Raw genomic sequence first — 72,089 nt, forward strand, 5'->3', positions numbered from 1 at the left:
CATCAGATTCTAGTATAGATGGTTGTGAACCACCAGGCGGTTGCTGGGAATTGATCTCAGGACCTCTATAAGAGTAGACACTGCTCTTGCCCTCTGAGCCATCTCTCCAGCAGCACCCTCTCCAAATTATTCTTATAAATCAAAGTTAAGTAATTGTTCATCTTCAAAATGTTCATAGCATGTTCAAATCATAACTGTAAACTCCATGAGCTTTCACAATTCACAACTCATATTAATAAATACAATAACCAGAACACTGGCCTCCCTTTGCTCTCTCTGTGTAACTCCTCTAAAGCAAGGTTATATATAAAGTACAGGTCTGAGGTAAAGTTGAGTTGTGCCCTGGATAATGTCATACTTTTGCTTCGCTTCAGCTCTTGTGGGTGGCAGATGGTGACACCTATCAGGGATCAGCCTTCCCTGGCTGTGTTCAGGGTGTTTGCCTGATGCTTTTGTTTGTTGAAACTCATTCAGGTTCTTTTTTCACCTGGCTATAAGTTACTTCATGAAGCCTATTCTAGTTCATCCTGGTTTTGCATTTTATTAGAAAGGCATTTGCATGTTAGTAGTAAATTTTAATGACACTGTCACTGTTTACTGTGGCTTATTGACGGTCTGTGGGCTTTGCAGGTTACTGCCCCCCCCAAACCTGAATCTGTTGGGGATCATGTTATATTTTTCACTACTTTGTTACAATAACTCTGGACCTTTTTATTGAGAAGACAACAGTTATCAGTCAGCTTTGAAGTTCTTCATTGTTTGTGTATGTGGACTTGTTTGTTTCCCAGGGCTGTACTCGGAGCTCTTGCTCTGTGGCCATCCCGGAGCCTCTTCTTTGCTGTCAAGTCTATGATCATTCCTTAGGTTATTCGCCCAGGACTTTAACTTTGGGAGCTATGGTAGGATTTTGCCTTTAACCCATAGAACACATTGCAGAAAATTGACTATTTCATCTCAAGGTGTTATTTAATTTTAGTTAACACACTCTGGGGTTTTCCATGAACATTTGATTCATTGTTGTTGGGTGGATTTCTTTTTTTTTTTTTCCATTTTTTATTAGGTATTTAACTCATTTACATTTCCAATGCTATACCAAAAGTCCCCCATATCCACCCACCCCCACTCCCCTGCCCACCCACTCCCCCTTTTTGGCCCTGGTGTTCCCCTGTACTGGGGCATATAAAGTTTGCAAGTCCAATGGGCCTCTCTTTCCAGTGATGGCCGACTAGGCCATCTTTTGATATATATGCAGCTAGAGTCAAGAGCTCCGGGGTACTGGTTAGCTCATAATGTTGTTCCACCTATAGGGTTGCAGATCCCTTTAGCTCCGTGGCTACTTTCTCTAGCTCCTCCATTGGGAGCCCTGTGATCCACCCATTAGCTGACTGTGAGCATCCACTTCTGTGTTTGCTGGGCCCCGGCATAGTCTCACAAGAGACAGCTACATCTGCGTCCTGTCAATAAAATCTTGCTAGTGTATGCAATGGTGTCAGCGTTTGGATGCTGATTATGGGGTGGATCCCTGGATATGGCAGTCTCTACATGGTCCATCCTTTCATCTCAGCTCCAAACTCCGTCTCTGTAACTCCTTCCATGGGTGTTTTGTTCCCAAATCTAAGGAGGGGCATAGTGTCCACACTTCAGTCTTCATTCTTCTTGAGTTTCATGTGTTTAGCAAATTATATCTTATATCTTGGGTATCCTAGGTTTGGGGCTAATATCCACTTATCAGTGAATACATATTGTGTGAGTTTCTTTGAGAATATGTTACCTCACTCAGGATGATGCCCTCCAGGTCCATCCATTTGGCTAGGAATTTCATAAATTCATTCTTTTTAATAGCTGAGTAGTACTCCATTGTGTAGATGTACCACATTTTCTGTATCCATTCCTCTGTTGAGGGGCATCTAGGTTCTTTCCAGCTTCTGGCTATTATAAATAAGGCTGCTATGAACATAGTGGAGCATGTGTCCTTCTTACCTGTTGGGGCATCTTCTGGATATATGCCCAGGAGAGGTATTGCTGGATCCTCCGGTAGTACTATGTCCAGTTTTCTGAGGAACCGCCAGACTGATTTCCAGAGTGGTTGTACAAGCCTGCACTCCCACCAACAATGGAGGAGTGTTCCTCTTTCTCCACATCCACGCCAGCATCTGCTGTCACCTGAATTTTTGATCTTAGCCATTCTGACTGGTGTGAGGTGGAATCTCAGGGTTGTTTTGATTTGCATTTCCCTGATGATTAAGGATGTTGAACATTTTTTCAAGTGCTTCTCTGCCATTCGGTATTCCTCAGGTGAGAATTCTTTGTTCAGTTCTGAGCCCCATTTTTTAATGGGGTTATTTGATTTTCTGAAGTCCACCTTCTTGAGTTCTTTATATATGTTGGATATTAGTCGTTGGGTGGATTTCTAAGACTTGAATTTTTATGCCATTGTGATGGTTATCTTTCATACTTTGCTTTCTTTTGTATGTTGTTGGTATGTATAAAGTTAATAGCTTTGTTGATTACTCAGTGTCTTGCTAAATTCAGTCACTGTTTTTAATTTGCCTGTATACTTTATTGGTACATACATACAGACAGGCAGACAGACAGATATACAGGCACATACGTACGTACACTAATATGATCTCTATGTAAAAGTTCTTTCATCGTTCTTCTTGTTTTACCTTGAGTTAGATCTCTGGATGATATAAACCACTGGCAGTAGTGTGGACCTTTCTGCTCTTATCTCTGTCTGTGGCTAGACTGTTGAACATGCACAAACCACAACTGTGCTGTATGTTTTTGTAGAATTATTCTTTATTCCTCACTGTCCAGATCTGTTTTGTGTTTCACCAATTATGGTTAGAGACTGAATTTTAGCAAATATTGTATGAATGCATATGATTTTCCTTTATTATGTTGCCCTGGTAATTTATACTGTTTTGTTTTTCTTAGAATGTTCAACCTTTTTATGTCTTACCTAAATGGTGTGCCTTTAAAGTGTTAGCTATTGAGAGATGTTTTAAAGCCACACAATACAATTGCAGATTGCATATCTTCCAACTCCCTTTTGCCCAACAGTGCCTACTGTATGGAACATGAGCTGAATGGCTTAGGGCTGTGGTATGTTTGTGATTTTCCCCCTGCTTTAGGTGAGCTTCCCCTTTATCTGTAGCCATGCTCTATGCTCTGCTGTGATCTCAGACTAACTTGCCTGGTATATATGCCCATATCTGTTTATTTCTATTCATTTATGGAGAACATACATCTCCTGTAGACTACATGCAGCTAAAGTGACCCCCCCCCCGTGAGAATAAACATCTCTTTCTGGTCCATTGCATAGATTCTATCATTATCTCTTGCTTTACTGCACCATGATGGTACCAGTCATCTGTTCTATCTCTTCAGAACTTAAGAAACCTGCTATTGTCTCAATGCTCCAGAACTGGCATTGCACAGTCAAGCATCAAGAGTTGGCTCCCCACCAACTCCTTCTTCTTGACAGTGGAAGTGCACGTGGTCTTAACCTTAGGAACTGTCAAGCGTGTCTAGCTAGATTATAAACACATTGGCTACATCTCTTCAAATGCTTCTGGATGGTATGTTGGGCCTGCAAATACTATAAGAAATAGACTTTCTTGGTCACAGACTATACAAAATTTCTCCACTCTTCCTTCTTGGAATTTGCTCAGCTCTCTGGTGTCTTGGTAATTACTGAAAGTATATATTTATTTCTGGCACATACTACATGTCATCTAGGAAAAAAAATGTTCCCTTCATGTAACCATCTACCTGTGTTCATATTTAAGAATAGCATTTGTTATGTTAAATGAAACAAGCCAGGCTCAAAAATATAAATACTACATGTTTTCTCTTAGTTCTACATTCTCTAACTTTAACTCTTATTAAAATTTTAGATTAAAATATACTTTATATTACTTCCCTCCTTCTCTGTGACCTTTTAAATTACTCTCATGTCCTCCTTCAACTCCTTCTCAAATTGATAGTCTCTTATATATTATATAATATATATGCCCATATATATGTAGTACACATACACATGTGTACCATCTGCTAAGTTTCTTTCATGTGGCTTATGCACCTATGATTAGGGGTGAATTTCTATATAAGATATTAAAAAGAAAGATGACTATGTAAAGAGAGGGGATGTACATAAAGATGGAGGGGACAAGAGAAGGCAATAGGACATATGCACTGTGAGTGTAGATGTGGTGATAATGGACCACTCTACATGCTAAGCAATGAACTAAGAAAGGGCATGGGTTGGCCTGGGCCTTTGTTCTCCACAGGATGCCTCAACCCCTGACCTTGCACTTGAGTTCATTTGCTCTGTCTGTAACTTCTAGGAGATGTGTGTCTTGCACCCTCCCAGTGTCTCTCTTGTCCTGAGTTGACTTAGTGTCATGACCTGGTTCTAGTATGTGAAAGCTCATGTGAATTCTTGCACAAGGTACTGGAAAGGACCCAGGATGGAAATAGGAGATCAACATCATGGCCTGCTTTTGTCTCTATTGATATGTGTCACTGTCCCAATGTGGACTCATTTCTGTGGAAGGGTAGTCTATCAGGGGCTATTCTGTGATGGGGAATTGCCCTGGTCTTGCTCTCTACCATTGAGATTGTCATTCCTACAGCAGACACATGAACTGAGTAGGACAATTAAATTCCTCTTCTCAGGGTAAACCATGATTCCTTTCCCAAGTATATCCCAGAATGTTCCCATGGCATCAGACTCCTAGAGTTTGATCCAGAGCAAAATCCATATCATCTTACCTCCTTGCTCAAAGCATCACTAACACGTGTATTCTGGCCAGTGTCTTGTGGACTACATGACAGTGAATTACTGATATAATGCCGAGTAAGAACTTGAGATGTATTGTTTTCTATTCAGAGATAAATGGCACTATTCCTAAAAGTCTTATTGGCAAGGATGGAAAGGATGTATTGTGAGTGATTTAATAGTGACAACAGAACTCTGGAACCAAAAACCGAGCTCTGGAGGCCTGCCCCAGGAGCTTCACACAGCAAGTTGTGGAGGGATGACCAGTGTCCTCTCTTACCCTTGATGAAGGCTTCTTCCACTCTTTGGTTTGTTTCCTGTGACCTCTATTTAGCAACACTTGGAAATGAACTGCTGAGATAGAGCCATCGATCTCTGTTGTTTGGTTGATTTATTGGTGTTTGTTGGTTGGTTGGTTGGTTGGTTGGTTGGTTGGTTGGTTGGTTGGTTGGTTGGTTTTAGCACATAGGCCTTGGGTGGAAATGGAATAGGACATATGTTTTTATTGTGTGTGTATGTGTTTTCCTCCTTGCTGGTCTGATGACAGCTTTGCTCCTAAATGGCTATTTGTCGTTTTCCTGAGTCAGTGACCATGTTTTAGTGGCACATGAGCCCTAGACTCACATTTTTCAAATTAGCAACTTCAAGACATGAGCAGATGTTGCAAGACTGAGCAGTTTAGTGTTTGGTCCTTGAGGAGGATCATGCTAAGGACTCACAGAGAAGTTAGTTTAAATTTGACAAGGAAAAAAAACAATTACCAATTAAATTATTACTGTGGCACATGTCATGCTCCCATTACAATTGTGGTGTACTTACCACCAAGGTTACAGAGGTTTCATCTATAAAAAAATGATTAATCTTGTTTTCATTTTGGTTTACTGGTAATTTTCATGATAGACCTAGAATCTTCTAAAATTTTTAATTGCTCCAGAGCCATATCGATGATTAAACACAGAAGTGCAGGAAGGGATGGACAGAGGGACCTTGGACAGAAGGATCCTGACTGTGGTCTCACGTTAACTAAACCTGCTCTCCAGGTTCTACTTCTATATTCTTATTTCTCCTATTACTTCAGTCCATGAAATATTTAGTACTCAAGCAGCAGGAAGAAACACCAGGCAGGGTCCCAGCACAGGGCAGATTGGCAGTGCTGGAAACAATAATGACTTGGGGTCCTTGTTCCCTAAGAGTCCCCTTGAAGGCTGATGTCAGTTTTTTCTTCACTATAGATTTTTGATAAAATAAGAGCGAGTGACATCTAAGTTGTTTATATAGCCATTGACATTTTTTTACTCTATTTTATTTTTGACAACACTTTTGTATATTTATGATGTACAATATGGTTTTAATATTTGTATATATTGTAAAATATATTTTTGTAAATTTTGACCACTGTTTGAAATTTCAGGAGGAAGACAACAAATCTTTCACTACGTTAGTATTTGACACATGTGTTCGTCTGTGGTGTTCTTTTGAAAGTTTTTAACAGTTTAACAAATTCGCCAATAATAAACCCTGATGCTCTTGTGAGTTTGAGGAGATTAACTCTGTTGTATATGATTACATGAACATTTCCACGGCCATTTGCTCTTCTCTTAGCTTCCTCGGAGCTGCTAAATATTGGAGCAATAGGATTTGAGTATTTTCAGCACTGACAAGTGCTAGAGGCAGTCTCCTGGCATGAGAGCGCCAGTGTCTGAGTCTCATGGCACCGTACCAGTCTCTTATTTATCTGGCTTCAATGTTCCTTAGAAAGAAGGACACTGATTTCCTTTTACATTTTCCTGTGACTGATGGTCACATTTCATTTTCAAAGGTTAAACTGTTACCTTGTCAATTTCTTATTCGTGTTGAAGTTTAATTTTGATGCCATCTTTTATAGAAACTCTTTTCGTAACTTTTGCATTTTTATTTTAAGCAGTGCTGTCTTTGCTTTCGCCTTACAGTTGTAAAGGACATTCTAGGCACATTGCAGGTCTCTCTCTTTACATTCTTCACCTTCCTGTGGCCTTATTTGCAACACACATAGCAGCTTGTTTTAATTTCAACTTATTTCTAAGTTCCTTAATTACTGTTCTCGCCTTTTACACTTTAATTGACAAATCATAATCATCTCGTATGGGTATAAATAGAATGATTAAATCAAAGTGAGACATAGTTTATCTATTTTTGTAGGTTAAAGACATTGACAACTCACTTAGAAAATTTGAAAGGTATACTATATTAACTGTGGCTACCACACTGTCAAATATAAGTCAAAGCTCATCTTTCTCAGCAAAATTTTGTGTTCTCTACCAGTAGCACCAGCCCGTCTCTGCTTATATCACTTCAGCTAAGATTCTATATGTATGTAAGGATAGACTAGTCCTAAAAACAGAGAAATCAACAGTGCAAACGGTGGTGGCAAGTGTCCTTTTTATTTCATTTCTTTTTTCCTTTTTTTGTTTGTGTTTTGTTTTTGTTTTCCAAGACAAGTTTTTTTTTGTGTAGGCTTGGCATTCTGAATCTCTCTCTGTAGATCAGGCTGGTCTCGAACTCAGAAATCTGCCTGCCTCTGCCTCCTGAGTGTTGGATGAAAGCAGTGCGCCGCCACCACCTAGCCCAAAGGGTAGTTTAAAAACTTAATAAAGTTAATAATTTTATAGTAAAACCTATCATCCAATAGAGAGAAAATGCCGAAGATCAATTTCAGAAATGGAAGATGGTACTTTTCCATAGCTCTGGTATTTTAACTAGAAAATGTGGGCCCGCATGTATTCCGTGATGGAAATAGAGAAATTCTTGAGGGACACAGCTAACCAAATTAGACAGGAAATGATTCATATACGTGCAAGGTTCTTTCTATTTCAGCCACTTAACACATAATGGGGGGATCACTCAAATTAAGACATTGAAGGCAGATGCATTGGCCCTCAGGACAGAATGAAAAGATCCCTATCTAGAAAAAAATGAGAGAGAAAGGGGGGAGAGAGAGAGAGAATGAATGAATGAATGAATGAATGAATGAATGAGGCCCATCCTGCACACAGAGTGACAAGGAAGACAGATGTTTCTCAAGTCCTTTTATGAAGCCAGCTCAGTCTTACACTGCAAAGGACAGAGGGACACTTGGAAGCTCCGTTTCTAACCTTCAAATACCAATACGCAGGTAGCTCCTGGTGCCAATACTCATGAAACACAGCACTCCCGTAACATAAATCAACAGCAGAGCGCACACCAGTGACCCTAGCCAGCCCATCCTCCGGGCTTTAGCTTCCTTGGCTTTTCTTCTACATGTCCCCATGGGAGATCCTTGCCTGCAGCCCTTACCCAGTCACCTTCATGCCTGGGTGTTCTTCCCTGAGCAGACAATTGCAGTTGTCCCTCCGGAATTCGGGGCAAATTGCCTTTTGTGGAAGTCTCTCAGGCACTAGTAAGATGGCCTTTCTCCTTGGAGAGAAAGGAGGCCTCTATCTAAAGATGCCACAGTACTGATATGTATGGATTGCTCCTATGACTTCCAACTCCCAAGGCCCTTGAGGACAACTTCACTTTCTTCATCCTGGTATAGCCCACACTTAATGATATAGAGCATGTGGTTAGCTCCCGCTTACTTTAGACTCTTATATGCTTCCGTACCATACTCAGCTTGTTTGCATTTGGAAATGCTGATCGGATCTGGGAAGGCCTGGGACTCATGGCTGGGCATTGCTTTATAGAGTAACACCTACCTCTCTAGGACACTTCCCTCCAGTATCCTGTAGAACCGTTCTTCTGTTCTTGAGAAATGGCACAGGATCAATTAATCTTCGTTAATAATAAGTAATTTGGACTTTGAATTTGAAAAATAAATTAAAGAGAAAATTGTGCCAAGACACATCACTTGGCTGGTCAGGCATGTTAACTGTATACTCTCTGACAAATTTTGGTTGGCTGCTTGGTTCATGTTCAGTAATTAGTAACTTCTAGGAATCCCCACATTTGTAAGCCATATGATTTACCCACTGGTAAGAGATAAGAAAGTAGAAAGTGACTTTATATGACAGGTAGACATTTTGGTCTTGAGAACTTCATTGTATTAGTTGAAATTGCAATATTCCCACTTCGTCTCTACTGTTCTCACGGTGGGATAACAGCTCATTGTCAGCCTTTTCCTGTCAGCTGCTTTTCTTTCCCAAGCTATCAGTTAAACCAGATAAATTAAGGCAGAAATATATGACACTAAGAGCCTGAGCCTAGAGGACCCCAGGCTGAAGTTCTGGAGGGTCATCTACTAAGTCCAAGAGACTTCACTCTTAAACAACCGTGGGAGGTGAAGAGCAGCCTGTTGGCTCAAGAGGAGGATCTGCCTGGTTATAAGATCCTTCTGTAATTGCAAGCAGATTCATCTTGAGGACATGCCTGGGAAAGAGCCTTCATGTGTGCAAATCTGCCAGCAACCTGTCCAGAGTGCAGAGGGGGAGGGCACTGCTGAGATTCCCTGCAATGACCCTGTGCCTTTCTGCCACAGTGAGAGTGCAAAGGGATGACATCACCTGGAACCAGTAGTCATGCTGACTGTGCACCTTTCAACAACACAAAGCAGCTTTCGCACCTCCTCCCTTTTCTCTGGTATTGGCTTTGTAGAAGCACCCACGTCCAGGTTAAGGTAGACCCAGGTTTCATCAAGCTGTGATGCCCCCTAGCCCACTCTCCCACTGTTCCTCCCACTGAGGACCCCCTTCAGTCTTACCCCTTCAATCAAGGACGCCGAGAGGTCGTTAGTCCTTAGAAAACTGTGACTGCCTTTGGTTCTGAAATCCTCACCAACCCAACAAGTCCAGCCGTCTTTCCATGACTATCCTTGAAGAAAAACAGTCTTGATAAAGAGATTAGTACTTGCAAAGTGACTTTTATTTTAACAGGATGATCCTTCGCCAAGAATCAGATGACAAATAGCAGGAAAATATCTGGTGTCACAAGCAACGAGAACCACAGCTCCCCTGGGATGACAGGGATCAGGCTGACTCCATGATTTTGCAGCCTGTAGACTGTGTTCTCAAACAGGTTGTCCAGAGTCTAAAAACAGCAGAGATGTTTACTTCTGGCTCTTGTATGTAGGAAAGAAATAGTTTTGTTTCTCAAAAATAAATTATAAACAGGCTCTAAACCCTTGTTACTTTAAAAGCCCTTGAGTTAAAACACAGGATCAGCTAGATAATTCTTGACCCTACCCTTGGAGGCTAGCATAAGAAGCCTCACTGTCCCAAGGCTAAACTTAAGAATAGGCAGGGCGACACATGCAATTGTTAGCTGAGTGGATGTACTTCTCAGCTTAACCACAAACATAGAGCCTGCCTACGGTGACTTTCGATACCATCTATAGATTTACAATGCCTCTCTATGTATATTATACACATTTTTCCTAGAGAAGAGACATACAGTGAACACTAGTAATGGCAAAGTACATAGGAAATGGATTGTTTGTCAGATGTAAATTCCGAAGGTCAGCTATCTCTTTAACTTTACATATTAACCTGGGACACAGAAAATAGAGCACTGTGCCATTGCTTATGATCCCTGGAGATTCCTTTCACCTTGTGAACAGCCTCTGTTGCCAGTAACAGCTACTCCCTGTGGTTCCAGGGGCTCTGTCATAAAAGCAACTGGAAATGCCCTCACTTGAGGCCAGGTTGATACCGTGGAATTTTTCTTTCCTGAGAATCTCTCATTAATATAGTCCGGCTTAAAAAGATTATAGCACGTGTTGCAAGTGCATGATCGCACTGTATAATTAGGCTATTGTTATTATGAAGGAAAGGAGACCAAGTTCTGGGTCTGTTGCCCATTGTGACCCAGGCAGCGGTAGCAAACTGGCCTTTGGCTTTGGTTACAGTTGAAATAAGGCACACTGCTGATTCTTGCTGTGGAGACATTGTGTGGTGCATGTGTGCATGTGCACCAGATGCCAGATCTGCACAAACTCTGGATTAGGTGAGAGTCAAATTCCCTAGCTGGGACTTCTTTGTGATGAAGTCAGAGAATCCAGAGGTGTTCAGAAGTCCATGAGAAGAATATTCGAGTTTGTCTTGCATAGAGCATGACCACCACAACACAGGGCTCTTGTTTTGGTGACAGAATCAAAGTCTCTGTCCCTTGAAAGGCTCTGTCCATGGACAAGCTGGTTGAGTAGGCAGAAGGTGCTGGTCATACTGGGCTTCTTGCTTAGGAGGATACCATATGGCTCAGTAACGCTCTGCCCTAAAGGTTTGGGGATGTCATGGAGTCTGGAGAGCATCATGGTCATAAGCCATGTCTGCTTCCATTATGCTAATTTCATTCACAGACTTATTCACAGTTTCTATGCCCCAGGATGTGGCTAGTCCTCCTCGGGCTTGGGGAAATGCTTTAGAGGTGGCTTCTGCTCTCCATCAATAAGGAGATAAAAATCCATTTGTCTACATACATTCAGGTCATCCAAATGTGGATCTTGTATGACATAAGAATAAGTTGACATTACAGGGGATAGGGCCTCTCCACCCAGCAAGGTGGGGAAAGAGGGGCCAGGCAATCAGGCCCCTGTTTGATCTTGAGTAGTGTGAGGCTGGAAGCTGCTCTTCTGCAGTGACTGAGGAAGCAGGTTTGCAAGACCTGCTAGTTTTCCTATAAGATCATAGACATGGATTATTTTTCAGATAATTTATTATCCATGGTGTGGTGGTTTGAATTAAAATTGAGCCCATAGGCTCATATATTGGAATGCTTATTCACCAGAGAGTGGAACTCTTTGAGAAAGAGTTGAAAGATTAGGAGGTGTGGCCTTGAAGAAGGAAGTGTACCACTAGGGTGTGTGTGTGTGTGTGTGTGTGTGTGTGTGTGTGTGTGTGTGTGTACTTTTAGGTTTTAAATGCCAGGCCAATCCCTCTCCTTCTCCCTCTCCTGATCTTCCCCTCTCCCTTTCCTCTATCTTCCCCTCCCCCTCCTCCTGTATTCCCCTCCCCCTCCCCCTTTTCTTTGAGTACCTTCACTGGAAGCAAAAGAGTTCTTTCACGATCCTTTAAGGAACCAACGCTGCCTGTGCTCTTGGGACGCATTCTATTTTAGTCTTCTATTTTAAAGCATGCAGTCCAATGTTGAACAACTTGCCATGGATATAATTTACCTCTATTATACCTGTCACGAAAAGTCACAATTCTTCTCTTGTCCTCAGGTTATCAACTTCTGAACTGTGGTCACAGCTTCTCCAAGAACCTTGTCTTGCTTAAAGATTTGCTGGCAAGACTACTAGGAAGCCTCTGAGCTCTGTCTCCTCTAGGCTCCCATTGACCACCCCAGGTCTGATAACTACCAAGTTCACTGGACCTACAAACTCTTCCCTCTTCCCTCTGAGGAATAAAAATAGTATTTATCTATTCCCATGCTTATCTGAAATTCTCCAGACAGAGAAATGGTACATTGTATTCAACTTCCTTGCGGATACTAGAGTTAGCTTTCTCAAACTTGACTGACAGAAGACAAAGGTTCTAAGCTTGTACAACTACCTCTTTAGAAAGAAAGGACAGTGTTGAGAAAAGTCCCATGGGATGGTGCACCATATTAATAGTTGATCCATGAAGGAGCTAGATGCCCAGTATAGAGGGTCATCCAGACCCAGACATCCATCATGATGAACCTAGTCAGACAACATCCAGCTTCATACTGTTTTTATATCCCGTCAGTATCTCCTATGGCTAAAAACAGTCAGAAACCATGGGGAAAAAAACAGCCCTATTATACATTCAGGTCTTTGGAGTTGAAAATATGATTGAAAGACTTGGGTGTCTGGGGGGGCATCTCTCATTAGAACACTGGACAGGAGTTACACACTGCAGAGACACTGCTAAGTAATGTTTAAATTAGTATTAATTTTGCTGATAAATCTTTATTTTAGGTGCTTCTGTTGATGCATATCATTTTATTGTATAAGCTAAGATATCAGAAACTAGCGCAGTTTGACTTTCCTAATGAACAGCTGTACTCTTCCCAGTTGCCTCGGATACCTTGAGCAAAGGAATCTCAGTTAAGCATCTAACCAAACTACCCTATGTTGTCATCCCTGGCAATTTTATAGACTCTATGGATAACCTACATGGGCTACACTATAAGCACAGCTACTTGCTGTCAAGCGTGATTCTAACTCCTCGAAGCACAGCCCCAGCAACATGTGTATAGCATGGATTGTTCTGTACTCTGAACTCTAATTGACCATGAAATTATTTCTACTTTGAGGGGGGCTGGGAGGGCAATGGTTTCCCTGGGAGACTTATAGAACTACTGTTGTAACTGGTACAATGTCATGATTAGAGTGAATTTCCATGAAAGTCTGATATGATTGGTGCAAACAACACTGTCTTTGGCTAGATAAGCAGAATGTTTCCTTCGGTTTTTGAGACTTCCGGAAACACCTTACAGAGCTGCCTCCCCCAGGTTTTATTACATTACAGCCCTAACTGTCCTCTCTCAAGTGGTCTTTTCCCAACCTAATTTTGTTCTCCATTATAATTAAAGTGGCCTGAGCTTATGAAGCCAGAAGAAACAATGGCAACATAAACAGTAATAGAGACAGTGTCAGGTGAGTCAGTGGTGACAGTGGCATCAAGGGTAGATGATATAACGGTGACAAAGTACAATAGTGGCTGCTGGCCAGTGGCAGCAGCAGAGGAGGTGACCTGTAGTGATGAGAGGCATCCAATGCATTTGCTGGGGCAGAAACAACAAGGAACAGAAGTGGCTGGAGCAATGGGGAATGGTGATAGTAATGAAAACCAAGAGAATAGAGAGAGCTAAGGCCAAGAGCCTATAAAACCTTGGTCTGGGGTATACACTAGAGCCACCAAGGGTAGGAATCCTTACTTCCTGGGCCTATGAGTGAGCTATAAGTCTATCATTTGAGAGCTAAGCATCCTAGTACTGCAGAGTTGTATGAAAACTGTAACAGTAGAGGGTGCCACCTGGACTGTTGCCAGAAACTGAGGATTTCAGAAGGTGTGAAGAATCAGCACTGAAAAGCCTTCTCATTCACACGCAAATTCCTAACTAGGTAGCATTAAAGTAAGCCAAAAGACTGGTAACAACAAGAATGTAATTTCAATTAAGCAAGAATTAAGAAGCTAAATTGCTACCAAATCCATACAACAAAAATACTAAAAATTTCAGGGCAAAAGAAAATGCTAAATATAGAAAATTTACCTTTCCAGAAAAAATTGAAGAGGTATGAATGCATAAAAAGTATAGGCAATTTCTACAGGATTGTGGTTCTTTTTTCCAAATGTTTATAAAATCAACTTAACATTTAAGATGAAAATAGATTGCTAGATCCTCTGGGGGCTATCTTATTTTAGAAATAAAATCTATAAGAATAGCACCAAAAAATGAGAGAAGGCAGAGAGTAGGGTGAGATTTTTATATCACAAACAGGGTGTTACAATATTTATTTAATGTTAATATAAGGATTCATTCTAAAGAATCCATTAAGAAGGAAAATGAATATTAGCTTTAAAATATTTTTTAAAACCAAAACGATTACTAAAACAAACACAAGAGACTCATAAAACTAACAAGTACACAAAACTAAAATAATCTCAAAGGAAGACAGGAAATAAGACTGAGGACACAACGGAAAACAAATCAATGGCAGATGGTGGAGTTAAGCCCAGCCGTATCAGCCAATAAATTACATAAATAAACTAAGTGCTTCAGATTAGAGAGACTATCAAAGTGGATGAAAAACTGAGCCTTACATGCACACTTTTAAAAAGAAACATATTTTTAAATTGAAGGCACAAATAGGTTCATAGTGAAAGATGGGCAAGTTTGGTGGGTGTTCCAATAATATACTATGTTACTGGAGTCCTACTCCAGATGCATGACTGCAGAGGATCTCATTGTTATGCTCAGCTACTTGTACCAGCATCAGATGGAGTCTAAAAGTGAAAAGGCAGCGAGGAATTTAATCAATATGGTAGTTCAAGGAAGAGGAGGAAATCAAACATCTCAGTCGCATCGCGTCTGGTTATAAACGACAGCATCTGAGAACAGAAAGGAAGCACTGGGGTACCCCGAAGTCTATATAAGCCAGCAACCAAACTCTGGTTTCACACCATGTCTGTCTTCTGAGAAATGTTTATGTCCTTGGGGACAATCTGGTTCCTAAGAGGTGACTTAGGCTGTTTGGATTAATGTCACGGTGGAGTGATCTGAGAGGCTTTGCTGTACCTGGAACCCATGGCACCTGAATGTAAGAGAATCGCTGTCTGACTGTAGACAGACAGTCCTGGAACAATGGACGTGCCTACCTGTAGTGTTGCAGAGGTGTCTGATTCGAAGTCTCAGAGACACACAAAGGCAGAAGGCCCAGGCTTTTATCCTGCCCTTAATTACCTTGTTGGGCCGAGTGAGGAGCCATGCTTTTCAGCCAAAGCAGAGTCCATTTCATAATTAGGAAGCTGTAGGACTATCAAACATCACTCACACCAGGAAGAAAGAGCCTCAATAATAGGTTGATTTTTCTCAGAGTAAACATCATTTTATATGCAAGACAAAAGTTTTTTTTTCCCTTAATAGTGAGAGTTTACTTAAAAGAGAGAGTAGCAATTAAAACAAGGTTTAGGAATGTCAGTAGGGAAAATAAGACCAGAACGATATTTGTATGTATGTCTAACAAAGAATTCACTCAGATCATGCAAATAATGTCTGAGTTTTAACTATAAAACTATGCACTTTAATTAAAATAGGTAAAATATGTGAATAAATACGTCAAAAGGAGAAAATATTTAAGTGACCAATAAACACACTAAAAATTTTCAACATTGATAGGTATAGAATGCAGTCTGAGATGCGATATTCACATGAACCATGCTCACACAGTACTTGTATCAAAATAAAAATTATGAATGAATCCCAGAAATAACCCAATATAACATTTAGATACTTACAAAAGAGGAGATGCAATGATCTCTAAGTACATAAAAATGTTCACAGTGAATTGATGATTGAGGATAAAGAAATCCTAGTCACAGTAAAGACAGCTTCATTCTGTATTCTTGGTAAGATTTAATTTTAAACGTCTTATAATTAGTTTGAGTTTCATCATGAGTCAGTATGTCAAATGGTGGAGGGGAAGAAGAGGAAGAAAGGAGAGGGAGGAGGGGGGACTATAGACACTAAAGAGCTGAACTGTGAGGAAGAACTGAATTCAACATAAATACAATGCTTTAGACTTAGGCCAAATGTAGATGAAAACACAGAGGGCTATGCTCTGAGGCTCTGGTGGGCTTCCTGAGGGGGAACTTCACTGGACACAGTCACATTCCAGGAACACTGTCATAACAACTGCACTTACGTTAGGGGACTCAAGCTACAGGGCGGTCATGAGTAGAGCTTCTAAAAGAAAGAAGTATGTTCTTTATTTGGCGTTTACTAAGAACACTGAGTCCAGTTAGTGTTGCCTATCTGTTCTTGGGTATGGAGCCACCCACCGAGGCATGGCCAACCTACTAGCAGTTATGTCCCCAAAGAAATGTGACCTTTGTAAGAAAGCTTCCTTTAGGACATGGCCAGGGTCCTCTTCTACCTCTGCAGTGGGCCAAATTGGGAATTTGAGGGCCAGTCCCAGAGCTAACCTCACCTGCAGGTTCCTTTCTGAGTTTGTCTTTATCTCTAAGAGTGTCTGGGCTAAGGGTCGTTTGTTCAGAGAGTCAGAAAGTCTTTCAAGAGAAAAATGCCTGAAATATCACTGTGGAGTACCCTTGACTTCCCCTTTCTCCTCCCAAGCTTTAAGCACCCTCATCAGCAGAACAAGAACCTGACATGGAGGGCCTCTGTATGCTGGGGGCAGGGCTCAACCTTTCCCAAGGAGAGCTCCTCAGCACTCGGGGATAAAGGAAAAATGTACTTAACTAGCAAGCAGGTGTAGCTTCTAGTTAAATTTTAAAGAAGCCCAGCCTCGATCAGAAATATCTCAGGGTTTATTTAGGGTTGGACACTGTTATAACCTCATGATCATCGTGTGGTGGTCTTTTTATCCTTGTCTCAAAGGAGAGGTTCCCCAGAACTAAGACAGTTTTGCAAAAGCTAAGAATTCTAGTTTCTAGTTAAGACAGGTTTATCTTTAGCAAACAGAACTTGCTGTCTGCAAGGATGGTGGTGGTGCCCCTTCTTAATGGAGGGAGGGGCAAGGAGGTTTTCAGATGCAGAAGTCAGTTCAGTGCTAGCTCTGTTGTCTCAGATCAAAAACAGTCCCTTACTTTTTAAATATTCTTATGTAACCCAAGTAAACCGTGTTAATCATACATAGTTAATATCAAAGCTTGCTAAGTTCCTTTCATTCTGCAGTGTAAGTAACCCTTCACTCACATTCCTATAAGTAACATCACTTAATATTCCTTAGTTCTTCAAGGTGGCTTTGGTACAACTGTCACTTTAGTCTTCTGTGGATTCTCTCTCTGGAGTGCAGAGATGTGTGTCTGTGTATGTGTCTCCCCAGATAAAAAATTGTCATACGACATAAGGCTACCATGACATCATGTGGGCACATCAAACAGGATCTCAAAAGGGGTGCAAAATTCAGGACAAACAACAGATGCAAAGTTTCAGTATGACAGAGACATGGTTAAATATCACACAAAGTTCCAGTGTGACAGAAGGTGTGGTCAAATATCACACACAAAGTTCTAGTGTGACAGAGACATAGTTAGATATCACACAAAGTTCCAGTGATAGAGACATGGTCAAATATCACACAAAGTTTTGAACAGGTTACATTAAAAAGAAAAGGTTTGCAAATCTTGAACATAACCAAAGAAAAGACATTATTTATGAAGAAATAATAGTTTGACTGTAAAATTCTTATTATCTGTAGAGGTGACTAAAAGACAAAATAGTGATAGCGGTAAGTTATGAAGGAAAGAAAAGACATTTTATCACTATGTACCTAATGTGTTTATAAAAAGATAAAGAAGCAGTGTATGTTTTGGTGGATGTGTGGTGATGTATGGGGGAAGGAGGTGCTTTTGTGGGCCCATACTGAGGCATCTCTTCCCCATGAAGAACCAGCCACAAAAAGATATAGTATAGGATAGAGTTTATTCAGGGCATGGGGAAGGGAGTTGAGAGGGTAGTAGAGGCAGAGAAAGGGGAGAGAGAGAAAGAGAGAGAGAGAGAGAGAGAGAGGGGAGGGGAGGGGAGGGGAGGGGAGGGGAGGGAAGAGAAGGAGAAGAGAAAAGTAGAGGTCAGCTATTAGCACATGGAGAGTGGGGAGGGGGAGCGAATGGGGAGAGAACAGGAGCAGGAAGGCAAGAGCAGGAGCAAGAGAGAGCAAAAGAGGCAAGCAGCTCCTTTTATACTGAGTCAGGCATACCTGGATGTTGCCAGGTAATTGTGGGGCAGAGCTTAAACAAAATGCTAACAGCACCTAACTATGTTAACATTCAAGAGTTGCTACACAGAACATATTGTCAGGTAGTTAACTCTATAACTCCTAAAAACTTCCCAGATAACTATTAAAAAATCCCCATTAATAAAGGCAGTTAATATTGCATATGCCAGAAAGATTTTGCTGAAGGGACCCTGTTATTGCTGTCTCGTATGAGGCTATGCCAGTGCCTGGCAAATATAGAAGTGGATGCTCACAGTCATCTATAAGATGGAACACAGGGACCCCAATGGAGAAGCTAGAGAAAGCACTCAAGGAGCTGAATGGGGTCTGCAACCCTATAGGTGGAACAACAATATGAACTAACCAATACCCACAGAGCGCATATCTCTAGCTGCATATGTAGTAGAAGATGGTCTAGTCGGACATCATAGGGAAGAGAGGCCTCTTGGAATTGCAAACTTTATATGCCCCAGTACAGCAGAATGCCAGGGCCAAGAAGCAGGAGTGGGTGGGTAGGGGAGCAGGGTGGAGGGAGAATATAGGGAACTTTCGGGAAAGCATTTGAAATGTATATAAAGAAAATATCTAATAAAAAATAAATAATTTTTTAAAAGGCAGTTAATTCTAAAGGTGGGTTCTGACATACAAATTGCAGAATACCATATCAAGTATTCATATCAAGTATTGAATTAAAAACAATGACAATTGCTTTTCAGAATTTAAAGTGCATACATTAGATAACAATAATGTAGACAAGATAGAAGAGATTATAAAAAGCCTTGTAAGAATAATAGAATATCGTTTAAATTGACTTGGGGCGCTGGAGTGATGGTTCATCATGGAAGGGCATGATTGCCTTGAACTCCATTTCTAGGAGATTTAACATTTTCTTCTGGCCTGTGCACACACTGCAGGCACTCACATGCACAAGTCCACATTCTGACACACACAGTTCAGTATTACAACTGAACTATTTTGTTTTAAAATAAAAATAAAATCTTTTAAAATGGATTTTTGCAATGAAAATTATTTTAAAAATATATCACATTATAGAAAGATAAATAAGCTCCAAAAATAAACTTATGACCCAACAAAGAACAGAAGAGGGAAAAAGAAATATCAGTGAACATAGGTCTGAAATAAACATTAGTGTTAAAGTCTTCAGATGCACTATCTAAGCATCATGGAAATAAATTCAAGTAGACCAACTTCTACCAAAGATTAGATAATAATCAAGTATTAAAATGTGAACTTACCAATGACAAAGCAACACTTTTAAATTGAAAAATACAAAAGAAGTAGAACAAAAGTACAAGTGAAGAGCTAAAGAAATAAATTTGCTATAAGAAAATTAACCTTAGCTTAAATAAAGAAAAAAAATCTTAAAATATTACTAAGACTATATACTAATAACAGAAAATACAGGATAAAAGAACACAAATTCCAATGTACCTAATAATTTTACCTCTAACAAAGAATGTAAAAACTAACAAAATTATGCAAATATCTAAAGGGCAGTTGAATCCAAAACACTCTGAATTTAAATGTGAAATAGATTAAAAATGTGATTTTGTTGTTAAAGACAAATCACATATATTTAATGTATTATTTTCTTGTATCTTTGTGTCTTTTCCATTATCATGATAAAGTACTCTGACAAAAGCATCTTAAGGAACAACAGATTTATCGACATAGTACATCATGGTGGAATAGTCAAGGTAAGAAGAGCTTCAAGTAGCTGGGTCACATGACATCCTGAGTCTGAAGCAAAGAGTAATATAATCATGGATGCTACTGCTCAGCTCACTTTCTTCACTCTTACACAATCCAGCATCCTTTGCCTAAGGAATGGTGCTGATCATAGTGGCTAGTCCTCCTACTTTAATTAATGTAATCATGATTATTACCCAGAGGCACAGAAGAGACACATCTGCCAAATGATTCTAAATTTTATCAACACTGACCATCATACCCACTATATTGAAGGTTTTGCAAAATGGGATCTATAACAGGCAGGAAAAAACATTTGTTAAAAACTGTAGGTACAATTAAAAATCAATATATCACAGAATTAAGCACAAATTATTTTTAAAAGTTGACATAAGAAAAAAACAGAAAAAAATATATAATTATTAGGATTTGAGTTTGAAGGTCCAATGACCAATTCAAAAGGATGTAAGATGCAACTAAAGTGGAGATGAAGTACCAGAATTGAAGACCACAGCTATGTCAGTACAGGTTTCTGAAGAACTCCACATGAAAGGAAACCCTTCTCCCAGAAACTATACATGGAAGGAGATGGTGTGGTGAAGTTTTGCTTGCTTCTCCCAAGCCAAATCTACCCTAATTCTGCCCTGTTAATGGAGAAAAAAATAGATTTGTAGGAATAAAAATTAAATTACATTCTACTTTCGATGTGTTTTTTATTATTTTATAAATTATATGGGGAGGAATGAAGTATAACTGAGTAATGCCTCCAATCAATAAATAGTTAATAAATAAATAAAAATATAATAAAATTATTTTTAAAAGATGAAATTATCACATAATATAGAATAGACAATGAATAAAATGGAACTTTTTAGAAATTATCCTGTTCTCTTCGCTCCTACTAGATACTGCTATATAAGAAATCACTGTTGAGTCTTTATTACAAGGCAAAGACAGTAGAGCAACATCATATTTTGTTAGAGATCAAAAATATTCATTGAAACATTAGAACCAAAAGACCATGGACCCATGAGGAGATTATTCTAATGACTTTGCCACTGACTTTAATTCTGCATTCTAAAGGTACTCTGTATTTCATTTCTTCAAAATCTATGAGCAATGTTTTTTGGATCTCCTGTCAATAATTTGTCTCATTTATCTTTTTTCCCGTCGCTTGATGTTTGATAAAACTCTAAAGGAACTGTCATTTGACTTCATTACACCCACCCAGTATGCATTCAAGTCCTCCACAAGACTATATCCGGAAACCCCAAACCACAGAGCCTTCCCTGGCTTAGACTTGGGCTCCTGATAACCATGTCTGAATTGTGAAGTATTTAATTAAAAAATTCCTCATGGAGAAACTAAGGATTCTAATAAGAATCAATTTGCAGCCCACATTAAAAATTTGGAATTAATTATTTTCTCGCAGTTTCTAGGGCATTGCCTCATGAATAACTCTCTATAAAGATACTGTATTTCTCATTCTACCCTGGTTCCTCTGTGTTCTGCAGATGGTGACCTAATCCTTTGCATATGAAACAGGCCGACATAAACCTAGCAGGGCCAAAGGAGCTTCTAAACCAGAGAACAGAGGACACCCTCAAGCAGTAGTTGTTCTTTTGTTATTCTTGCCTTAATATGGACATAGTAACAACCTCAAAGGTCTTAGAACCTCCTTTTGTTATCCCTTAATTTTCTTAAGTGATAAGGGAATGCATTTTGAGGTAACGAGTCCCCAGAACCTGTGCAGGTTCCAGCACTTGGAGTGCTTGCTGTGTAGGTGTGGCTATGATCATGATTCAGAATTTGCTGACCCATCTGTGCCTTTGTCCTTGAGGGATGCCTAGAAGTAAATCTTGGGGGTAAATGTCATCCATCCTGCCCAGGAGGGGACCCTCATGTCTGCTGTGTGTTCAACAAGATCCTTGTTAAAAACTGGCATTGCTTGTGAATCCATTTCTAAAATCATGTTAAAAATGACCAGATTGCTTATTTTTCATTCATTTCTACTTTTAACTCTCATTGAATTAGGTGTGAGGCAGCACAGGAAACCATTTTACCCTCCTTGACACACATGTGACACAGGCAAATGAAACTTCAGGTCTTGTGTAGGGGGACAAGTATGTTTGTATATGTGTTCATGCAGGCCTACACATGGTGTGTATACAGCAGAGAGCTGAAGGCTGTGACTGAATGATTTAGGAAACTGTCAGTGATATATTGCTGAGTATTATCTCTATATCTGTAGTCTAGTTTAAGTTGGGGGTTGGGTGGGCTAGCCTCAGAAATCATTGGCATTCTATAACTTCATTCTTTGTGGGTGATCTGAGGAGCACCATTGGAAATTCCTCCAAGATTCAAGAATGAAGAGGCAGCAATGTGTTAAATGTCCTCCCTCAATCCTTTCTGCCCCATGTCTTGGTTACAGCTCACATGGAGGAAAGTCACATGGGGGAAGCTCAATTTTGGGAAACCCAAAATTTCTTAGTTGAGGAAAAAAAAAACAAAACAAACTATCGTATCTGTAGAACATGAAAAACAAAGCAGCATCCACTCTGTGATGGTTTGTATATCCTTGGACCAGGGAGTGGCACCATCTGGAGGTGTGGCCTTGTTGGAATAGGTGTGACCTGGTTGGAATGGGTGTGTCACTGTGGGTGTGGGCATAAGATAAGATCCTAACCTTAGTTGCCTGGAAGTCAGTCTTCCACTAGCAGCCTTTGGATGAAGATATAGAACTCTCAGCTCTGCCTGTGCCATGCCTGCCTGGATGCTGCCATGCTCTCACCTTGATGATAATGGACTGAACCTCTGAACCTGTAAGCCAGCCCCAATTAAATGTTGTTTTTTTATAAGACTTGCCTTGGTCATGGTATCTGTTCACAGCAGTAAAACCCTAACCAAAACAGAAGTTGGTACTAGGAGTGGGGTATTGCTGTGATAGGCCTGACCATGCTTTTATTTGAAAGAATGTGGATTTGGGGACTTTGGATTTGGAAAGCAGTGGAATGCTTTAAATGGGGCTTAATTGGCCATCCTAGTAGGAATATGGAAGACTTTGTTGCTGGGAGTAATTTGAACTGTGTTGACCTGGCCCAAGAGATTTCAAAGGAGAAGAATTTCAGAATGTGGCATAACGACTGTTTTTGTGGTATTTTGGTGAAGACTATGGCTACTTTTTTGCCCTTGTCTGAAATGTCTGCCTGAGACTAAGGAGAAGAGACTCAGATTAATTGCATTGACAAAGGAAGTTTCAAAAAAGCCCAGCAGAGACTTTGTTCTCTGGTTAAGTCTTATGAAGAGAAGTTTGAACAAGCATAGCAAGCTTAGAAAGGAAAAAAATATAAAATATATGGTTCAAGTATTAAAGGGGTACTAGGAAGTGAAATGGAGCAAAATCTTGTGTTCTAGGAGATAACAGATTAAGGGAGTGGGACCTTGGGGCAAGATCCTACCCAGATAAACTTAGATCCAGGCATGGTGATACACACCTTTAATCCCAGGAAACAGGCATGCTGATCTCTGCATTCAAGGTCAATCTACAGAGCAAGATCCAGGATAGCCAAGCTTAGGCAGTGAAGGATTTGGAAAACAGAAAGCCAGTGACAATGTAATAGCACAAGTGGGTCATGTTGTAGTTCCTGCAAGCAGCAGAACTCTGCAGCTTCAGCCATGTGGCTCTGGCTCTAGAGTTAAGAATGGAAGGAACTACCGGGACAATTGATGCTGGTTAGCTGGAGCTAAGAAATTAGCAGTGATTAAGAAGAGACCAGCATCACTGAGGTAAAATCTTCTGGGAAGTGTTTTCTGGGAGCACAAAGAAGCTGTGTTCCAGAGATAGCCAAGGTTGTACCTCTTGCTGCAGCTGGACTTGATAATATGTAAGAGTCACCCAGGTGGTACTGGTTTTGAAGGCATGAAGATGTAATGAAGAACAGCTGAGGCTTGGCACTGTGAGAGGTCATGGAAGGCCATTGGAGAAGGTGTAGCCTCATCTGTAGTTGATGGCCTAGGACTGAAGGGGTCAGGCAAAGGATTTGATGCTTGGCACCATGAAGAGAGCCTATGAGAGGCTATTGGTGAAGCCTAGTTGGAGTGGAACACCCCAGTGTATTGGAGATGTCAGTACCATGGGATGATCACAAAGAACAGCAGCTGTTGTGGAGTGGATCAACCTGAGCTTAGAGTGCTACATTAGTTGCCTGGAAGTCAGTCTTCCACTAGCAGCCTTTGGATGAAGACATAGAACTCTCAGCTCCTCCTGCACCATGCCTGCCTGGATACTGCCATGCTCTCACCTTGATGATAATGGACTGAACCTCTGAACCTGTAAGTCAGCCCCAAGTAAATGTTGTTTTTTATAAGACTTGCCTTGGTCATGGTATCTGTTCACAGCAGTAAATCCCTAACCAAAACACCCTCCAAACACAATCATTTTTATTTTTTTCTGCACTGAGAAATGTTTTCCGTTTCATAGTATTACAAAAGATAACTTTACCCAAATATAACATGCATTGTTTTTGTCTAAGAGTTTATGTTTAAAATGTTACTTTTCACAAGTATAATAGAAAATACATTAAATGCAAGGATTAGAAAGACTTCATAATATATATCTTGGTCCTAATGTATAACTTGGGCTGTGCTTAGAGGCCCAGCAGTACCACTAAGCCAATGTTTGTGGGATGCACACCACAATGTCTTTTTGTTACTGTGTGTAGAAACTGTGAGCCAGGTTTCAAATAAATGCTTCACTGCTTATGTGAATTAATTAATTTTAAAAGTACTTTATCAACTGAGCACAATAACGTCTCTGGGCATACATAATGCAGGCCCAAGATAGAGAACAAAAGGCCTCACCCTGGTGTGTCCCTGTTTCCCACTCCAGACAGAGGTATGTGTTGCTGCAATACGTTCCTTGTGTGCCAACTGCAGGGAGATAGGCTTTGTACTATATACTTGCAGGTTGTGCCTGCTCTGCCCATTCTCCATGGTGCCGGTGCAGTTAGGAGATTTACTGCTCCAATCAGCAGCATGGTGTGTCAGTGCCTGATTCAGTGCTGTTTGAAGATTAATGTTGGATGTTTCGTAAAGAACAGAAGGAAAGGGAGCAAACTGAGCCCATTGCTCTGCTTTCTGGCCAGTTGATTCAAGCAGACTGCACTTATGTCTATAGAGCCAGCAAAGAGAGCTAATGACCGTTTTCTTCCCCGAATACACAAAGAATCCAGAAGAAAGAAAGGAGCAACTTTGTTCCTATTCAAACTCTTCAGGAATCCTCCATGTATTACCACAGGACAAAACAAAACATTTCCAAGTATAATAAAATCAATGATATAAAGAGCATAATGTAATTAACATATTTAAAACATGTATTATTGATATTCACAATCTCACTTTTTTTTTTCATTTCCCTGTGTAGTCCTGGTTGTTGTGAAACTTACACTACAGGCCAGGCTGGTCTTGAACTCAGAGCTCCACCTAGCTCTGCCTCTAGTACTGAGAACAAAGGTATGTGTTACTGCAGCCTGGCTAGTAAAAGAAAAACACATTTTTTTTTTTTTTGTCAACACTACAGACATAATACACTGAAGAACTTTGCATATTCTACCCTTGTCTCCATGGAAGTTTTATTACCACTTGGAACATCACCTCCACCCCATTGACTTGTGCATTGATGTATACAGGTTCCCAGGTTGGTAGTGATACTGAGAAGTGAACAGGTCATGAAAGCACCGTCTCATGACTAAACTACTAAGGAATTCATAGTTGAGCTGACACTTTGGAAAGCAGGACCTGGTTAGAAGAAGTCGTTCACTGAGGGCACACCTTGTCTCTGATGCCTCCCTGCCTCTCTCTTTGCTTCCTGGCCACCATGAGTTGTTTTTCTCTACCACTTGCTCCCACCATGATGCCTTACCTGTACAAGTCAGAGACTAACAAACCAAGTCTCCTTGGTCCAAACCCTCTAATCCAGTGATCCAAAATAAACATATTCTTCATAAAGTGCTATTTGTCACCTCTATTGAAAGCTTTGAGTCACATGCTCTTCCAAAGGGCCAGATGAACTCCAGGCAGGGACTATTCATGAGGATTTTCCCAAAAGACACCCAAGAAGAAGAGGATTTCTCTGTCTTGGGAGATGGAGTGACTTCACAGAACAGCCAGAAGACAGTCAAGGTACTGATCATGTGGAAAAGTGCAGTTATACTAGTGACTGAGAATCAATGACCACAGAACTTAGTCACAGACATGGTGGATGGAGTCATCTGGATCGATTCGCAGACCACCTGTTCAGAGTATCTGAAGCTAGCTTCTTGTCACTGCAAGAACTGGACATTTACTGTATGAGTCACAAGGAAATACTCCCTACCCTGCAGGCATAGTCTCCTCAGTTCACCATTCCTTTGGAAACACAGGCCTTGATTAAAAGGTTCCTTCCAGAAGTGGTTGTTCCTTCAAGTGCTTGTGAACTCCAAAAACTATATACCAAAACCCCAGGAATTCTTAGACTTTCTTGGTCTCATATTTAAAAACAATATATACTTATGGTAAGTGAAAATTTTATAGTAATAGTTGTCTTCATTCTTCTCCGAAGCATTCACCCCAGTGTAGTCATGACTACAGTGACAGGTCCCCAGTCCTTTCATTGAAATGACTGCCAATCCTTGGACTAGGCAGACTCTATAAATGGACTAACACAGTCTACCTGTTTATAAGGTAGGTTAAATTTCTCTCCATTTTTTCCAAAGTGAGTCTGGATGAAGGAGCATGTATGTCAGGGCAACAAGAAGAGAAATATACACCTTCAGAGTTCACAGTGTTCAAGACCTGGGGCCTTCCCAAAGAGGAGATCACACAGGACACCACACACATCACACAGGGCCTTTGAGAAGACCAACACACACACACACACACACACACACACACACACACACACACACACACACACACACATGACTAGTCTACATTTCCTCATGGAATCCCTGCACCTACAAGAACGTTTGTCAAATTTCATGGAAAAGGTGTTATAAATCTTCAACAACTCAATCAGGAATTCTTTATCACCAGGGTACAGTGAACCTTCCTGGATCTCTAAGGGAGCCTGTCCTTAGAAGACCTGGGAAAGGTACCACAAGGTCTTCTACTGAGAATTAAACCACAAGTCTCAGGAGAACTGGCATCAGTTGGCCAAATATATCCATCATAGAGTAGCCCATATGAGTGAGGATTGCAAGGTCTTCTCTAGGTGTCACAAGCCAACTTTGGACTCTGACAAAAGCAAGGAAGGCACATGAGTACGGTTCAGCACAAGATGGGACAATATCACCTCTTGGTTAAATGAGACTGAATAGAAAATGAGTAAAATTATTCAAAACCAAAGCAAGAGTCTGAGGACCAACCAGGAATTGTATCTCAACAATGTCTCACAGGCTCAGTTATACTCGTATTTTTATGGTTTATTTATTTTTACTGTATGTGCATTTGGTGTTGGATCTATAGTTACACACAGTGGTGATCTGCCATGTGGGTGCTGGGAATTGAACCATGGTCCTCTGGAAGAGGAACTGGAGACAGTGTTGTTGTTGTTGTTGTGGTGTGTGTGTTTTGTACATTTATTTATTTATTTATTTATTTATTTATTTATTTATTTATTTATTTTTATTAGATATTTTCTTTATTGGCATTTCAAATGTTACCCCCTTTCCTGGTTTTTCCATTCAAAGATACCCTATCCCCTCCCACTCCCCCTGCTTACTAACCCACCGACTCCTGCTTCCTGACCTTGGCATTCCCCTACACTGGGACATAAAGCCTTCACAGGATCAAGGGTTTCTCCTTCCATTGATGATCGACAAGGCCATCCTCTGCTACATATGTGGCTGGAGCCATGGGTCCCTCCATGTATATACTTGTTGGTTGGTGGTTTAGTCCCTGGGAGGTCTAGGGAGTACTGGTTGGTTCATATTGTTTCTCCCATGGGGCTGCAAACCCCTTCTGCTCCTTGGGTCCTTTCTCTAACTCCTTCATTGGGGACTGTGATGGTTTGTATATTCTTGGGCCAGGGCGTGGCACCATTTGGAGGTGTGACCTGGTTGGAATAGTGTGCCTCTGTGGGTGTGGGCTTAAGATCCTCACCCTAGTTGCCTAGGAGTCAGTCTTCCACTAGCAGCCTTTGGATGAAGATGTAGAACTCCCAGCTCTGCTTGTGCCATGCCTGCCTGAATACTGCCATGTTCCCACCTTGATGATAATGGACTGAACCTCTGAACCTGTAAGCCAGTCCCAAATAAATGTTGTTTTTTATAAGACTTGCCTTGGTCATGGTGTCTGTTCACAATAGTAAAACCCTAACTAAGACAGGGACCCTGTGCTTAGTCCAATGGTTGGCTGTGAGCATTCACCTCTGTTTTTGTCAGGCATTGGTAGAGCCCCTCAAGCAACAGCTATATCAGGCTCCTGTCAGCAAGCACTTGTTGGCATCCACAATAGTGTCTGGGTTTGGTGATGATATATGGGATGGATCCCCAGTTGGGCAGTCTCTGGATGGCCTTTCTTCCAGTCTCTGCTCCACACTTTGTCTCTGTGACTCCTCTCATGAGTATTTTGCTCCCCTTCTAAGGAGGACCAAAGTATCCACACTTTGGCCTTCCTACTTCTTGAGCTTTCATGTGGTCTGTGACGTATATCTTGGGTATTCCGAGCTTCTGGGCTAATATCCACTTATCAGTGAGCGCATACCATGAGTGTTCCTTTGTGATTGGGTTACCTCACTAAGAATGATATCCTCCAGATACATCCATTTGCCTAAGAATTTCACAAATTCATTGTTTTTAATAGCTTAGTAGTACTCCATTGTGCAAAGGTACCACATTTTCTGTATCCATTCCTTTGTTGAGGGACATCTGGGTTCTTTCCAGCTTCTGGCTATTATAAATAAGGCAGCTATGGACATAGTGGAACATGTGTCCTTATTACATGTTGGAGCATCTTCTGGGTATATGCCCAGGAGTGGTATTGCTGGGTCCTCAGGTGGTACTATGTCCAGTTTTCTGAGGAACTGCCAAACTGATTTCCAGAGTGGTTGTACCAGCTTACAATCCCACCAGCAATGGAGGAGTGTTTCTCTTTTTCCACATCCTTGCTAGCATCTGCTGTCACCTGGATTTTTGACTTAGCCATTCTGACTGGTGTAAGGTGGGATATCAGGGTTGTTTTGATTTGCCTTTCCCTGATGACTAAAGATGTTGAACATTTCTTTAGGTGCTTCTCAGCCATTCGTTATTTCTCAGTTGAGAATTCTTTGCTTAGATCTGTACCACATTTTTAATAGGGTTATTTGTTTCTCTGGAGTCTAACTTTTTGAGCTCTTTGTATATATTGGATATTAGCCCTTTATTGATGTAAGGTTGGTAAAGATTTTTTCCCAATCTGTTGGTTGCCATTTTGTCCTATTGACAGTGTCCTTTGCCGTACTGAAGCTTTGCAATTTTATGAGGTCCCATTTGTTTATTTTTGATCTTAGAGCATAAGCTATTGGTGTTCTGTTCAGGAAATTTTCCCCTTTGCCCATGTGCTTGAGGTTCTTCCCCACCATCTTTTCTATTAGTTTCAGTGTATCTGGTTTTATGTGGAGGTCTTTGATCTACTTGGACTTGAGCTTTGTACAAGGAGATAAGAATGGATTGATTTGCATTCTTCTACATGCTAACTGCCAGTTGAGCCAGCACCATTTGTTGAAAATGCTCTCCTTTTTTTTCACTGGATGATTTTAGCTGATTTGTCAAAGATCAAGTGACCATAGGTGTGTGGGTTCATTTCTGGGTCTTCAATTCTATTCCATTGATCTACCTGCCTGTCACTTTACCAATACCATACAGTTTTTATTCACAATTGTTCTGTAGTACAGATTGCGGTCAGGGATGGTGTTTCCACCAGAACTTCTTTTATTGTTGAGAATAGTTTTTGCTATCCTGGGTTTTGTTGTTATTGTTGTTGTTATTCAAAATGAATTTGCAAATTGTTCTTTATAACTCTATGCAGAATTGAGTTGGAATTTTTATGGGGATTGCATTAAATCTGTAAATTGTTTTCTGCAAGATGGCCATTTTTACTATATTAATCCTACCCATCCATGAGCATGGGAGATCTTTCCATCTTCTGAGATCTTAGATTTCTTTCTTCAGAGACTTGAAGTTCTTGTCATACAGATCTTTCACTTGCTTAGAGTCACACCAAGGTATTTTATATTATTTGTGACTATTGTGAAGGGTGCTGCTTCCCTAATTTCTTTCTCAGCCTGTTCATCCGTTGAGGAAGGCCACTGATTTGTTTGAGTTAATTTTATATCCAGCTCCTGAACTGAAGCTCTTCATCAGGCTTAGGAGTTCTCTGGTGGAATTTTTAGGGTCACGTATATATACTATCATATCATCTGCAAATAGTGACATTTTGATATCTTTCTTTCCAATTTGTATCATTTTGACCTCCTTTTGTTATCTGATTGCTCTGGCTAGGACTTCAAGTACAATCTTGAATAGGTAGGGAGAAAGTGGACAGCTTTTTCTAAACCCTGATTTTAATGGCATTGCTTCAAGTTTCTCTCCATTTAGTTTGATGTTGGCTACTGATTTGCTGTATATTGCATTTACTATGTTTAGGTATGGGCCTTGAATTTCTGACCTTTCCAAAATTTTTATCAGGAAAGCATGTTGGATTTTGTCAGATGTTTTCTCAGCATCTAATGAAATGATCATATGGTATTTTTTCTTTAAGTTTGTTTATATAGTGGATCACATTGATGGATTTCCATATATTGAACCATCCCTGCATCTCTGGGATGAAGCCTACTTGATCATGATGGATGATCATTTCGATGTGTTCTTGGATTCAGTTTGTGAGTATTTTATTGAGTATTTTTGCATCGATATTTATAAGGGAAATTGGTCTGAAGTCCTCTATGTTTGTTGGGTCTTTGTGTGGTTTAGGTATCAGAGTAATTGTGTCTTCATAGAATGAGTTGGGTAGAGTTCTTTCTGTTTCTATTTTGTGGAATAATTTGAAAAGTATTGGTATTAGGTCTTCCTTGAATATCTGATAGAATTCTGCACTAAACCCATCTGTTACTGAGCTTTTTTGGATTGGGAGGCTATTAATACTTGTTTCTATTTCTTTAGGGGATATGGGACAGTTTAGATGGTTTATCTGATCCTAATTTAACTTTGGTACCTGGAATCTGTCTAGAAAATTGTCCTTTTCATCCAGTTTTTCTAGCTTTGTTGAGTATAGGCTTTTGTTGTAGGATCTGATGATTTTTTTTTTTTGGATTTCCTTGGTTTCTGTTGTTATATCTCCCTTTTCATTTCTGATTTTGTTATTTTGTATACTGTATCTGTGCCTTCTGGTTAGTCTGGCTAAGGTTTTTTTCTATTTTATTGATTTTCTCAAAGAACCAGCTCCTGGTTTGGTTGATTCTTTGTATAGTTCTTTTTGTTTCTACATGGTAGACTTCAGCTTTGAGTATGATTATTTCTTGATATCTACTCCTCTTGGATGTATTTGCTTCTTTTTGTTCTAGAGCTTTCAGGTTTGCTGTTAAACTGCTAGTGTATGCTCTCTCCAGTTTCTCTTTGGAGGCACTCAGAGCTATGAGTTTTCCTCCTCTGCTTTCATTGTGCCCCATAAGTTTGGATACGTTATATCTTCATTTTCGTTAAATTGTAAAAAGTCTTTAATTTCTTTCTTTCTTTTTTCCTTGATCAAGTTATCATTGAGTAGAGCACTGTTCAGCTTCCATGTGTATGTGGGCTTTCTGTTGTTTTTGTTGCTATTGAAGACCAGCCTTTGTCCATAGTGATCTAATAGCAGTCATGGGATTATTTCAATCTTCTTATATCTGTTGAGTTCTGATTTGTGACCAATTATATAGTCAATTTTGGAGAAGGTACTATGAAGTGCTGAGAAGAAGGTATATTCTTTTGACTTTGGATGGAATGTTCTATAGATATGTTTTAAATCCATTTGGAGTGGGGGTGGGTGGGTATGGGGGACTTTTGGTATAGCATTGGAAATGTAAATGAGCTAAGTACCTAATAAAAAATGGAAAAAAAAATAAATCCATTTGGACCAAAACTTCTGCTAGTTTCACTGTGTCTCTGTTTAGTTTGTGTTTCCCTGATTTGTCCATTGAAGAGAGTGGCTGTTGAAGTCCCCCACAATTATGGTGTGAGATGTATGTGTGCCTTTATTTTTTTTTAAAGTTTCTTTTATAAATGTGGGTGCCCTTGCATTGTGAGCATAGATGTTCAGAATTGGGAGTTCTTCTTGGTAGATTTTTTCCTTTAAGGAGTATGAAGTGTCCTTCCTTACCTTTTTTTGATGACTTTTGTTTGAAAGTCGATTTTATCCAATATTAGAATGGCTAATCCAGCTTGTTTCTTGGGAACATTTTTATGGAAAATTGTTTTCGAGCCCTTTACTCTGAGGTAGTGTTTGTCTTTGACACTGAGGTGCATTTCCTGTATGCAGCAAAATGCTGGGTCCTGTTTATGTATCCAGTCTGTTAGTCTATGTCTTTTTATTGGGGAATTGAGTCCATTGATGTTAAGAGATATTAAAGAATAGTGATTGTTGCTCCCTGTTATTATTGATGTTATTTTTTATGTTTGTATGGATATCTTCTTTTGAGTTTGTTGAAAGAAGGTTACCTTCTTGCTTTTTCTAGGGTGTAGTTTCCCTCCTTGTGTTGGCATTTTCCATCTATGATCCTTTGTAAGGCTGGATTTTTGGAAAGATATTGTGTAAATTTGTTTTTGTCCTGGAATATCTTGGTTTCTCCATCTATGGCAATTGACAGTCTGTGCTATCATTTGTGTTCTCTTAGGGTCTGTATTAGATCTGACCAGGATCTTCTAGCTTTCATAGTCTCTGATGAGACATCTGCTCTAATTCTGATAGGTCTGCCTTTATATGTTACTTGACTTTCTCTTCCTGCTTTTAATATTCATTCTTTCTTTACTGCATTTGGTGTTTTTATTATTATGTGTCGGGAGGAATTTCTTTTCTTGTCCAATTTTTTGGAGTTCTGTAGGCTTCTTGTGTGTTCATGGGCATCTTTTTCTTTAGGTTAGGGAAGTTTTCTTCTATAATTTTGTTGAAGATATTTACTGGCCCTTTAAGTTATGAATCTTCACCCTCTTTTATACCTATTATCCTTACGTTTGGTCTTCTCATTGTGTCCTCGATTTCTTGGATGTGTTGGGTTAGGAACTTTTTGGATTTTGCATTTTCTTTGACTGTTGTGTCAATGTTCTCTATGGAATCTTCTGAACCTGAGATTCCCTCTTCTATCTCTTGTTTTCTGTTGGTGATGCTTGCATCTATGGCTCCTGATATCTTTCCTAGATATTTTCTTTCTCCAGTGTTGTCTCCCTTTGTGATTTCTTTATTGTTTCTATTTTCATTTTTAGATCCTGGACGGTTTTGTTCAGTTCCTTCACCTGTTTGGTTGTTTTCCTGTAATTCTTTAAGGGATTTTGTGTTTCCTCTTTAAGGTCTTCTACCTGTGTTCTCTTGTATTTCTTTAAGGGAGTTATTTATGTCATTCTTACATTCCTCTATCATAATCATGAGATGTGATTTTAAATCAGAGTCTTGCTTTACTCTTGTGTTGGGGTAACCAGAGTTCACTCTGGTGGGAGAACTAGGTTCTGATGCCAAGTAGTTGTGGTTTCTGTTGCTTATGTTCTTGTGCTTGTCTTTCTCCATCTGGTTAGCTTTGGTGTTAGCTGGTCTTGCGTCTCTGACTTTGGCTTGTCTCTCCAGCAAGTCTGGATGTCAAAACTCCTGGGAGACCAGTTCTCTCTTGGAGGAATTTGTATATGGAAAGCTGTGGTACAGGGTCAGCTCTCGGGTGCAGACAGAGACCAGAAGGGTCCTGTCCCCAGCTGATCCTGTGCCCTGATGGCTCTGTGGGTGTCCCTCTTGGGCCAGGAATTTGAAGAGAAGTGGTGGTCTTACATGTTCTTGCAGGTGTGTAGTCACTCCTGGGAGAGTAGCTCTCTCCTGGTGGTATTTGTGTATGTAGCTATGTGGCACAGGATCAGCTCTGGATGCAGAAGGAGACCAGAAGTCTCCTGTCCCAGGCAGCCCCTCAGTTCCTGTGTCCTGAGGGTTCCAGGCAGGTTCCTTTGAGCAGCAGTGGTTAGTGATCCTCCCTGCACTCACAAGCCTCTCCTCATACCTGGGAGGCTTGCTCCCTTCTAGCACTATTTAGGTATGGAGCCCTGTCACAGAGGATCTGCTACAGGTGGAGACAGAAATCAGAAGACTCCCGTCCCATGCTACCCCTCAGTTTCTGTGTCCTGAGGGTTCTGGGCGGGTTCCTCTGAGCAGCAGTGGTAGTCCTACCTGCATTCCCATACCTGTCTGTACTCCTCCAGCCAGTGCTCTTAACCACTGAGCCATTTCTCCAGACTCCCAATTAAACTCTTCTACTCAGCATTGGTGCAATAGAATGGCACCTACAGGAGCTGCCAAGGAGCCAGATCTCCATGATCTCCAGTTCAGGAGTAAGGATTAACCAGTAGGGTTCTTTCCTATTAAAAGTAAATTACATCTTCCACCTGGGGTGAAATAAGAAATGTTTGCTAGGGTTAAACTTTTGAAATGAGACTTATGCTATGTATAGCGCATTTTTATATGCTGTGGCATGTCATGGGAAATGCTTACTAGTTGAATGTGGAAATCAGACACCCTAATAATCCATATGTATGAGGAGCAGGCATGTTCCAAGCACATTATTGTGTATGGTGGGGGGGGGGAAATCTTGTGCACATTGCTTATTTAGGAGTACATCTCATTTGGCATCCAGATAGACCTCTAATCAGGTTGAATTATACCAGTAATAAATAGGTTTGCCTTTCTGTGGAGCAAAACAGCTAGCTGGTCTAGCTTGGGAAGGGTGTAAGGGGAGGAAACCACCATTTTATTGCACATTATCTTCAGAGAGTTCTTAAGGTACACACACGGTATCTGGGGACTCAGAAGCTACAGCTTTAAAAAATGCATTTTGTCTCCTGCATTCATGCCATGGCTATGCATACATTCATAGCTTTCTCCAGGCAACCAAGGTAGAATAGGACGGGAAACGTTTGTTGGAAATGATAGTCTCATTTGCTTTATTAATATTAAGTTGAGAGATTGATATTACTTGTTTATTGTGGAATTTTTTTGTTCACTCATTAAATATTTATTAAGCACCATTTTCCAGATCTCAAATATTCATCATGGTATAGAAACAGACAACATGTCTCTTGTGAAATTTTTTTCTATTGCCTGAAATGGTAATAAACAACAAACACATATGGTAAAAAGCCAAATGGTATATACTAAATGGACTTGTGCTGGAATTTTTTGTTCTCTCTCTCTCTCTCTCTCTCTCTCTCTCTCCCTCTCTCTCTCTCTCTCTCTCTCTCTCTCTCTCTCTCTCTGTGTGTGTGTGTGTGTGTGTGTGTGTGTGTGTGTGTGTGTGTGTGTGTGTGTGTAAGATAAATGGAAAAAAGGGTATGGAGAGAGGGCATAAGCTAGGCTGCTATCCTAATTGGCTTGATCAGGCAGCTTCTTGGGAAGGTTCTGATGAGATAATGTTGAGAAAGGGGAGTCTGGATAGGAGAGCAGACACCACACAGTTCTGGGGTAGGGACATGCCCAGGAGAGAGACGAGGGAAAAGCAACTGGACAGAGAAAAGAAAGCCTAGGAGAGAGCTTGGAGGAATAAGGTTATGTCTTGACAAAGGAGCCCCCAGGGAGCTGGAAGACAGCAGCAGCTTTATCGTGAGGGGACTCAGAGCTTCTCAACGACTTTAAGCAGAGTTGTAACATATGACATGGTTTTAAGGGCTTCATTAAGCTAAGGAGCTGCAAAAGACAAGGGTGGAGCTAGAAACAACTCATGAAGCCCTATGAGCATTCTGTTCTCCAGGTTAAGGTGGCTAAGATAAACCATGAGAACTGGATCTTGGTCATCTTTTGAAAATAAAACCAGCAGGAATTCCTTAAGGATTTGATTTAAGATATAAAGGATAATACAGATTAATGGTTAATTTAAATGTTTGACCTGAGTAGTGGAGGAATGGTTTTGGAATCATACAGGGTACCAAAGGTCCTGGACTATGTACTTGAAGGGGCCATATGTGTGTATCTCTACATGTTACTTCCCATGATGTGGTTAACAGTTCTCAGGCTTGGTCCTTCTATGATTGTGGCTGTGAGAAGAAACAACTTGTTTACCTTTGTGCCAATACCTCTAGTTTATTTGCTCCCACAGTTATCTCAAAAGCATCCTATATAACAGTGTGGTATGTTATAGCCTGGTCTCTTGTATCCTCTGCTGATGGATAATGTTCTCTACAAGTCACACTGACTACTGATGGTGCCCTATAATGATGGCACCCCCGTGGACAGCACCATCTGCAGAGTGCGTTCTCTACTGACCCATACTAGATTCATCCTATAAAGGATACTCTTCCTTGCTTGGAAGCTGAGACATAGGTTGTCTACTGATGCTGGTGGAGGAGGCTGTAGATGGGTCTTCTTTGTGTGCAGAAATGGTGACCTCAGTTTTAAGCATAGGTTCTCTGGGTATAGATACTCTGCAGCTTCCTGGATGCATGCATGGAAGTTGGGGGATACGAGGACTTCACAATATGGAAAGGTGCAATTTTCCTCCATGAAAAACAACTAAGTAGTAGTAGTTACTCTAATCTCAAAAGCTCATTTTCTGGGAAAAAAAACTATAGTAATTATTGTGGGTGGCTAGTTTAAAATTACTCAAAAAATGCTTCTGTAATTTGTAATTTTATGCATCTCGCCTTTGTATAACAATGGTTCTTCTTCTTTCCTTTTTTTTAGGCGAGAAAACTTTTGAGAATTTTGTGTCTCTTAGGCATTCTGAAGATTCTTCTTATTATGTATAATATAAAAAGTTGTGGGGGAGGGGGAGAATAACCTCATGGTATTTGAACATAGGAATCCATCATACTCTTTAAATTTTCTTTTCTTTCTTCCTTTCTTTTCTCTTGCTTCCTTTCTAAAGGGTGTTTCATTTTCAGCAGCCACCTGTATAAATAATTCATTGTCTTTAACTCTGCTGGAAACATAGCACCTGACAGGGGACAGTTTAGGAAGGAAGATGAGGAGCAAGGTTGTTATGAAAAGGTTTTGCCTCTAAGGCTTTATGTTATGCTGAATGAGACATTCTTAAATCAACAAAGTATTTTCCTTGAAGACCTCAAGGAATCACAAAATAGTATTCCTATTATACAAATTCACAAAGAAGTAAAACATATAAATAGAATGTTTAAAATACATACTACTTGTGTTCCTGTGAGAACACTAACCTGTATCAATCTTTTAAAATCAGACTGGCTTTGTTACTTTGTCTCATGCAATCTAAATGTAGACATGGCTGTCAACTCACAATTTCAAATGACTTCAGGAAGAGACTGGATTCTCACAGCAGTTACCACAAAATCTAGGGAGGCTGTGGGAGCTCATGAGGTATCGGCTGCTGGCTGATGAGACTCAGTGACTTCTCTGGCATTCTGGATCCTTGTTCTGTTTATGAGGCAATAACAGAGAAAGTGCAGAATATCAATTGGGTTGCTTGAAAACGTCTGCACTCACTAGAAATAAAGCCAAACCGAAGAGAATACAGAGTACTGCGACTAACAGGGCTCAAGAGACTGCAGATCATCAGAGAGCAGAGAAAAAGGAGTTCCAAAGCCCCTAGCCAGTACATTCATGCATCGCATGCGTTTTCTATATAACATGCCTTGAGAGCAATAGTTAAGCTTCTCCATGTACACTGAACAAGCTAAATAGGTGAGGCGACCTATCTGAAGACCTGGACCTTTGGTTGTCAAGGCTTCACATTTCTAGACTAGCATTCTAGATTGAAAGCATCTTCCTGTGTGCTTTGCAAGAAAAGTCAAGAAGTGGAAAGCATTAGGATTTGAGGAAAGATTCTAAATCTATTCTCAAATGGTCCATTGCCTGGCCAATGAAGTTTTCTGTCTGTTAGTGATGAGAGCAAGGGAGCAAAGTCACTCATGTCCACAAGAGTGCAGAAAGCATAGCACCCCAGGAAGGCACATAAGCTATGGATCTAGGGGTTACCTGTAAGAAAGCCAGCAGGAGAAGCTACAGTGTTTCTATAATAAACTACTACATCATTTGTCTAAAACCCATTGACTTTGATATGAACGAATGAAGCCTTGTGATGCCTACATGTGGATGCTTTGACTAATTTATTCTATCCTCCTATTTTATACCAAGCATTATGCAATAAATGCCCCCAAGGCATCTCTCTGTAGCCATAATGGTTATGGTGTGATCCTGAGAGGATATTAGGCTTTGACAAGGACAGCGTTGTTCTCAAAACTCCATGTTTGCACACAGTTGGTGGAGATGCGTGCATACATACACACACACACACACACACACACACACACACACACACACACTTTGATCATTCTCTTTGGCTTATTACTAGAAGAAATAATACTGTTGTATTTAAGCATTTAAAGAATTTAATATAATTAAGCCTGGAGTTTGTAACTTCCTTAAAGCAACCAGACCTGCCTTCAGGTATGGAAGTTCCTGCTGTTTCCTGATTTTAGGACAGATAAAATACCTGGAGGGTCTTACCAATGAGCAACTTGTTACTCCCTATGCTCAAACTGCATGCTCGAGAGGACAGCGCCTGACAGAGGAGACAAGGCTTCAGCTGGCCTGAAAGAACAAAGAAAGCACTTGTTTCCTCAGTTCCTCTGTATTCAACCTCATATGGACCGTCCTGTGTTCAATCCCATTTTGACAATTCCAGTCTGGCTCCATGTAGACCCACTGCCCAGTGCATGTTGTGTTTCTGTCTAGCAACCACCTGCAGAAGTGTCTGTGCCCTTTACATATCAAGCCATGCCATCCATCCAGGTTGGAGCTGAGATCAAGGAAAGCACAAGGTGGAGATCTGAGCTTCCTCAAATCAAAAAACATCCCTGTCTCCATTATTGCCTGTCTCCCTTCTCTCTTCATTCTCCTCATCCTCCCACTCCTTCTTGTCATCCTCCTCCTCTTCACCCCACACCTACCTCTCTTGCAAGATAGCATGGATATGCATGCACATAGACAGCCAACCATTCAGTTTTACACCCATAAACACACACAACAGGACATGAAAGGAGGTGGCTGGTTTTCTTGAATAAAAAGAAACTGGAATTCTCAGTTTTTCTCTCAGTGTGCATAGTAGGCCAACATCTTGAAGTAAGTTTTCATGGTTTCCCCTGAAGCATATATGCATTCCATATCTTCAACATCATCCCCAGTAATTAAAAAATGAGTATGTATATATGTACATATATGTGTGAGAGAGAAAATGTGTGTGTTAGACAAAGACAGACAGACATGCAGGCAGGCAGACAGACAGAGACAGAGACAGAGACAGAGACAGAGGAGTGATCTGAACCTGATATTTTTCTTAAAAGCTTTCAGCCCGTGAAAGCGAACGGAAGGTAGTAATGATTGCAGAAAGATGATCTTTTAGAAAAGCACATCCCATAGCTGGATGATAGCTGGAATTTATTGTTTGTCCCCTGATTCTCAGTATCAACTTACAGAACCTTTGCAGCAACTTTTGAAATAAAAAATCAGCATAAATTCTCCTGCTTTATTCTTTTTCAACATCAATTTGGATTCTGAGTCATTTCCATTTCCATATAGATTTTAAAATCAATTTGTCAAATTCTTTAAAAAAAATAAAAGCCCGTTAGAATTTTGAGACTTTATTAAATTTTCCAATTACCCTAGAGAATATCACATCATCAACATTATTAAATTTCCCAAGCCATGAGTGTTAGGGATCCTTTTATATATTTGTATTCCCTGTAATTTTCCTCAACAATGTTCAGTATCTGTTTATTACTTAAATCTTGTAGTTGTAAAATTAAGTGTTTCATTAATTTTGTACTATCTTTATAGAGTTCTTAAAATTTCCACTTTGTTAATTTATTTCTTGTTATTACCATATTTGTATATTGGTATATGAAGATTGTGTCATGAAATCTAATTTTTAATTTATCATAGTTTATTTTTAGAATTTTATTTTTTTAAGATCAGATTATTTGCAAATAAACATATCTCCCTCTGGTTTTTGTTTGTTTGTTTCTTTTTGACCTGTATTACTATTTTATCAGGAAACAGTATTAAATGCTGTCAATTGTTTTTAATCTTTGATGATGTGTCATATGATTTGTTTGTTTGTTTGTTTGTTCCATGTTTTTAATCATATGCTGTGTTTTTCTGAGTTTAGTATGTCAAGGCAACTTTTCAGTCTTGGGATAAAGCGCACTTCCACTTGGTGTGGACTTTCTCTTGTATGCTGCTGCATTTGATCTGTAACCACTGAGGAGGGCTGCTAATTTTCATGAAGGAGATTGTCTATAATTTTTAACTACTTCTAGTGCCATTCCCTGGTTTGGAGAGCAGAGCAATATTGGCTTTAGACAACTTTGGAAATGTTTCTAAACGTGATACTTCTTTGGAAATTTGGGGGAAATTTTGTTTTTAATTATTCTCAAATGCCCAGTAGAATTCATCAGCCAAACCCAAACCAGGAGAAATGTTCAGATACTAACTCAGATCTTTATTTTTACTAATTCTGTTTAATTGTTTAAGTCTGTATCTTTATTCTGTCTTTTTAGAAATATGCCCACTTAATTCCGTTTATCTAATTTGCAGGCAGATAGAAGTTTGTAGTAAACTCCTCAGCCTTCTCCCAGTCCCTCTGATCTTTCATGATCTTCCTTTCTTTCTTAATTTTATATAAGATTCTAGTTTTTTCTTGTTTTATCAAGCAGGTTTGTCAATTTTGATTTCTTAAGAAAAGAATGCCTCTCTTATTACTGAATTAATCCCCAAAGTAAATCTTTATCATTCCTTTTTTAAAAAGTGATTTCTCAATATTGAATTTGCTTGATACCAGCTCCAATTTCAGACAGTGGAACTTGAAGTTATTATCTGAAAATAAGACATTTTAAGGCCAGAGAGAGTCCTCCCTGGACCGCCCAGCCTCCAACTGGCCCATGCCTCAGGCCTTCAGCCACCATCCTGAGAGGTACAAGTTTCTGTTGTTCATCAGCCAGCCAGTGTGTGGAATGTTTTCTGTAGCAGCTGGAGCTGATTAAGGAAGGGTCTGGAGTCTCTGACTATTTATTCTCTTCTTTATTCATTATTCTCCCTTTCTCTTCCTGGTCCTCACCACAGTGATGTGTCCTCAAGTGGATATTCTTTCTTCTACCAACTGAAGCGTGTAGTCAAGTCTCCTTAGTGAAAATTTTAGCTTAGCTCTTCAACTTTTCAATTGCAGAATCACATTTCTTATCACTGATTTTCATAGTATTACATTTGGGGAACCATTGATCTCCCCCGCACATTTACTGCAGAATTCTCTAGACAGGATGGTCTTGAGGTCCCTTCCAGCCTACTTTACTTAGGTCATCATCTTGTGAGTACACAGCTGGCCGTTCTCAGGCTAGTCTCTTCTTGGCAGTTTGTCTTCCTATGTTAGGACGATGCATACTTCAAAATATGTGTCAACTTGGGAATCATGCACTCTAGTCCTAAGGTTGCTCTTATAATCAGCTTTTTGAGTTACAGCTCGTTTGCCAGTTACTTTTTTAGTCTGATTCTACAAAGTTTGCATGCCTGGGTGTGACACCAAAGTCATACTGTGTTACATAAGCTGTCAGCCAATAACTGGGCAGAGAATCTGTTATATTCTTTATTAATAAGACAAGTGGCCAATGAGCCACTATGTATAATGAAACATACCTTTGAGCTTTGCCTATTGCAACCATCCCTAGGCCTTTCTTCCTCCTCTGTGGTTCTAGACAGTAACTAAAATTGAGAGACAGATCTTATTAGATCTCATTTCTGAAGTGAAAATTGACCAACGCATTCACGCAGCCCTCTGTATCCCAGGAAATAGGAAATGCTTTTTTCAGAATCTTGTAGGCATCTTGTGCCCAAGTCTCTCTATCAAAACCTTTGGATGCATTATCATCTTCACAGGTTAAGACAGTTGTAAACAATGTCTACCAATTATTCTAATAAATCCCCCAGAAATGAGGCAGAAAAATTCCACATATATTTAAGGTTATTTGGAAATTTGTTTATAGACTTTGCCATGAATTTAAACAACATCAAATTTAGCTATCATTTTTTTCTAATGTATCTTGATTTTGAACTGTGGAAGAAAATTGTTTTCTTATTCTACATTAAAGGGTAATAAGCTTATATTTCTGTCTAGTACACATATGGTTTAAATTTTAAGAAGTTTTTTTCCTGATATACTTGTAGTTTGTTTTGCACAATGATGGGGGATGAAAGGTACATATCATTCCGTGACTGGATGACTAGTAGTTATCATATATTATAATATTATGAAACTGTTTATGAAGGAGTCCTTCCCCACTTCCAAGATGTAAGATATTATCTCTATCATATGATGAAGTGGTATGCTTTGGAATCTATTTCTAGAAATGTATATGGTCTTGTTTTCGTCTTTGTTTCCAGACCCATGCACAAAAATCAAAGCATTTGAAGATAGTGGGTTTGTGATATGTCTGAATGCTCTCTATAGCCAGTAGATTGAAGAACAGCACCTGTAAATGTTTTCTGTTTAGTTCACTTTGTTTGATTTGTGTTAAAAGAAGCATTAAGAACACTGGTTTTCTTTTTTTTTTTCTTTCCATTTTTTATTAGGTATTTAGCTCATTTACATTTCCAATGCTATACCAAAAGTCCCCCATACCCACGCACCCCCACTCCCCTGCCCACCCACTCCCCCTTTTTGGCCCTGGCATTCCCCTGTTCTGGGGCATATAAAGTTTGTGTGTCCAATGGGCCTCTCTTTCCAGTGATGGCCGACTAGGCCATCTTTTGATACATATGCAGTTAGAGTCAAGAGCTCCGGGGTACTGGTTAGTTCATAATGTTGATCCACCTATAGGGTTGCAGATCCCTTTAGCTCCTTGGGTACTTTCTCTAGCTCCTCCATTGGGAGCCCTGTAATCCATCCATTAGCTGACTGTGGGCATCCACTTCTGTGTTTGCTAGGCCCCGGCATAGTCTCACAAGAGACAGCTACATCTGGGTCCTTTCGATAAAATCTTGCTAGTGTATGCAATGGTGTCAGCGTTTGGATGCTGATTATGGGGTGGATCCCTGGATAAGGCAGTCTCTACATGGTCCATCCTTTCATCTCAGCTCCAAACTTTGTCTCTGTAACTCCTTCCAAGGGTGTTTTGTTCCCACTTCTAAGGAGGGGCATAGTGTCCACACTTCAGTCTTCATTCTCCTTGAGTTTCATGTGTTTAGGAAATTGTATCTTATATCTTGGGTATCCTAGGTTTTGGGCTAATATCCACTTATCAGTGAGTACATATTGTGTGACTTCCTTTGTGAATGTGTTACCTCACTCAGGATGATGCCCTCCAGGTCCATCCATTTGGCTAGGAATTTCATAAATTCATTCTTTTTAATAGCTGAGTAGTACTCCATTGTGTAGATGTACCACATTTTCTGTATCCATTCCTCTGTTGAGGGGCATCTGGGTTCTTTCCAGCTTCTGGCTATTATAAATAAGGCTGCTATGAACATAGTGGAGCATGTGTCCTTCTTACCAGTTGGGGCATCTTCTGGATATATGCCCAGGAGAGGTATTGCTGGATCCTCCGGTAGTACTATGTCCAATTTTCTGAGGAACCGCCAGACGGATTTCCAGAGTGGTTGTACAAGCCTGCAATCCCACCAACAATGGAGGAGTGTTCCTCTTTCTCCACATCCTCGCCAGCATCTGCTGTCACCTGAATTTTTGATCTTAGCCATTCTGACTGGTGTGAGGTGGAATCTCAGGGTTGTTTTGATTTGCATTTCCCTGATGATTAAGGATGTTGAACATTTTTTCAGGTGCTTCTCTGCCATTCGGTATTCCTCAGGTGAGAATTCTTTGTTCAGTTCTGAGCCCCATTTTTTAATGGGGTTGTTTGATTTTCTGAAGTCCACCTTCTTGAGTTCTTTATATATGTTGGATATTAGTCCCCTATCTGATTTAGGATAGGTAAAGATCCTTTCCCAATCTGTTGGTGGTCTCTTTGTCTTATTGACGGTGTCTTTTGCCTTGCAGAAACTTTGGAGTTTCATTAGGTCCCATTTGTCAATTCTCGATCTTACAGCACAAGCCATTGCTGTTCTGTTCAGGAATTTTTCCCCTGTGCCCATATCTTCAAGGCTTTTCCCCACTTTCTCCTCTATAAGTTTCAGTGTCTCTGGTTTTATGTGAAGTTCTTTGATCCATTTAGATTTGACCTTAGTACAAGGAGATAAGTATGGATCGATTCGCATTCTTCTACATGATAACAACCAGTTGTGCCAGCACCATTTGTTGAAAATGCTGTCTTTCTTCCACTGGATGGTTTTAGCTCCCTTGTCGAAGATCAAGTGACCATAGGTGTGTGGGTTCATTTCTGGGTCTTCAATTCTATTCCATTGGTCTACTTGTCTGTCTCTATACCAGTACCATGCAGTTTTTACCACAATTGCTCTGTAGTAAAGCTTTAGGTCAGGCATGGTGATTCCACCAGAGGTTCTTTTATCCTTGAGAAGAGTTTTTGCTATCCTAGGTTTTTTGTTATTCCAGATGAATTTGCAAATTGCTCCTTCTAATTCGTTGAAGAATTAAGTTGGAATTTTGATGGGGATTGCATTGAATCTGTAGATTGCTTTTGGCAAGATAGCCATTTTTACAATATTGATCTTGCCAATCCATGAGCATGGGAGATCTTTCCATCTTCTGAGATCTTCTTTAATTTCTTTCTTCAGAGACTTGAAGTTTTTATCATACAGATCTTTCACTTCCTTAGTTAGAGTCATGCCGAGATATTTTATATTATTTGTGACTATTGAGAAGGGTGTTGTTTCCCTAATTTCTTTCTCAGCCTGTTTATTCTTTGTGTAGAGAAAGGCCATTGACTTGTTTGAGTTAATTTTATATCCAGCTACTTCACCGAAGCTGTTTATCAGGTTTAGGAGTTCTCTGGTGGAATTTTTAGGGTCACTTATATATACTATCATATCATCTGCAAAAAGTGATATTTTGACTTCCTCCTTTCCAATTTGTATCCCCTTGATCTCCTTTTGTTGTCGAATTGCTCTGGCTAATACTTCAAGTACTATGTTGAAAAGGTAGGGAGAAAGTGGGCAGCCTTGTCTAGTCCCTGATTTTAGTGGGATTGCTTCCAGCTTCTCTCCATTTACTTTGATGTTGGCTACTGGTTTGCTGTAGATTGCTTTTATCATGTTTAGGTATGGGCCTTGAATTCCTGATCTTTCCAGAACTTTTATCATGAATGGGTGTTGGATCTTGTCAAATGCTTTTTCTGCATCCAACGAGATGATCATGTGGTTTTTGTCTTTGAGTTTGTTTATATAGTGGATTACATTGATGGATTTTCGTATATTAAACCATCCCTGCATTCCTGGAATAAAACCTACTTGGTCAGGATGGATGATTGCTTTAATGTGTTCTTGGATTCGGTTAGCGAGAATTTTATTGAGGATTTTTGCATCGATATTCATAAGAGAAATTGGTCTGAAGTTCTCTATCTTTGTTGGATCTTTCTGTGGTTTAGGTATCAGAGTAATAGTGGCTTCATAAAATGAGTTGGGTAGAGTACTTTCTACTTCTATCTTGTGAAAAAGTTTGTGCAGAACTGGAATTAGATCTTCTTTGAAGGTCTGATAGAACTCTGCACTAAACCCGTCTGGTCCTGGGCTTTTTTTGGCTGGGAGACTATTAATAACTGCTTCTATTTCTTTAGGGGATATGGGACTGTTTAGAAGGTCAACTTGATCCTGATTCAACTTTGGTACCTGGTATCTGTCCAGAAATTTGTCCATTTCGTCCAGGTTTTCCAGTTTTGTTGAGTATAGCCTTTTGTAGAAGGATCTGATGGTGTTTTGGATTTCTTCAGGATCTGTTGTTATGTCTCCCTTTTCAGTTCTGATTTTGTTAATTAGGATTTTGTCTCTGTGCCCTCTAGTGAGTCTAGCTAAGGGTTTATCTATCTTGTTGATTTTCTCAAAGAACCAACTCCTCGTTTGGTTAATTCTTTGAATAGTTCTTCTTGTTTCCACTTGGTTGATTTCACCCCTGAGTTTGATTATTTCCTGCCGTCTACTCCTCTTGGGTGAATTTGCTTCCTTTTTTTCTAGAGCTTTTAGATGTGTTGCCAAGCTGCTAGTATGTGCTCTCTCCCGTTTCTTCATGGAGGCACTCAGAGCTATGAGTTTCCCTCTTAGAAATGCTTTCATTGTGTCCCAAAGGTTTGGGTACGTTGTGGCTTCATTTTCATTAAACTCTAAAAAGTCTTTAATTTCTTTCTTTATTCCTTCCTTGACCAAGGTATCATTGAGAAGAGTGTTGTTCACTTTCCACGTGAGTGTTGGCTTTCTGTTATTTTTTTTTGTTATTGAAGATCAGCCTTAGTGCATGGTGATCTGATAGGATACATGGGACAATTTCAATATTTTTGAATCTGTTGAGGCCTGTTTTGTGACCTATTATGTGGTCAATTTTGGAGAAGGTACCATGAGGTGCTGAGAAGAAGGTATATCCTTTTGTTTTAGGATAAAATGTTCTGTAGATATCTGTCAGATCCATTTGTTTCATCACTTCTGTTAGTTTCAGTGTGTCCCTGTTTAGTTTCTGTTTCCATGATCTGTCCATTGGTGAAAGTGGTGTGTTGAAGTCTCCCACTATTATTGTGTGAGGTGCAATGTGTGCTTTGAGCTTTACTAAAGTTTCTTTAATGAATGTGGCTGCCCTTGTATTTGGCGCATAGATATTCAGAATTGAGAGTTCCTCTTGGAGGATTTTACCTTTGATGAGAACAAAGTGCCCCTCCTTGTCTTTTTTGATGACTTTGGGTTGGAAGTCAATCTTATCAGATATTAGGATGGCTACTCCAGCTTATTTCTTCATACCATTTGCTTGGAACATTGTTTTCCAGCCTTTTATTCTGAGGTAGTGTCTATCTTTTTCTCTGAGATGTGTCTCCTGTAAACAGCAAAATGTTGGGTCTTGTTTGTGTAGCCAGTTTGTTAGTCTATGCCTTTTTATTGGGGAGTTGAGACCATTGATGTTAAGAGATATTAAGGAAAAGTAATTGTTGCTTCCTGTTATTTTTGTTGTTAAAGTTGGCATTCTGTTCTTGTGGCTGTCTTCTTTTAGGTTTGTTGAGGGATTACCTTCTTGTTTTTTCTAGGGCATTGTTCCCGTTCTTGTATTGGTTTTTTTCTGTTATTAACCTTTGAAGGGCTGGATTCGTGGAGAGATAATGTGAGAATTTGGTTTTGTCGTGGAATACTTTGGTTTCTCCATCTATGGTAATTGAGAGTTTGGCTGGGTATAGTAGCCTGGGCTAGAATTTGTGTTCTCTTAGTGTCTGTATAACATCTGTCCAGGCTCTTCTGGCTTTCATAGTCTCTGGTGAAAAATCTGGTGTAATTCTGATAGGCTTGCCTTTGTATGTTACTTGACCTTTTTCCCTTACCGCTTTTAGTATTCTATCTTTATTTAGTGTATTTGTTGTTCTGATTATTATGTGTCGGGAGGAATTTCTTTTCTGGTCCAGTCTATTTGGAGTTCTGTAGGCTTCTTGTATGTTCATAGGTATCTCTTTCTTTATATTTGGGAAGTTTTCTTCAATAATTTTGTTGAAGATGTTTGCTGGTCCTTTGAGTTGAAAATCTTCATTCTCATCCACTCCTATTATCCGTAGGTTTGGTCTTCTCATTGTGTCCTGGATTTCCTGGATATTTTGAGTTAGGATCTTTTTGCATTTTCCATTTTCTTTGATTGTTGTGCCGATGTTCTCTATGGAATCTTCTGCACCTGAGATTCTCTCTTCCATCTCTTGTATTCTGTTGCTGATGCTCAAATCTATGGTTCCAGATTTCTTTCCTAGGGTTTCTATCTCCAGTGTTGCCTCACTTTGAGTTTTCTTTATTGTTTCTACTTCCCTTTTTAGGTCTAGTATGGTTTTGTTCATTTCCATCACCTGTTTGTATTTTTTTTCCTCTTTTTCTGTAAGGACTTCTACCTGTTTGATTGTGTTTTCCTGTTTTTCTTTAAGGACTTGTAACTCTTTAGCAGTGTTCTCCTGTATTTCTTTAAGTGATTTATTAAAGTCCTTCTTGATGTCCTCTACCATCATCATGAGATATGCTTTTAAATCTAGGTCTAGGTTTTCGGGTGTGTTGGGGTGCCCTGGACTGGGCGAAGTGGGAGTGCTGGGTTCTGATGATGGTGAGTGGTCTTGGTTCCTGTTAGTAGGATTCCTACGTTTACCTTTCGCCATCTGGTAATCTCTGGAGTTAGTAGTTATAGTTGACTCTGTTTAGAGATTGTTCTTCTGGTGATTCTGTTACCGTCTCTCAGCAGACCTGGGAGACAGATTCTCTCCTCTGAGTTTCAGTGCTCAGAGCACTCTCTGCTGGCAAGCTCTCTTACAGGGAAGGTGCACAGATATCTTGTTTTTGGACCTCCTCCTGGTCGAAGAAGAAGGCCCAAAACAGGGCCTCTCTCAGAAGCTGTGTTGCTTTGGCAGTTCCCAGAAGCTGTCAGCTTCTGTGGTGCAGACTCTCACCTGTGCAGACTAAAATCCTAAGTTCCAGGGAGTCCTGGAACCAAGATGGTGACCGCTGCTCCTGAGGCTGAGGCCGTCTCCCGAGCCAGGCGGACACCTGTCCTCTGGTCCGGATGGTGGCCGGTTGTCTGCGGCCCGCCCAGGCTGCTGCCTCAGCGGCTCTGTGCTTCTGCCCGTCCCAGAAGCTGTCCGGTTCTCTGGTGCACCCTCTAACCTGTTCAGACTAATTTCCTAAGTTCTGCTGAGTCCCGGAACCAAGATGGCGACCGCTGCTGCTGCACTGGTTTTCTTCTGATCCTCACTTCAGCTTTTTTTAGGTATTGTTCATCATTTAAAGCATTGCACACTTTCTGCTTAATCACCCTGTCTTAGTTAGGGTTTTACTGCTGTGAACAGATACCGTGACCAAGGCAAGTCTTATAAGAGCAACATTTAATTGGGGCTGGCTTATAGGTTCAGAGGTTCACTCCTGTATCATCAAGGTGGGAACATGGCAGCATCCAGGCAGGCATGGTACAAGAAGAGTTCAGAGTTCTACATCTTCATCTGAAGACTGCTAGCCAAATACTGACTCCCAGGCAGCTAGGACAAGGGTATCAAAGCTCACACCCACAGTGACACACCTACTCCAACAAGGCCACACCAACCAACAGTGCCACTCCCTAGGCCAAGCATATACAAACCATTACATCCCACTCCCTGGATCCCATAGGCTTATTCAAACACATGAGTCTATGGAGGCCATATCTAGCCATAGCATGATAAAAAAAAAAAGTTCATTTAGTCCAACTTCCAAAGTCCCCATAGTCTATAGCAGTCTCAACAATGTTAAATGTACAAAATTCAAAGTCTCTTCTGAGATCCATCCAATCACTTAACTGTACTTCCTAAATCAAGACAGGAAACCAACTGGGCAAACTCCAAACTCTCCATCTCCATTTCTGATGTCACAGCAGTCTCCAAATCTCCAACTCCTTTTTTATCTTTGCTGACTGCAACAAACTTCTTTCTCCTGGGCTGGTTCCACTCCCTGTTAGCAGCTTTCCTAAGCAGATATCCCATGACTATGGCATCTTAAACATCATGGGTCTCCAATGCAACTTCAATGTTACAGCTTCTTGTTTCAATGTCTGGGATCCACACATGATCTTCTGGGCTTCTCCAAAAGGCTGGTGTCACTTCTCCATCTCTGCTCTCTGTAGCACGCTGAGCTCAGGTTGATCCACGCCACTGCTGCTCTCGGTGATCATCCCCATGGTACTGGCATCTCCAATACACTGGCGTCTTCTGCTGCAACTAGGCTTCACAATAGCCTCTCGTAGGCTCTCTTCATGGTGCCAAGCCTCAACTTCTTTACATGATCCCTTCAGTCCTGGGCCATCAACTGCAACTGAGGTTGCACCTTCACCAATGGCCTTCCATGGCCTCTCACAGTGCCAGCCCCAGCTTCTCTTCATGACCCCTTCATACCTTCAAAACCAGTACCACCTGGGTGAGTCTTACACATTACCAAGTAGAGTCCAGCACAAGGTACAAATTTGGCTATCTCTGGAACACAGCTTCTTTGTGTCTCAGAAAAACACTTGCCAAAATATTTCACCTCAGTGATTCTGGACTCTTCTTAATCACCACTAATTTCTTAGCTTCAGGTAACCAGCATCAGTTGTCCCAGAAGTCCCTTTTATTCTTAACTATAAAGCCAGAGACACATGGCTGAAGTGACCATGTTCTGTTGTTTGCTGGGGCTGGAACATGGCCCCCCTTATTCTATTAGCAAAGTTCTGTTTTCCAACACCCTCACTTCCTAAGATTGGCTGTCCTGTAGCTTTGTAGATTGACTTTGAACTCAGAGATCTGCATGGCTGTCTCCTGGAATTACAGGTGTGTACCACCATACCTTATGTAGGATCTTGCTTCAATTTGTTATCTTTGAACAAATGAATTCAGCTCCATTTCACTTCCTGGTACCCCATTAATACCTAAACCATATATTTTATATTTTTCCGTTCCAAGCTTGATACACTTGTTTAAAATGCTCTTCATGAGACTTAACCAGAGAATAAAGTCTATGATGGGTTTTACTAAGACATCCTTTGTCAGTGCAATTCATCTGGGACTCTTCACTTCAGCCTCAGGCAGACTCTTCAAACAAGGGCAAAAAGCAGCATATTCTTTACGAAAATACTACAAAAATAGTCTCTAGGCCACATATTGAAATTCTCCACTGAAACCTCTTGAACCAGGTCTGCACAGTTCAAATCAAGAGGATGTTGACCTTATGTGCAGAAATTATCAACAGCAGCTTTCTCCTCTCAAATAACTGCAATTTGAGACTGCTCCCCTAACAGAAACCAACTAGCCACCTCCACATTGGTGCTATATATAATAAGTGTGCAGAGTTTCTGAGCTGCTGCTGGAGCGTCTCCATTAGAGCCCATGCTCCACTTGACCCTAACTTCTCCCCATCATCCCAATAAATTAATCCCTAAGCCATATGGTTTGGAACACCACCTTTCACCCATTTTCTTGTAAGTTACCCCAAAGAGCTCAATAGCTCAGCGAGCAAGACTTAGATGGAATCAGGTTTTAATTTTTTGCGCTCCCTAACTGAGGTGGATAGAAAAGGTCTCCTCTAGGAGAAATAATCCCACATCCTGTTCTACTCTGATGCTCTTCAGCCTCAGGCCTTTAGGAACCACATTGATATGTATTGCTCCCTGCCCCCATGACAGTCTTTATGATAATGATTAGTGAATGAATCTCAGCTCCTAACTCTTTCCTCTGAGAAAGCTTGAACACAGAATTCCCTAAGTTCTTGTATATTTAAAACTTGAAGAGAAACTCTGGGAGAACTAATTGTTCTCCTTGGAATATCTTTCCTCGAGTTTCTATGACACCTTGAGTTATGTCACACACCAATCTTGCCTTACTAATTCCATTGCCTTGTAAATCATCATTGGTATGTCACTAGTGGCTTTGACAATCCTCTTTCCCCTCTCCCTCCCCTTTTCCTTCCCCCTCCCCTCCCTTTCCCTTTCTCTGTTTTTTAAATTCTGTGTCATGCTCTTGACCATACTGGTTAAAATATATAGATTAATGGTGTTGATTGGCTTGGAAGCCTTCTTAGATCATGGTTCTAAAGATTTTTCCTAGTTCACTCATGGACTCCAATTCAACTATTTTCTCCACAGCCAGCTCTACTTTTCCATTGAATATTTTTTCACCATATTGACCATTTTCCTAACTATATTCAATATGACTGTGACCATTTCAATTAAATCCGTTTTCTATAGTTCTCCTTTAATTTATTCTTTTTGTATGGAATACTTTCTTTCATTTCTTTTCTGAATTCAACATACTCTATTTTTTTAATTTTTTTTCATGTTAGTGCAAATATAAAGTGCTGTTAGTGTCCAGAACTTTTCTGTGTCTCAAATAATTATTGAGAATAGTTACCTAATTTTGAAATAATAAGTTACATTTTATTCTACCTCATGTTTCTTTGGAGGGGACAAAGGAACACTTAGTATTGGTTTCTGCTATTGATCTTAATGTAGTGCTTTTATCATAATTAATATATCCTCATTAATTTGGGGGGGCTTGGTAGCTTGCTAAATTCCTAGCTCAACAGCACCCTCTTCTGCCCATGTGCTGTGTCCCTCCTACGTTTCTGATGTGAGTGGAGGTGGAGTGTACTGGTGTGTTGGTTGCTTTTTAAAATTTCCTCATTCTGCGGCTCTGCGTACTCTCACCAGTTTCAACACAATATCTCTGCTCCCTCGTCCACCAGTCTTCTAGAGCAATACCTTTAGAGATTGATAGCTCACAGTATACCTGTCATCTGGTCATTTCCTGTGTCTCTTCTCTGAAATACCAGAACATCATTCCATCATTGCCATATTTGGGTGCTTTTTCTCACAATGATGGTGATTTTATGACTGCCTGCAGCTCACTAGATTAGCTTTTAAAGTGTCTGTGCTCACTGCAAAGGCTGGTGAAGGAGTGTGAAAGGTATGCTCACCCCACCCCCTTTCTCTTTACAGGTAATTATAAATTTGAGCAACTTCTGTTATCCCATATGTTGTGAGTGTATTTCTTTTTACAAACATTTATCTTATGATTTTATATTTTTGAAGGTTATTTGGGAAGATGGAAATTTAAGAGTTTGCCGTTATTCTCAGCAGAATATTTTTTAAACTCAATATGTTACCTCTAAAATTTTGTTAGTATTTTAAACATGTATTAATTTTGAGAAGTTCTCTGCCTGAGGTACAGGCCCTGAAAGAGCATGTGGCTAATGTAGACAAGGCTCTGCATCCTATCCCATTTCCCCAAAGAAAAAATCATTAAAGATAAGAGCAGATACTTTGTGAAATAACAAATATAAGTAACCAATGGACACAAAAATATTCAAAATCCAAAGTAATTATCAGTGAAAAATTAAAACAATGTCAGAAATTCAATTTTTGCTGAAGAATAGATTTTTCATAGAATATATTCTGATAATGTTTTTCCCTCCCCTGGTTCCTCCTAGGTCCTCTCATATTTTCACCCATCCAAATAAACACCCTTTTATTCTCTCTTTAGGAGACAAACAAGCAATTTTTAAAAGGAAAGGAAGAAAGAAAGAAAGAAAAGAAAAGAAAAGAAAAGGGAAGGGAAGGGAAGGGAAGGGAAGGGAAGGGAAGGGAAGGGAAGGGAAGGGAAGGGAAGGGAAGGGAAGGGACGGGACGGGACGGGACGGGACGGGACGGGACGGGACGGGACGGGACGGGACGAGACGAGACGAGACGAGACGAGACGAGAAGAGAAGAGAAGAGAAGAGAAGAGAAGAGAAGAGAAGAGAAGAGAAGAGACGAGACGAGACGAGACGAGACGAGACGAGACGAGACGAGACGAGACGAGACGAGACGAGAAGAGAAGAGAAGAGAAGAGAAGAGAAGAGAAGAGAAGAGAAGAGAAGAGAAGAGAAGAGAAGAGAAGAGAAGAGAAGAGAAGAGAAGAAGAAAGAAACACTGTGGGATTGAGAGTCATGTGCTGGACCTCTGAATTTACTCTAACAAGACAAAGAACTTTAAGGAGTGTTGATTCACTTACCCCCAGCATTCACTGAGCTTTCCCAGGGTTTTTAAGGCCCCGGAGTCTCAAGGACACACTTGAATGCTTTTTTATTATACATGTATGCATGTGTACTCAGGCACATAGGCATACCCAGAAACATGAACTCACACAGTGGAATACTCATAGAGTGCGCTGAGGTACACACATGTATGCACTCATGTACTCACAATGCACACATAAAAGGATTGCATCAGGCACAAATACATGCATGCACACACAAGCACATGAACATACACAGAGGCACATACATGCACATGTATGTGCAACTCCCTGAGTAGTTCACATGCCTTTATACACTGGCTCATGGTACTCTGACTCCTTGAAACTACTGATAATATATTTTGTGTGATTTAGTATATACATGTTAGTACACGCAAGCTCTTCCCAAAGCTACAATAGGCTTTAATTAGGAGCACAGAAAGCACAAAATAAGGAAAATAAGTCCATTAGACAAATTATAAAATTATGACAAAAATTCTTACATGTCTAGAACATTAGCCATTTAAGCACATATTGTCTCTTTTTTAATTAAAGGATACTTATATCACCCTGAAAATAGAGAAAATAATTTTATATTCCCATACTGGCTATATACAAAAAAAAAAACAGAAACAAATGTGATAATATTCTGGTTGTCTGGTTTTATCACTTAAGGAAATGATGCTACATCGATAGCCCCATCGGCTCCTCCATTGCTCTCCCGGCAGTTTCCTGAAGGAACTGACAATGCAGTTTTGAAGATGCTTAGTTATTTCACAAAATGTTTTGTGTTTTGACGATGCATGTGACAAGAAGTTGACAGAAATAGCTACCAATAGCGAGCTACGCAAATGCACATGCTTAGATGTCCACTGGTGTCTGGGGCTGCTGTGTGATATTTCACTGAATACCATGATGCTTCCACCCGTATCAAAGCTGTGGACATTTGGTTTCTTCCAACCTTTTATCTTGCAAACCATCCTTAGCGAGGCCTCCTGGCAGAGGTCAGGGCTGGGCCTCATCATCCATGCATCCCCATGTCAGCAGACAGAGATGTTTTGGGGCTAAAAGCTACTTGTGTTTTCCTGGGTCCGTTTCCCTGTGAAGACCTTGGCTGGAAATCCCCTGATGTTACCGTCTCTCGCATGGAACGAGGATGAGCCTCGTCCCCTCCCTTGCAGTTGACAGGTCTTAGCTACAAGAACAACACAAACCGGCTAGCCATAAAATGCTAACAGTAAGAATGGGGGATACACAGCTACATGATCCAGTCCCTCTAATAACATGGCTCAGGAGGAATTTGGCATCTCTCTAGGTCTCCTCTTTGTGGGTCCCAACCTGTCTTGGATGACGCCTGTACATCCAATGTGAAAGAGGTCCGTCTTGCTCAGGGCTTCTCTGTCAGATAAACTGTGTTATGTTCCCCTGCTCACCACTCTTTGCAAACATTCACTTGTAAAGATCTCCGACCTTATTCACTTTCCAGTCTCTTCTATGTATCCTCGGCTTAGCGTCTGAGGATTAGCTGAAGACATTTGGGGGAAAAAACGAGAATAAGTAAATGAGTCCCAAGGCCTGAAATTGACCTGGTTCACATATACAACTTAAAGAAGTAAATTCTCAAAGCACACTGTCACAGGATGTGTGCTAAGACATGCCCACTTAAAGCACATCTTAATTCAGGTACACTTCCCAGGGTCAGAGATCTACAGCACCACAAACCTGGTAATGCATTTCATCTTGTTTTTAATACACTGAGCAATTTCCTCCAGGTTTTGTGTACTTTCTCCTCTAATTCCTTCAGCAATGCCCCTTGTGTGTCTGTGTGATTCTTGGGAGCTGAGGTGAGGGAGGCCCCTCCCTTGCATTGGTTCCTTTTCCCTGTTCAGGGGACAGAAGTGCATTGTTCTTATAGGATTCCCATCCTGGGTGTGTTGACAACCCTAGCGAGATGGTGTCTGTATCACTGCAGGCCATTCCTGGGCCCTGACGGCTGCCCTCCCCCTTACCCTCTCTGCAAGTTCACAAGTAAACTGATCCCTTTCAGCATCTCTTAGCCAGTTCACCCCAGAATGTTCAACTGAGTCGTCACTATGCCCTGCTCTAACCTAGAACAGCTGCCAACCCTGCAAATCAACAATCTGTGAGGGACAAGTCCTGCCTACTGTTACATTGCACAATATGGGGCTGGAGGACTCTCTCTCTCTCTCTCTCTCTCTCTCTCTCTCTCTCTCTCTCTCTCTCTCTCTCTGTGTGTGTGTGTGTGTGTGTGTGTGTGTGTGTGTCTGTCTGTCTCTGTCTCTCTGTCTGTCTCTGTCTCTGTCTCTCTGTCTCTCTCTGTCTCTCTCTCTCTGGATTCTGGTTAGAGTAATCATGGCTTAGAAGGATGAAACTTAAACTTGATTCCTCTTTAAAAAGCATGGCAGAGTGATAAAGAAGATAACACCATTATAATAATGTGGACTTTGGCAGTGGACCCAGCTCTGCCATCAAACACCCTCTTAGCCCCAGGCAGGACAAGGCCCCTCTGCACTCCAGCTCTGTTGTAAAAATACCCCACTACTTCCTGTCCTCTGGCTATGAGCCACAGTTGAGAGTGAGCTTAGAGAAGAGAATCAGTACCCATTCATTTATGCAAAGTGAAAGCCGCCATATTTGGCATGGCCATTGGGTGCAAAGGCCTCTGTGTTAGGAACCAGGGCAGAGGCACCCAGCAGCTACTTAAAAGCTCTCAGCAAGCAGTGCAGGCTGTCTGGACTTCCCAAGTCTTGTCACTGGCCTGGGCCACCACTTCATTTGCCTCTGTCCCCAAGACAAGCCTCCAGCTCACATGCCATATACTCAGCTCCTATCCAACACAGAGAGAGACAATGACAGAGACAGAGACAGAGAGGGAGAGACAGAGACAGAGAGAGAGAAACAGAGAGACAGAGAGAGAGGAGCTTCAGTGCCCAATCCTAGTTCCGTGGTCCTTTGAGTTCTTGCTGTGCTTTGGATCTTACATGTCCTCAAACTATAGGGAATTAGGATCTTTGAGAGGCACAGTGGGGGATGTCTTTGCACATTAGAAAAGTACACTGAATGGTGACATGGGACCCTAGTCCTTTCTTTCTGTTATTCTCCAGCATTAAGTGAACAGCTTTACTGGACCACATGCTCTTTCCATGATATGCTGGTCCCCCAGAGCCCTAAAACCATGGGCATCATCATAGACTGAACCTCCAAAACTATAGCTACTAAAAGCTGGTGACAAAGACCTCTTCCTGGAGATCTGTGACCTACCGCCCATCTTCTTTACACTACTCCACAGGACTTTGCTGAACTTTATATACCACAATCATCAGTATGTTCTGGACATAGGGCTCCTATTCTCATCTTCCTTGTGCCTGGGCCTGTCTATATCTCAGTGCCTCATTTTTATTTCTACTGATAATGATTAAACTCGCCATCCTCCATGTCATCCCATTGGAGGGTATTCTTCTTTGAGGCTCTTGGAGATCTGTTTATACCACCTCTGAGATCGATCACCCCTGTACTTCTTCCCTAACTCCCACATATTTGTAAAATAATCTAAAACATCTAAATCACATATTTCAGATGAACCCACTGTCTTCAGGTTAGCTTCAGCAACAGTCCCTGGGACTCAGATTCTAGGTGAGGACACCTGCTGCCAAACTCTGCTCCCTTTTTAAAGACACTGACACCCTGAGTCTGAAACTCCCTGGCTCTCTACAGTGGTCACTTCCCATGAAGCACCACTGTACAGTCTCTGTCTGTCCTTTCTCTTGTCCCAGCTTGCTGCTTCAGTAGTTCCTCTAGACCCCTTAGTCATCGTCCAGCAGACAGCTGTCTCACACATGATTTAGTCCATCAGGCACCTGAAGCTTCTGCTTCAAGTCTAGCAAGGACTAAATTTGCTGAGCATGAGGGAGAGACATGCTCAGGTTCCCCTCCCATGTTTGCTTCCTGACCCTCAGTTGCCCCTCTCTAGAATCTCTGCATGCCCACCCCACCCAACTGCCACTTCTTCGTGAACCACATAGTAGATCAAGTTGATCTATTTTACATGAAAATTAAAAATAAAGAACTTCAGGGAGTTTGGGGGCCTATCTGCTGCCAATTCCTACAGATTTTTCTGTGGCAAATGGACCCTAATTAGTCATTGTTATAATGTACTTTTCATGGGGCCCTCAGAGTTCAGAGAACCAGGTCAGCTTTCAAGTACATAGAACAAACACACACACACACACACACACACACACACACACACACACACAAATTGAAATGTTTAGAACAAAAAAATGGAAAAGAAGCTTAGCACCAGAGCACATATAGCACATGTAACTGTATGGATATGAAGAAGAGGCAGACCTTCTGCTTTGTCACTGTCTTAGTAAGGGTTTCTATTTCTGCACAAACATCATGACCAAGAAGCAAGTTGGGGAGGAAAGGGTTTATTCAGCTTACACTTCCATACTGCTGTTCATCACCAAGGGATGTCAGGACTGGAACTCAAGCAGGTCAGGAAGCAGGGGCTGATGCAGAGGCCATGGAGGGATGTTCTTTACTGGCTTGCTTCCCCTGGCTTGCTCAGCCTGCTCTCTTATAGAACCCAAGACTACCAGCCCAGAGATGGCACCACCCACAAGGGGCCTTTCCCCCTCGATCACTAATTGAGAAAATGCCTTACAGTTGAATCTCATGGAGGCAATTCCCCAACTGAAGCTCCTTTCTCTGTGATAACTCCAGCCTGTGTCAAGTTGACACACAAACCAGCCAGTACAGTCACCAAAAGCCACTCTCAGAGCTTGGACAAGACACACACATGGAAGACTGGTCTGTTCTCCAGGACTTTTCCAAAAAGACAAATTCTAATCATAACTGCCAAACAACAGGTCTTTTCCCAGAGGAGCTGAGGGAGAAATCCCAGGGAATCCCCTAGATATGAAGCATCATCACTAGGCCCTAAGGTGACCATCACATATGTGGATTTTCTTCAAGCATCAGAAATGCTACCTACTATTAGTTAAACACACAGATGCTGCGTAGCTTTTCCTAGAGACAAAAAAAAGTGCTATTCACTTCAGAGAGAATACTGGTCAACCAAAGAAAGGATTCCACTCAAGCCCAGGGTAGTGAACTTGAGGTTACTTGCATGAACATAGGTGACCCAAGGGCAGTACTAAGAAGTCCAGTGGGCAATGCATAGCAGCTACCTTACAAAAGAGTCCCATCAGTTAAGCTTTTACCTCCTATGTAACCTCAGGAATGGAAGGGCTTCCTGAAGATCTCCTGATGGTCATAAACCTCTTGGGGCTCAGGATTCACTCCCCCCGCCTCACCCCCACTTTTCCTCCACAAAGGAATGCTCATAGGCTTGATCTCATGAAGGTCTTGTGTAGGTGACCTCAGCTACTCTGACTTGGGATTCCAATGATCATACACAACTCAGAGGAAAGAGAAACACAAACGGACTGCAGCAGGACACAGGAGAGCCATGTGCCCACAGGACTGCAGCATAACGTGGGACAGCCATGTGACCTCCTAGGGAACATGTAGGCCTGCAGCAGGGCACAGGCAAGACACTATAAACCCAGACTGTAGGGGCACTTAGGATAGACATTGTGATAGATTTTGAGGTTCTTCCATCATATAGGATAAAGAAAATGTTATCATAGTGGAAAAAGTTTGGCCGCACTCCTGGGAAGGAATTACAGCCTTTAGTGAGGATCCTCTACATTCTCAAGGGGCTGAGGTAGACTAACCTGATGGTTCAGTCATAATGCCCAAAATCTATTCTTGGTCTACTGATCTGGCTATTCCCATGAATTCTACAAGTTAACAATCGGCAGGGATTTCATTTATATGTGCATACCACATCCGGAAGCTATGACAGAAAGTTGGAATTGATGAGATTAACAAGTTAATTTTCCTAATTTGTGTAAACAGTACTTAATGGTAAAGCATGACAACCGTGCCTTCCTTCATAAAAACATGCTGGCAGCTCGGGCTTTCAGCATAGAGAGGCTCAAAACTGTTATAGGCTGGGGTAGCACTGTAACTGGGGTAGCCCTGACTCCAGACAGAGGGACTCAGAAACATTCACTTTTGATCTAATTAGTATTTTTCAATATGGTTTTCCAAAATAATTTTTCAAATTCGTGAGGGGGCGTGGGGGAGATTTGGTCAGACACAATGGTCACATGCCTATAATTCAGAACTTGGGAAATTAAAATTCAAAAATCAATAGTTTAAAGGCAGCCCGGGCTGCATAGTGCATATGAAGGAGGAGGAGGAGGAGGAGGAGGAGGAGGAGGAGAAGGAGGAGGAGGAGGAGGAGGAGGAGGAGGAGGAGGAAATACTTGACACAAAATGTTGTGGATTTAAAGAGTATTATGATGATCTAAGAAGGATCGCATAGAACACCTAATTCATAAAAACGACTCTGCCCATGGGCTTTGGTGCTGGGTCAGAGTTCTCACTGGGTGGGAGGCTGAGTGGACACCTTCTATTCCAAGCAACCCTTTTCTGCCTCCATAAGCCAAATGCTTCCTTTCAAATATGCTGGGGGACTGTCATACAGACATTCACAAAGAAACACAAGAATCTTTGAAAGCTGGAAGATTTTAGCATCTATTCACAGCCACATGCTCACATGCCCAAAATACCCACAGCATTACTTGATTAAGGGGGCGTTGCAGAAGCAAAACAATTCCAAACAAAGTCGCTTGACGCAGGAAGTCCCAGTTGGTCCAGCTCCTATTTAGAACCCTGTGACTGAGCTTCTGAGCCAGAATGAAGCCCAAGGAGCTGCGCAAGTCAGAGCAGCAGATGTGTCTGTCTGAGCAGCATTTACAGCGCCACCCGTGAGCTGATTGTCCCCTAATAGCTGTGATATCACTGTGGAGCCAGCTGGAAAAAATAGCAAAGGGAAATTTAGAAAAACTGTGCAGTAGTTACGTTTTGAATTCTGGAGGAATTATGTGACTAGAGATTTTTCTATATCCATTATACAAGTCAAACGCTTGAATGAAAGCAAAGATTTTTAAAGGACATTTAAAGACTGCAAACGAAATTACCAGTTTATTTTTAATTTTTCAAGTTTCCTGAAGGTTTTCTGGAATCTATTAATATTTCACATATAAAGAGAAGAAATTCAAGGTCTGTAAAAAACAAGCTTTGGAATTAGCCAAATGAAGTTTCTAGGAAGACACCAAGGCTGGCGTGCCTGTTTGCTGCATGACCAGCTCATGGACCCAAGTTAGCGCAGCTTCCTATAGGATTGTTCTCAAGGACAATGGAAGTAAGAAGCATCAGCTTGTCACTCTCCATGTGTGCTGAGTGACATGTCAGGTGACACTCCAACTCAAATAGGTAATGAGTTGTTCCTTGAATCCATCAGCCACTGCTATACTGTGCCCAGTCCTGTGCTAGGTGAGGCTGAACCCTGCCATGAATATGTGATTTAAGTTATGAGCAATGATGTAGGCAGACCTTATGTTGGTTCAAGCTTTTCCACTATGTCCTTTGTGCTGGTGACTTCTATTTGGCATTTCCTTCTCTAGCATAGTATGAAATCAAGTATAGATATGATGTCCCAGGTACCATAGCTCTTCTCTATACACAGAGTGGTAAATAAGAGGGAACACACAGACTCCTGCGTGCCATGTGCCCGTCCCTGCTGCCAATCAGTTTTAGCCATATCCATAGGCTTTGCAGTGTGGCAGAGGACAAAGGGGCTTCTAAGACTCTTTCAATCCTATGTCACCATTTGGCTTCCTACCTTTCTAATTATAGTTCTGGAATGAACCTTCAGAATGAACATGATTGATCAGGCTGTTCATTGCGTTGGAAATCAGAAACCTCAGTCGCCAGGTGACTAGGGGGGACTCTATGCTACTCTTGATGGGGTGAGTGGCACTCAGTGAAAGGCCACAGGCTGACTGGCCAGTGTGTATGCATAATCAGGGCAATGAGACATTCTTGTAATATTTATCATGAGCTATTGTGCTTTCCTTAGTGATTGAACCATCATGTAAACATAAGCATTTTCTTCCTTTTTTGCCCCCCCCCCAACTTAGCCATCATTCCCCTCATAAGCATTTAGTTTTCATGAAACAAAAGCACAATATTCCTTTTTTTGTGTTTCTCTATCATCTCAGTGTTTGAGGGGACTCTGGATACAGAGATACAGGAGGAATGGCTCCCAATGTGTTCACCCAGCCTTACATACTACTTATTAATTTAGACACAGAAATTGTAACTATGAATTTAAAAATATTTCCATATGTTTGGCAATATTAAGATTGACAAATGTTTAACGAGAAAAATTCCAAACTTGGGGCAGTTCTTGAAGATGGTTCATACCTTTAGCATCATGCCCATGGTTAGAAAACTAAATCACTTATTACAAAGCAAAGAAGTCCACAACAGATTAAATACTTGTTAGATTTCTTTCAAGACCTGGGACAGGTAAGACTGCCATTATGTACTTGGAGACACAAGCCACGAAGACGTGAGGATGCTCGCAGCCTCTGGCCCAGCAAACATAGGTTATTGCCATAGCCAACTGAAATGTACAAGCAGATGAACAGATTGAAAATCAAAACTTTCCTCAGGCCTTTCAGTAAATCAAGGTTACATATGGGCCAACTGCCTCCCTGGAAACTGGGGGGAGGAATGGGAAGAGACAGGTTAGCCACCATGCGGGGGAGCGAAAGTTTCCAGTGTCAGCAGAGTAGAGACATGCTCAGGGATTTTTTTTTTTTTTGTCTCCTAACAAGAATCCGCTGGGACCACTCAGGTTCCCTGATGCAGGACAGCAGAAGCAAGAAGGAAAGGTGGCGGCCCTGAAGCCTGTCCAGCCTCATTGGCAAAGAAGGAACCTCATCTCTCAGCGAAGGAAAGCCCACCACTCTTATATCTTTGTGTCTACTTTCAAAGGAAGGAGCCAGGGGTACTATTGAAGGCCATTGGCTGTTGGGATCTTTGTGACTGCGTGTTAATTTTAATATTTTCCTATTGTTGTGAAGGATGAAAAATGGACTTTGTTATGGGATTTTATATAGTAAAGATATTTAGCAATGTTAATTATTCTACCTCATGAGCTCAGGATATCTGTCTTTTATCTATGCCTTTGACTTCTTTTTACCAGTATCTTGTAAATCTTAGCATAAAAATTTAAAGTTAAATTTATCCCATCTATTTTATCTTGCGCGCGCTCAACTGGCCAGGAAGAACGACGCTGCAACAGGATCCTTCTGCACACGTTTATTGGGAGAGCATTGATTGCATAGGTGAAAGAAGAACAACCCCGAACAAGGAAAATGATGCTGCTTATATACCCCTCCATGTGACGTGTCAGCTCCTGATTAGCTGCTCACTCATCACCTCACTATTACGCCCCAGGATGGGCAGTGACTTGGCACGAATTTACTCTTGCACCTGCGCACATTACTTGTTTACCAGTTAGGCACAGCGAAGGCTCGTGATGACAATTGCTCATGGCTCTCCACAATTTTATTTATTGTAGTTATTGTAAATGAGTTTCTTCTCCTATTTTTTTCTGCTACTTTGTTATCACTAGTGTATATAAATACTATCATTTGACAAAGATTAAGAATTACTAGGTGGGGAATTTAAAACAATCATAATTTATATACTAAGGGATCTAATGGAAGGGTGAGCAACATACAAGAACAGATGGTAATACAAGGAGCAAGATGGAAAGAAGAGTGAATTGGGCTGGGCAGGCAGAGAGGACACTGGGACAAACTACATGTGGGCTCAAGGTTGTAGCAACCACAGAGCCATGTGACATCAAGACATTGTGTGCACGAGACCCCTTTAAATCAGCTGCGACCCACATGGCTGACTGAGATGAGCTTTAACTGTCCTTTGCTTCACTACAGGCACATCTGCAAATCATCAGTATGGGAATACTGGTTACTCCATCATGTATCTGACACCGTGACATACCCGAAAATACCACGCAAAGAGAGAAAAGAGGAGTCAATTTAATTTCCAGAAAATCTTGAACTGTTTGTAGGTCCTCCACCTTAGCTCACGAATCAGGCTGCTTTTCACTAAACTTTTCCCATGAGATACTATTGAAAAACCTGCTCTGAACATCTTTCCACAGAGATGCCCATACTCCTTTTTGGATATGTACATTCACTTTACAATAAAATTTCCTCTCAATTATTTACTTTGTCTGGTCTCTGAATTCTTTCTCTAGTGGCAACAAAAACCTAGAAACACTGGACAGAGGTTTTCCCACACTCTTTCTATCTCTGATGCTTCCCCAACTTTCAACAACAGCAACAGAAGAGCTGAAAGAAGGTGTCAGGAACCACTAAGATTGCTTTAACAGAAATGGAGACTATCACACGCGGCTTGTAAGCACATTGCCTATGGCTGAGAAAGGAACCCTGGACTTTGGGACATGTCTATAACTTCACAACCACAGCTTTAGAAATTCAAAAACAGGGTAATAAGAATCAAAACTCTACAACCTAAGATTCATAGTTAAGCTTCAAGAAAACAAAGACAAATATAAAACTTTGAATGTGTCCAGGAATGGACCATGACCTACAAAATAATAATTGCATCTACTTTCTGCTGATAAAACATATAGGTGGAGCAAAGCATGATGTATTTACAATGATGAAAGTGACATAAATACCACCAGCCTAGAATTCTATCCTGTCTTAGTCAGGGTTTGTATTCCTGCACAAAACATCAGGACCAAGAAGCAAGTTGAGGAGGAAAGAGTTTATTCAGCTTACACTTCCACATTGCTGTTCATCACCAAAGAAAGTCAGGACAGAAACTCACACAAGGCAGGAACTTGGAGGCAAGAGCTGATGGGGAGGCCATGGAGAGGTGCTGCTTACTGGCTTGCCTCCCCTGGCTTACTCAGCCGGCTTTCTTATAGAACTCAGGGCTATTAGCCCAGGAATGGCACCACCCACAATGGACTAGGCCCTTGATCACTAATTGAGAAAATGCATTACAACTGGATCTCATGGAAGCATTTCCTCCAGGGAAGCTCCTTTCTCTGTGATATCTCCAGCTTTTGTCAAGTTGACACACAAACCCAGCCAGCACATGACCCCAGTAAAACTGTCCTTTAAACATAAAAAGGTAAGAAAGGTTTTCTGAAATGGAAATAGATGGATTTGGTGTCTAGAGATATTTCCAGTGTTGAGTGCTTCAGAGAGAAATAGAACAATATATGTCTGAATCTCATATTATGTGAAGTAAGTCTCTTAAAGGGGGGAATTCGTGAATGGGAATTTTATGCAGTGGAACTATTCTGCCTGATACTGGATGGTGGATATATGGTATTGTGCATCCATCAAGACTCAAATGGTTGTGATCTCTGTAATACAAACTATGCACTTTGGATAGTAATAGTGTCCATTTTGAGCCATTACATGCTATAATTACATGTAGCCCATTAGAGTGAAGACTGTAAACTGTGAGGCCAGAGGACTGTATGAGAGCACTGTGCTGTCTGCTTGATTCCCTGCAAATCTAGGGCTGCTCACCAGGAGGTGGTGGTGCACATCTTCAGTTCCCACACTTGGGAAGCAGAAGCAGGAGGATCTTTGTGACTCTGAGGCCAGTCTGCTCTACAGAGCAAATTCTATGAGAGCTAAGGTTACACAGAGATCCTGTCCTGAAAACCAAGGTGTGTGTGTGTGTGTGTGTGTGTGTGTGTGTGTGTGTGTGTGTGTCTGCTCTAAAAGTAAAACCTATAACTCTTTAAAAATACATATATGATACATAAGGGCTTTAATATATTTTATTTATGTATTATTCCCAAGGATAATTTATATCAGATGATCTTTGTTCTAGGAACTCCAGGATATTATAAATATTCCTGTGTCTCAGAGAGAAATCCCTGACTTTTGTGCTCCATAGTTCTGGCATGCCAGTGCCCACATGTCTACAATACATGTATATGTGCGTCAAAGGTTCAGGACCTTGAGAGAGTAAATTATGTAATATGTCAGAGATATCTTGCTGCAGAAAAAAATGATGGGGCAATTTTCAAAAAAATATTGTAATATCCACGTGGAAGCACTTCATCTTCGTTGAATTACATTTAAATATCTCTTCTATTCGGGGAGTGGCCAAGGGGGTCTGGTGGAACATTTGGTGATTATTAGGCTTTGGGAGCTAAATTATAAATCTGGCTTCATCACTGGTGGGAATGACAGATGGGCTTAGATACATATGTCCTTGCTACCCACATTGAACTGCTACAGACTTAGCAAAAATCATAAACTTCAAAAATTGCTTTTAGCATAATAAAGCCTGATTACATATGCAGAAGGACTCAGGCTGCTTCATCTACCCCAGGAATATGAAGGATAAATAATGTCCTCACAGAAAGAGAGATCTGGGGTGATACTTTTCAGATTGTGGAGCGGAAGCCCTGAGGAAAACTGCAGAACTTGGAGCTCAAGTCTCTGTAGCTCTCCTCCTATTCTTGCAAACGGCTCCCTGGCCTTTCAGGAATGTTCCCTGGGAAGTCCTGTCCCAAAGCAGAGACACAGAATATCATCTCAGGGATTTTACCCATGGACCATACCTCAGGCTCAAGATCAGTTTCAGAGCTGGGTGGAAGTTGGCACAGTGGCTTTTGACCCCAGTCTCTCCCTTGTTGCCATGGCAACAAGCTCCATGACTGAAACTCATGTGTCTGTCTCCTACATCTGCTTCCTTCTCGTCTCTTGAAAACATTTGGAAAACATTACTATGGTGCCTGACATGTATGTGGAAACTCTGCACCCCTGGAAGCACGCAGATCCATCTGCTCCCTAAATGTATAGGTTAAGTGCAATTATCTACAAACTCTCTGCCTTTTAGCAGCTGTAGAGAAAAGGACTGAAAATGATTGAGTAAATCACCTTCTTTTGCTAATAAGAAAAACATAAAGATGCTTCACATGTTTGTTTTCTCGATAATACAAAGGATTATTTCACTGTGATTTTAGTCTCAGACTCCTACAAAAGCCTACATTTAATCTTTTATCTGCTGTGCTTGTAGATTGAACCTCATTACACACACACATTTAATAAACATCAACTTCTAATATAGCAGCTTATCCCTAGAGCTCTTATTCCTCACTATTGCTGACCATGATCACAACCCCACTAAATAAGACCCTTATTGCCACTGTGTCCTGTGAACACAAGCTGGTGACAAATTGTGAAGGCAAACGAGCTGACTACAAGAAGTCACTGGTGTTTGAGGTATCAACATATGTTCTACCTGCTGCTTGGTGCCCTGGGAAGCCAGTGGAACTCACTCTGAGCAGACCGTGGGAACCCTTGTTTTCATGAACCCAAGCCACCCTCAGTACTGAGCACATGTAGGCCACCTGCTTCTTCTGATGTTCATTACAGATTGGGCCAATGGTTCTTTAATGTTGCAGTGTGGTATGGCTCTGCAAGCAGCCCCAGGACGAGTCCTGGAGCAGCTCTTTCAGGTGATGGATTGATATCACCATCCCATCACATATTAGGCTCAGGTCATCTCAGCTGCTCCAGAGGAATGGAAAGTTGGAGCATCGTGGAGAGAGTCAAGACCTTGAAACTGCATCCTGATTCTCATCACACTGGAAGCTTTCTAGTTTTTCTACAGAGCACTGAATGGAATGTGAGTGAGTGGTTGTTCCTTAGAGCAAAGTGGATGCAGAACAGCCATTTTAGCACTTTGGATTTTATTATTATCATTATTTCAGCTCTATGCCATTTAGCTTATAAATATGAAAACAGAAAAATAAGAGCGGTGTACACTGCCAGAAGATGCAATTAACACAGAAAGAAATGCATGTGATGTAAGTATCAAAGGGAGGACAAGAAAATGTAAGCGGTGGTCCCAGCCCGATCAGCCTCTTTCCAACATCTCTGTTACGCTTATGCTAGTGGTTTGACTCAATTATTCAGCTATTTTTTCAGGGGGAGTGGTGCTAAGGATATACCCATTTCCCAAGCATTTGTTGGGCACTAGCCGTATGTAAAATGGGTCCCAGTGCGAGGAGGACTACCACCAAGGTCCTTACCTTCTCAAGGAAGCTACACGGTGCTGGAGTTGAGGGGGATGCTCAGACGCAGTAACTGCCTCATAACAGCAGGAAAAGCCCATGTATTTTTCTAGTCAATTTTCCTGATTTGGTTTTGGCAGGCAACAGGACCCCTTTCATCCTGTGTAATACAAAAATCACAAAGCTTTAATTCCAAGGCTTGCTTTGGAGTTATTGAGTGTGGCTGTGTTATAGAAATTGTGGGGTAATCACTGTCTGCAGAAGGCCACACAAAGAAGCCCCAGCCTGTGGGCTGTATTGATGGCCCCAGAGGGGCAATACTGCATTAAAGAAAGAACACAACATGTGTCAACATACCTACCAGGAGTTTAGAAATTGCTGCCATGAGATGATTTTTTTTCTTTTCAAGGTGACTGTGCAGCAGCTCTCCTGTAGTGGGGATTGGGGCATGGATAACGATATTTTACCAACTCCACAGTTAATTTAATTACCTTTGCGTTTAGGGGACACCTTCGTGCAAAATTCTGCACTGGGAGGCATACAAACACAACTAGAAGTAGTGTGAGCAAGCTCCAGGGGCCTCGTAACCTTTCTAGGAAGCTGGGTTATAGGGCATAATTATAGCAGGGTGTACAGTCTAACCTCAGTGGGTCACCTAGTGTCCTGACACTTCCAATTAGAGAGATCTGACCTTTACTCAGGGACCTTCAGGATCACTTTGTTAAATATATATATATATATCATTTTGAGCCAAAACAAATTCAAAATTTGTGAACGGAAATTGGTGAAAAGGTGGTGAGACTAGAATCGCAGGCTGTTGTGAACAGAATAGCAAGAACATAAGTTACAGCTTGATTGTAGCAATGCTCCAAGAATTATTTTATTGGCTTGTCATCTGATACCTATGAGGAGGAAGCTCTTATAAACATTTAATGAAAGAAACTGGGGTAGGAGACTCAGATTTTCTCACGGACATCATTTTATTATGTAGCACCATACAAGCCTAGATCTTTTGCAAGGGAAATGATTTTTATTTATTATTCATTTATTTGACCTTTGCTTTTTCTTTTTTCCTTTCTACACGGGACAATGACTTTTGAAATGAAGGATAAAAATGACATTTGGCAATAAAGAAAAACAATACTTCTGAAAGTCTCATGAGACATCTGCATGTACAATGATCAGAAAGGAGGAGAATAATGAAAATCTATAAGAAAAACTATAACCCATATATCTCGGTCACTTTTCATGGTAGCTTTGACAAGATCTATGATAAAAATAAAAATAAGAAAGGCAGGATTATTTGGTCTTATAGAGCAAGGGTACAGTCCATCCTTGGGGAAGGCATGGTATCTGCAGCGAGATGCAGCCGTGACAGTATATCCACAGTCATTACAAAGCTACTTCCCTCCTTTTTATACAATCTGGGACCCTCTCCTAAGGACTCATGCTTCCCGTATTTAGAGTGGGTGCCCTAAATCCCCCAAACTAGAAAATCCCTAAGAGAACTGTCCTGAAATTTGCCTTCAAGGTAGTTCTAGATCCAGCCACGTTGATAGTTGATATAAAGTAGAACACCAAGTTTCACAGCCACCAAGACAGGCTAGCATTGGCCCTGGCAATGATAGATATTCACTGAAGGGCATGAACAGACTGAGGCAAGGAAGGGCCAGTAGTTGTGAGAGGAGGATTGCTGGAACATGGCCTGCTAGGAATGGGGCCAGGGCGGCTGGGGACAAAGAAGAGGCTGCTGGAATGGAGCAGGGGCTCCTGGTTCTGCTCAGTGTCTTGACCTGTGCATCTTGTATTGGAACACTAATGAGGGGCAACAGGGAGGAAAGAAATGACAAATACAGGCATACGGAAAAGCTGGGGTCTAGTGGGGTGCGTGCTCAGTTGGAACCACGCCTACTACTCTATAACCCTGAAACTCAGCATGTTTATTACAGACAGAACATGGGGAGGGGCTAGCTAGCCTCAATAGGAAGTGTGGGTAGGCAAGCAATCTCAAACTGTCAATTATCAAGGAGGAGGAAGCTGCAGTTGCTAATTTGGGTGCATATTGGTCACTGTCCTCATTCAGAACTCCATGCAAAGATGTGCCATCCCTCTGAGCCTCATCAAGGGTAAGACTTTGACACTCCACTGGGGCTGAGGCACTGGTGTCTTCAGAATTGCTATGCCCACCTTAACAATACATAATCACTCACCCAGGGCTGCTACTCCCTTCATGGCAGGGGCTTCTAGGGTAGGGGAGGGGTTATTAGGAATGGGGTAGAGGCTGCTAGGGACAGACTCATAAGTTGTTAGTTCCCATCTTCTATCAATTTCTTAGAAGAATCAAATAAATTATTTTGATCAAAATGTCATGGCACATCTCAGTGAATGTTTGATTTAATTTGCTTGATGGATTGATAACTGCAGATCCTATATATAGGAAACAGAGCATTGGCCTTTCAGCAAACCCTGGCATTTCATCAAATATACCAATGTATCTTTAAAAGCCAATTAGTTATGTGTACTCAGACAATAAAAAAAATGAAAGGAGGGAGAGGGGAATGAATAGAGGTAAAAAAGAAGAAAGGAAGAAAGAAGGAAGGGATAGCGGGCGATTTGAGCATAATGGTGCTGGATTCCTTGATTTGTGTGTAGAGTGAGGACAGGACAGGTTATAAAGCTTTACATTATGCAAAACTAGGGAACAGTAGGTAAAAGTAAGGTATATGAATTATGCTAAAAAATAGGTCTACCTTCTTAATTCAGACGTATAAAATAAACACAGAGTTCTGGGATGTTGGTGGTCCATCAGAACACAATGCCCACCCAACCCCCCCTCTTCTGTATGTATGTCTATGTGTCTGTACTTTCTTCATTCCCTTATTGCCTCTCATCAACCCCAAAGCCATGATGCAAGCATAGCAACTCTACAGGATGACCTGCTGGCTGATCCAGCATTTGTGCAACCATAATGCCTCTCTTAGGAGCATCTTAGTAACCAAGTCTGTTGTCAATATGCAAGGACTGGCTTCCACATGCTGTTAGAAGGAAACTCACATGAGCTGACACAACACATGAGCTGTACCATATGAGGGCAGCAATGTGCTTGAAATGTAACAAAGACAACCCATGTGTGTGGCAGAGAGCATTTTTTTTCTCCTCTGATGAACGAACTACTGGAAAATATAACCTCCCACATTGACAGAGCTTCTCCTGAGGACAGATTTCAGCTCTGTGAGTCATACCAGGCACGGAGGTAGGATCCTTGCCACTTCTGATGTTCCTCTGTTCTCAAGCTGCCCTGAGAGACACAACTCAAGTTATCAGCCATGCTATGCTGAGATGTCAAGGGGTGCACTAGGAAGGAGATGCTGTTTACAGGAAAGTTCAGGTTTAATCTATTTGCATGATATTAAGACAGACTCATAGAAGTCATCTCTCCAACACTTCAAGGATTCTTGGAGACCTCAAGCAGGATGCCTTTTTTTCTTTTTTTCTCATCAATTGTCACTTAAATTTCTGCTTTGGATAACTCTCCTGCTTGTTTCAAAGTATGACAACGAGCCTGTTCAGTCTCTAAGATGCCTCTTCCCAGCATCAGATCACGTGGTTCTTCTCATATTTCTGCTTTCTGCCTTTTTCCTTGGTCACATACTTATGTCCCTTTAAAGAAGAGTGACTCTACAAGACAGGTGTCATTGAAAATAAAAAGAAAACTGGTTTTGTTAAATGAAATAAGAATCCTTAAGGATGGACCATGTAGAGACTGCCATATCCAGGGATCCACCCCATAATCAGCATCCAAACGCTGACACCATTGCATACACTAGCAAGATTTTATTGAAAGGACCCAGATGTAGCTGTCTCTTGTGAGACTATGCCGGGGCCTAGCAAACACAGAAGTGGATGCTCACAGTCAGCTAATGGATGGATCATAGGGCTCCCAATGGAGGAGCTAGAGAAAGTAGCCAAGGAGCCAAAGGGATCTGCAACCCTATAGGTGGAACAACATTATGAACTAACCAGTACCCCGGAGCTCTTGACTCTAGCTGCATATATATCAAAAGATGGCCTAGTCGGCCATCACTGGAAAGAGAGGCCCATTGGACTTGCAAACTTTATATGCCCCAGTACAGGGGAACACCAGGGCCAAAAAGGGGGAGTGGGTGGGCAGGGGAGTGGGGGTGGGTGGATATGGGGGACTTTTGGTATAGCACTGGAAATGTAAATGAGTTAAATACCTAATAAAAAATGGAAAAAAAAAAGAAAATAAAGCCAATTGAAAAGGTTAAAAAA

Source organism: Mus musculus, chromosome 12 (assembly GCF_000001635.26).
Source record: "Mus musculus strain C57BL/6J chromosome 12, GRCm38.p6 C57BL/6J".
NCBI classification, from domain to species: domain Eukaryota; kingdom Metazoa; phylum Chordata; class Mammalia; order Rodentia; family Muridae; genus Mus; species Mus musculus.